The sequence below is a fragment of the Ixodes scapularis genome, unplaced genomic scaffold (genome assembly GCF_016920785.2).
Source record: "Ixodes scapularis isolate PalLabHiFi unplaced genomic scaffold, ASM1692078v2 PGA_scaffold10__122_contigs__length_95168666, whole genome shotgun sequence".
Lineage (NCBI taxonomy): Eukaryota > Metazoa > Arthropoda > Arachnida > Ixodida > Ixodidae > Ixodes > Ixodes scapularis.
Window position 1 is genome coordinate 48056598 of NW_024609836.1, and position 72089 is coordinate 48128686.

The following is a 72089-nucleotide window of genomic DNA, read 5'->3' on the forward strand; positions in this document are numbered from 1 at the left end:
TTATTTCGAAGGTCTCATGCAGCTCCCTCGATATCCGATCGGCGTATCTGGCCAAAAACCTTGTGTCACTGAATGACGGTGTGCAGGAGCAACGGCTGCAGTGCGTGGCGACGTTTCCCGACGGGGTAGCCCGTGTAGCCGCAGCATGTTCGCGGGCGCGATCATTAAAGGGGTGCGGAAACGAAGCTTTAGCGCCGATCTTTCTGCATAAATATGGGCTAGGGACAGGCACCTACTCGGAAACATCAATATCGCACTGTAAAACACATGAGAACTAATTTTAAACCTAATTAAACGATTTCAAATTCACATCATTCACGATTGCAACTCAATACTGACATGACACTCGGCAAAGAAAGGTTGGACAGACATCGCGTAGCTCCCACGAACTGCTATAGCTCGACAGTGACGTAGCGTCGCGTCAGAATAAAAATGTCATACTAATAACAAAGTGTACACTTTGTTATTAGTATGCCATACATGCATACCGTGTTGCGAAGGTAATCCGTATGGCGTTTATTTGAGGAGATAGAATCAAAGAGAGTCCCTTCTCGACGTCAGCGTTCGCAACCGCTGTCTTGGAAAACAAGGAGATCGAGATGATAAGGGGAAAAGATTGACCTCTGAAATTTAGTTCAGGGATCAAACTATTCATCCGGGAAGGGTCCACAAGGGTCACGCGGGCATATTCCATTCAGCAGGCCAGCCGGTCATGGGCAGACGGTCTTGGCCAAGGACCGCCGGTGCAACGGTGCGCCGAGTCGGTGATTGCTGCTAGGCCTACTATATTCTGCCGAGCTCACTTGGTCGGTAGAATCGTGGACGTTGTAGCTCTTCTCGGGTATTTGTGGATCCTGCGTTCTTGATCGTCGTGGTCTGTTTCAAGTACGCCTTCCTTTTTCCTTGCTGGTTGAAGTCGGGGCGCACGAGAAGAGCCAGTAGAAAAATTAATGTACGTTGGTCGTCGCTACCGAGTAACTGAGCGACGCTGTCGGTTTTGTTGATTTGATCGTAAAAAGTGCGTAAGACAGCTGCGGAGCTGTCGTAGGATTCTGTCGTAACCTAGTCAAAAGTTATGACAATTTCGTTTCGAGAATACGGGTTTTCTCTCAAATTTGTCGTACGCACTTTTTTCGTCGTAAGTTCGCTGTGAGAATCCGGCCTCAGAGCTGGTTTTGTCGGTGGTGCCGTGGTTGCCGACTTGCCGCGTGGTGCAGCGTGCGTGCAGCCCTTGCGCACCTCAAACGGCCTCGTTGTCACAGGTCGTAAATCGTCGACGCGCCGCCAAGTGGCAACGCTCGTAACCACAACATCCACGCCGTAGACTTTCCCGTCTGGCACAGGTGACGTCACGAATGTGCCCAATATCCCAAGACGCATCGCGCTCTCCGATGGCTGATTTTTGAGCGCGCACCCAATCGGGCCCTTCAGGGTGAAAAATATAGCCATCCGTTCAAACTACAAAAGCGCAAGTATGATTTACGGATATCATTGATCATATTAAACCTATTTCTGACCATAATAAGTGTATTCCAAGTTTCGCTTCAGTATCCCTTTAAAACATCTGCCCGTTTGGCCAAACGGGCAGATGTTTTAATGATCGCGCCCGCGAACATGCTGCGGCTACATGGGCTACCCCGTCGGGCACTTCGCCACGCACTGCAGCTGTTGCTCGTGCACACCGTCATTCAGTGACACAAGGTTTTTGGCCAGATACGCCGATCGGATTTCGAGGGAGCTGCATGAGGCCTTCTAAATAAAAGAGAAAGGCAAGGACTGCATTAGTGACACCTCTGTGTCACTATCGGCAAAAGAGCACACTTTTTTACGAAGGGGGCTACACCGGATGTAGTATGACTGTGTAGTATGACTGTGTTTTTTCCCATGAGCATATAAGAGAGTGGTTTTTTTCAAAAACGCCAGTTGCGAGTGCGCCTTGTTTTCGTCTCCTTTCTTGTTTCTTGTCCTTGTGTATTTTCGGCGCCCTGAAAGTTATCATGAACCAACTAGCCCAGATTGCCATTCTTATGTATTAATGATGAAAACACGTTTATAAGTGTGCGTGTTTTGATCTGCCTGACTCCGGAATGCATGTCCTCTACTTTCGCAGGTTCCGTCAGTATGCGGCCTTCCAACTGGTGCGCGTCGGGGCTGGCTCTCATGTGCGTCCTTCTGTACCTAAGCGCCGTGAAGCACGTGCGCGGGAAAAGCACGGGAGGCAAGAAGCGTAACGATTACTCCTACTACAACTACGAGGAAATGACGGCCTTTCTGCGCAATGTGAGCACCAACTACCCGGACTTCACCAAGCTCTACAGCGTTGGAAAGTCCGTCGAAAGTAAGCCACGCGTCGATCTACCAGAGAAAGACAAATTTACTCCATTACTATACTTCTTTTCACCTTAAAGGGTAACTGCAAAGAAAAAAAAGTTTTTTTTTTTAAATAGCCTAATTGGGACAAGCATGTCAAAAAACAATTTTTCCGCGAGAAAAAACATTTTTTACAGCAATATTTATTGCGTGAGACTGATTTTAGTTTGCGGCTATTTCGCCCGTTTTAGATCGCGCGCCACGAAGTTGTGATTATGTGACGTCAATCCCAAAAGGTTCTCATTGGCTAAGAGTTTGATTGACAGCTTAGATCTTGGTTGTTAAACCTTTGTTATTCGTTGCAATTTCCTTTTGAGCGGCATATTTTTACGTTTAAAGAATAACCCATGTGATGAGAGTTATTATTCTTTACAAAAGGTTTACAAGACGGGCACTTCCGTTTGGATTCATACAAACAAAAGCTTTGCCATCTTTCATGGCCGCCGAAGTCTGCTCCCGCCTGTCTCGCCTACCTCGACTAATCGTTTCGCCGAAGTGATCAGTGTTTCGTCGTTTCGTGCTGACCCAGGTGCTTGAGTGAGACTTCTTGAAGTGAAGTAGTGTGTGTTTCGCAGCTGTCGCAGGTGTTAGTGATAGGAAGCGACGCGGGGTTTTGGCTTTCATAGCGCGGTTCTTTCGTTTTCCTCCTTGCTTGCTTAGCGTGCTTTTTTTTTTTTTTTTGCTTGTTTGTTTGTGCGTGCAAATGCTGACTTTTCGGAGATGTTAGATGCGTGATCCCGACAGTGAGCCTTCCAGCAGCCATGTCGCCCCGAAAGGAATGCTATTTGGGTGGAGGCAATCGGGCGTTCGCTTAGCGACAAACGTGTCCAGTTACGTTCTCGTCATATCGCTCTGGAGGCCGTCGAGATTCGCCCCGTGTGCACCTAACGTCCGCGACTAGACAGAAAATAAAAAAAGCACTATGTCCACTACATAAAAATGGTCTCAGTTCATGCATCTGTAGGCAGGTACGAAATCGTGCCAATTTATTCACACCGCACGATGCAACACGTCGCTGTGCAAACGCAGTCCAACACGAAGCATAAAAACGGCAGATTTAGGACAACAATGCGGAGTCCATTGTTCAATTAAAACGTAGTAATTTTGTTGAAAACGCCCGCAGCTTTTTACTCACGGAATGCGTCGGGAAACTTCCACATTTTGAAACAGAACGAGGCAGATTTACTTTTAAGAACGCTCCCAGCGTCCTCCCGGACCAGTTTGACTGGATCAGCTGACGACGACGGGACTTAACTGGTTGAACGTCAACCCCACAACAACCAATTTGCGCTCCGTGTTAGCACCGCATTACACACACCACAAACGTTTCAGCTCTGTCTCATCGCCGTGTTGCACCAAACGGAACGAGATCGCCGAAACCAACGCAGCGCTGTCGTGAACCTTGGCTCGTGGTTGCGCACTTGTGGATTACGTGACTCCCTTCGCTTTGAAAGCGCGCACGACGATTTCGAACGATACTTTCCATCTTCCGGGAACATCACAGGGGCACTTCTCCGGTCACGTCTTCGCTACATGTGCCAACATGTGCTCGCAAACCGCGTCAAACCAAAAAAATACCACGGCCTGGCGTGGTTGCCAGATCTTGCCGGAAGTCGAGACGCTGCGTCGTTCAACTCCGCAACGCAAGGAGAGTGAGGGGCGGGGCGTACTCCTCTTCCGCGGGGGTCGAAAGAGCGGGAGTTTCAAATGTGGAGAAATTCTGACTCTACTAAATTACGTCCTGTGGCGTAAATATTGATAAAATTTTTTTTTTTTTCGCGGAACATTTGTTTTGTGACATGCTTGTCCCAATTAGGCTGTTTAAAAAAAAACTATTTTTTCTTTGCAGTTACCCTTTAAAGGCCGACCTGCAGAATCGTCTTCTCCTGGGCGGAAAACGGGATCCCCGTTTCCTTCTCTCCATTCCCTCTCGCACTCCTCTCTCCTCTCTTCACGGGAGCGAGTCCCTGAGCTACCCCCAGCAAAAAGGAGGAGGGGCTCTATGTTTCTCGAATGGCAATTGAGAGAGTTTCCATCTTTCTGGCTGTTCGTCAGCCTTTAAGTCAAGACGCAGCCGACGCTGCGAGCCGATGAGACCAATCAAACAGCGCAAAAAGTGCAACGTCATGGTGTTCGTCAAGTGTCGTATCGTGGTCTATCATCGCCGAATCAATCACGTACAGGAAAGATTCAGTGACTTGCGCTTTTCACACTGTTCGATTGGTCCCATCAGCTCATAGCATCAGGTGCGTCTGGACTTAGTGAAACGAAGTACACTCTAAAAAATGCCCGTGCGTCTGCTTTCCCGCACAACACTCGGAGAGCCAATCACCGCAACTTACGGAGGCAGCTCAGCGAATGGCGGTGCCGAGACGTATGTTTAGACCAAAAAACGCAAGTGCTGATTGTTGGGCAAGTTGGTATGGTACGTTAGAAAACATGATTGCGCTTTGAAGACGGGGACATAGGAAGGACAGACACCACAGAGCACTACTTTCAACTGATTTAATTCCAGAACCTCAGCGTAGAAACACACTGCGTCACCGCACCACATCTCAACCAACCCGTGGCCCTGCCACGGACCGCAAGTACGCCAACTCCTTATCCGCCAAGTCAATTGACGCCACAGTGACACAACACGTGCCGGAACTATTTATAGCTGTCAGCCTCCGTAGTCTCTCTAACAGTGGCACATAGATAGGACTGTTAGAGAGATTATGGAGGCTGACGCTATAAATAGTTCCGGCACGTGTTGTGTCAGTGTGGTGTCAATTGACTTGGCGGATAAGGAGTTGGCGTACTTGCGGTCCATGGCGGGGCCACGGATTGGTTGAGATGTGATGCGGTGACGCAGTGTGTTTCTACGCTGAGGTTCTGGAATTATATCAGTTGAAAGTAGGGCTCTGTGGTGTCTGTCCTTCCTATGTCCCCGTCTTCAAAGCGCAATCATGTTTTCTAACAAAAAACGCAGTCGGAGTTGTGACATTAAGCAATCCAAAACGTCACGCTTGCATTGCTTAATGTCACAACTCAGACGGCGTCTCGTAGTTCCAACTGACTGGAAGCGAGGTCCGGCCCAACGCTGCCGCATCATTCGTCCCCAATCTGTGACCCGCGCTGACCGCCAGTAGATGACTTTAAAAAACCAGTACACCACGCCTTTCAATTTACAGTCGCCGTCAGCTAAACACGCGTGGGGCATAGCTTTTTATGTCTACCCTTCTTGCTTTGTGATCGGTTGTCTGGCAGTCTTATCGGCAAGTGCTGTACTCTGATTGGCTGAGGAGCGGTAATCAGATGCCCGGGACCCACCACCACCGTCGTTTCTTAAGCTGTCAGCGACTATAGGCTGTTTTCACTCGGGCAGTTGACCAATATCCGCTCTTTAAAAGTGCGCGCCATCTTGTAGTGGCTGCACAAATTATCCTGGTCCGCCATTGCTTGGGTGCGTACTCTGGGCATGCATTAGACGGGAGGGCTGCGCCAGCGTTCGGCGAGGAACTGAAGCCAATCGTGCGCTTCGTGCCCAAGAAATGGCGACCGCCGCCAAGGTTCCTCGATGAACTTTGGAAGAGGGTCTATTGCCGAGAGTGCTTTTGGCTATCTTTCAATATCAAAGGTTCGGCTGCAAATCACCAGGTCCTGCTTGACCAAAAAGGGGCACTAAAGTGCTGTCTGAGATCCTCTTTTTATGGTTATAACTTAATCTACGAGCTCTAAGAACCCTAATAAATAGAAACACGATTACATTCATGCGCGACCGATTTGGATATTTGAAAAGTGATCAAAGTTCCCGACACGTATCACTTTCTTAATACGCAAATCGGCCTGGCGTGAGTTACTAGCCGGTTTTTTTTTTTGTTTTTTTTTAGAGTGCTTAGAGCTCGTAGATTGAATTTTGGCAATAAAACGAGGATCTCAAAAAGCACTTTAGTGCCCCATTAATAGAAATGATTTCCGAGTTTGAGTCTTTGACTGCGGCAGCTTGCTTCTTTCTGCAGGAGCTTGTTCGACCTGCTCTAAGATGTTAGTGGGTATAAGGTCGTTCTACCTCTCATGATGAAAGACACTGTTTAGTTGACATCTTTAAAATGATTTATCGTAAGGTTGTCAACGCTGCGGTTCAATGGCCGCTGCTTTTAGGCACTGTTTACTTTCATGGTTTCTCCCGGGTAAAGTCGCTCTTAAAGTATTTTTTATCTGTTGGCTTTCTAGAATACATCGCACATTACGAAAACGCAATTTGATAGTAAAAAAAAAGGCTAGACCAATATGCAATACACACTATTTTATGACATTACCACTTTTGGACGAGCAATAAACACAATACATTAGGTGACAGGCTAAGAAGCTCCTCCCACCTATTTTTACCTAAGAAAAGTGAACGCTGGCTAGGTGGTCGCCTCCTTTCCAGCGTTCACTTTGCCAAAGTGGAAAGAGACCGGAGGAGCTTCCACTTTATTCTTAACTTGTTACCGACTATAGTGTCTGCATAAATGCAACGTTGATTGTCAATAATTTTTGCTGCTTTGTACGTATTGTTTAATCCTACGACAATGTACCATATCCAGGCTTAGTGTTTCTTGTGTACACACCATGATCAATATTATTAGAATATTATTCGAAATAATTTGAAGTACCCTTCCAACCCTGGTCGCACCATTCGCTCAAGTTATCTGCGCCTTTGTTCGACTCGCGTCCGTCTTTCCAGACCGGGACCTCTGGGTTCTCCTCATCACCAAAGAGCCGCACGAAGAGCCTCTGCTTAAGCCCAACGTCAAATACGTGGCCAACATGCACGGCAATGAGGTAAGAACGCTACCGACGTACCAAGCGGAGCGCGTCGTATTATTTCCCAATCACTTAGCGAACTACGGGTTAACGTATACGTTGGTTGCTAATGGAAAAACAATGTCCTATATATCTATAGCCTCTTAATATTTTAAGGAAACGCCGGTGCTGCCTACGTGACGTTTTATTGCGGGCAGTCCCAGTGGTCAGAATCTCGCCGTTCGACAAGAGCGAGATTCTGGCCACGAAAAACACTGGCGTAGACGTCTGCACCTGGAATCCTGGTATATTCAAACAACAAAAGAAAACGTCAACAGATCATCGGGCACTCTTCCAAGCGTATACGTCTCAGGGCTTCGTCGACTTACGGAAAAACAGGGGCGCAACCTTCCGAACCGAGTTCCACCGCTGGATATTCTTGATGAAGATGAAGTTTAAGATTATTAAGATGATATAGATGAAGACGACGAAGAAGATTCACCCAACCCATAGTCACCCGTGACCACGGTGGAAGTGATACATTTAGGTGATGACTCTGACCGCTCTTCCCGCGGGGAGCGAGCGACCCGATCGTGTTCGGAGCTAGCCTCGAACCAGGAGTAGTTAGTTCCGCGCCGCCGCGGGCTGCGCTGAGCAATGGGTATGAGGTCCCTCCTCGGCGGCCACGGTGCTGGCGGCGTAGCGCGCTCGCCTTTTTCGCGGTGTGGTGGTGGTGTGCGGCTAGTGGCTGGCCTCGTGTTTTGCTTTGGTGCTGTGTCGATCACAAGTGCCACCGTCGTGCACGAAGGTGAGCCTTAACCCGAAGAAAAAGAAGAGGTTATGCTATTAGGGTGGGAAAGACGTGCTTCCGGGGTACCGCAATCCGGGGTACCGGAACTCTGCAGAGCGAGTGTCCTTGTTTAAAGCTCCATCGAATGACGCTCGCCTGGAGCAGTGGCGTCGTGCGATTCCGAGGGCCGATCGCAAGGTACTACCTAGTGATCATGTTTGTGCCAATCATTTCCCCGACGAACTGATATCGAAATGGTATCATTTGGAATTCTGTGGGAGCGTTCTCCCCCATGCTGCAAATAAGCCCCTGATATCTGTAGAGGCTGTTCCGAGCATTTTCTCTGGCTGCCTGAAGTACCGAAGTAAGACGGGGTGACGCCATATTGTGAGTGTATAGACGAAAAGTGATTTACGTCCTATAACCACTAGTACTGTTTGACTTTCAGTCGCTGTGTCAACATTTCAGCCAGTGTGTCATCATACTGGGTCATCATATAAGTCATTATGTCATCATAAATAAAAATGTTTTCTACTCACATGGTTTGTATGTACCACAGTACCAGTTAACATTGTTTGTATAAACCATTTGTAATGCAAATACCTTTCTGTGCATGTAAAGAATTATTTAGGCCCCACTATGTAAGATTATTAAAAATAATTTAAATAAGAAGCCAGGAGCAGGATGGAAAAAACCTCCCGACCCTATAAAGCCACGGAATGTGTGTAAACAATTTACAGAACTGTCACCAAACATGCTATTGGACAAAACATGCGAGCACGACCCAGCTGTTTAACGGAATTATTGAAAGCCCAATAGATTGCGTCGGGAGGTTTTGTGTTTATACGAGTGTTTTGGTCACCTTGAGTCATCATCGGAATGTTCTCGTTTAAAAAAACATTAACCGCACGAGGGAAAAGGCAATCAGTGCCAATGCGCCAACTTAAGTCCATTATTTAATCACGCAGTACACAGGGACCGAATAAAGAAGGCATAATTTCCTTTACAAGCCCCCTATACCAGCCTTCACAAGCCCCTCTATACGTGGGCGCCGTCTATACCCGTGCGAGTGAAGCGCGCTCGGTGCGCCGAACATAATGTGGTCGCCGCATCGGACAGAGAGTCATCACCTAAGATGTATTTCTTCCACGGTGCCCGTGACCAAGGGACCGAGCTGGTCCCGAAACGTAGGGTATTTTGTTTTTATTCAAACTTGGTTAGAGTTTATATTTCTTTCAGCCAGTCTAAATGGCATTTCTGTTTTATCTCTAAATTAATTTCAAGAATATGCAACTTTAAGTTTTTTTGTTTTTTTTTCGATTTCACATTTTTCCCAGTACCCCGCGTTGTCTGCCCGTACGTATCCGTCGTGACTCCATTTTCCGGCAGTGCTTTCATAATCGTACGACGATAGTTCTCTTTCGTTAGCATCGATAGTAAAACGACACTCGACCGTCGATATGTATTGATAGTACTATCGATAGTAAACTATCAATAATAACTATCGATGGAACTATCGCTAGTCAACTATCGATAACACTATCGATGTAACATCGATAATCCACTATATATAGTTTTCGACACTTTCGATTGTTCTAAGAAACAAAACTATTGATCATATTGATGGTAACTTGTTCGATAGTTTTGAATCACTAATGTATATATTAAGAAATCATCGTTCTACGAGTGTCCGGCTTGTCACGTACCGAAAGTTTTAGGGTTAACAGTGATATGACGGAGGGCACAGAAATCCATAAATTGTAATAAGGTGGTTTAAATTGGAATAAGGTGAAGAAATGTTTTTATTTTTTTATGTTTTTTCTTTCTTTGTTTTCTTCAATAAAATTCTTCACGTAGACAATTGTATTCTTTGTTCCAGGTGCGTTCAAAGTTGCGTCAACACGAAATTGGGAAAGTGCTGTTTTCAACCTCACTTAAGCGCGATTTTTTTATTTTCACAAATACAAAAGTTTATTGCAAAAGTAACCTTTTACAGTTGTATGGACACATTTCTCGACCTCATAGAAACTTTATTGAAAACAATAAATAGGTGTGACACCACTATGACCGACCTTACCTGAGAACACCCTACAAAAAAAATGCTCCGTATTATATGTAATCCCTCCCACGACAGATTACATATGATGTGCAATAGCCGGTTAGTATAATGTGCAACCGATTTTTGGGTAACAGATACATATAGTATGAAATAGACGGTTTGAATATTAGACGGTTGATACGTGATTTCATGTTTTTTCATAAGGGTGTTAACGATGTTGTTGACCGCACAGCGCGACTAACTTGTGTACTACTTCGTGTTCCTCAAAGGTCTAGTCGTATACGCTCATTGTTTTATCCTTCTGTTTTACACAACACTGATTCCATTAGCCGTCCGCAACCGGATTTTTAACGAATTCGAATCCATCTTAGATTAATTTGATATTGCTATTTTTGAATGCGATCAAACATTTAGAAAGTTCGTTGACGCCTTAATTTCATTCTGACGAGTCAAAATTTGTTCTTGAGATGTGAACTCTTAGTATTGTGACGTAGGACACCACTAAAAATGCGCGTAATTGTTTGTGTGGCTCGGAAAATAAAGCAAATGAATGAATGAATGAACGATCACCCCGGCAGTGCTGTTTCTACAAGCCTGAATGTGATACCAGTATATAATTTGCCCGAATTTTGTTTATGTATAAGATATAGGTAAAAAAAATGTTCGTAATCTTGTTGAACTGGTTTCCCCAACGACGATATCGCCAACATACCCTACTCGTAGCATAGATAAGTGGAGAGTATACAGTTGTAGAACCTGCGGGGAGCGGAGTCTATCGCACATTCTTCCTAACCTACTTAATTATTTAAACGCTCAAAGCATCCAGCCTCTAACATCAAAAACGAAAGATACTCGAGACTTTTTTTAAGAGTGAATACATGTAAATATTTTACTTAGCGTCATACCTTGTACTTTATTATTATTTTATTTTTTGGTAGTTTGTAATTTTTACATGAATTTGAGAAGTGTGCCCATTTTAGTTTTTGAATATTATATGAAATTGCAGCTTCATGCTCAGTCCGCCTATGAATGGTTGTCGGAGCAGCTTTTTTTACTGCGTGGCAAAGTGAGTTTCGAATTGTAAAATTGAGTATATATGCATTTTATAATTGTTTCCGTTTTTAAATAAATATATATCGCTGAATTGATTTTTTTCTCGGTCTGCTTTCATCATGTACCCGATATCAAATAAATAATAATTAGTATTATAACATACTGACCATGTTTAAAAGAGTTCTGCTACAAGTCCTTATGTTAGGGTCATTGCGCTCACGAGACCACCAGTGCATACTAGGCTTTAAAAAAACAGAACCAAGCAACGGTATATTTAAAAGCGATCATCCTGGAATAATAAAGGAACGTCATGAAATCGCTAAGCTCGCGAGCTTCACTCCTTAGGGAACTTGCAAATGTGGACAGCGTTTCTTATTGTCTTGATGGGTAAACTTAAAACAAGGTTGAGAGAGAGCTTGCTCTTTAATTGAGTTCCTATTAACTAAGCCATGCGGGAATGAAGTAGCAAAGGGCACTTCTGCCTGAGTGGGCCTCTACCCCCGCAATTTAGAGCATGTATAAACTGCAAAGTATATACAAAGGAACAGGATACTAAATGTTTCATATTTCTGTGAATACTACAATATAGCTTACAGGTATCTCCATAAAAACATCTTTACCACGGAATGGGCACACGAACTACGAACTAGAATATAGACACTAAAGTAATTTGGTTGTCTTTTGGGAGGAGGGGTAAAATTAAAAGAAACCAGCGTCATTATTTAGGGAACAAAAATGTCAAAGCAAGCAACAAATGATATTCACTTGTCACGTGGATACCTTCGAAAGTCAAGCCTTCTTTAATGAAACATATGCTGCTCATAGCCAAATTTATTGTCAATAAGTGTGTGTAGTCCGCACCCTTTTCTCTACTATTTTACGGCGATACCAAGTCAGTGTTAATTACTAATATGTTTATTAATACATGATGAAAACAGCTCAAACGAAGAAGTCAAAGGGAAGGAACATACGCGACAGGACAAAGCTGCACTCACACCTTAAGTTTTATTAATGCGAAAGCATTAACTGTCCCATAGAGCGAGGCTCGCCAAACGGCACCTTAAAGGGCAACTACACTAAAAAAGCCGACCCTATAGAAATGGCTGATATCGCTTCGGGGGCCAAATACGGTCATACCTGAAATATCACGTAAAACGGACGCTGCATTCCCGATTAAAACCTATATTAAAAATGTTCTTCCGGCTCGCTTAGCTCCCGACAGCGGGTGAGAAACGCTGGCACCAGGTAAGCTAGTGAAGCAACACTGGGCAATGACGTAGGTTTCGTCCTGTGCTCTCGTACAAAACGCCGCGGACGCTTCGTTTCCCGTGGCATTCTGCGATTCTGCTGACGGCAAGAGGTGCTTACCGTGTTACCCTGTGTTCTCCTATTTTTAGTTGCATCCTGGCAGTTCATTTAACTCCAGCATAGCTTCCTCGACCTCGCGGAAAAGAGCGAAGCAGTGCTGCTCACTCACACGCGTGTCGTGGAGCCGGAAAGACTCGCCGGATTCGCGTTGGGCAATGTCGAGCGTGATTTGTAGTGCTGTGGGTTGCATGAACAATCTGGTGCGCAACCCCGGAGCTGCGGTTCCACCAGTTCCCAAGAGACCGGAAGAGGCACAGGGTGTGGATCGGTGCCGTTCACCGGATAGACTTCAGAAAACCGGGGACTCCGAGCTCCATCGCGAAGCTCTGCTCCCACCACTTTACGACAGACACCCACACACGGGATCTGCGGCGGTTGACTGCTGCGGGTTTCTCCACGAAACATGCGTCTTTGAAGAACGATGCGGTGCCGTCGCTGTTAGCGTACTGTCCGCCGGCTGCTCCAGCACGAGCGGCCGGTCGCGGCAGTTCTAACTAGCCGGCACATAAAGGCACTTTAGCTTTAACAACTTAGACCGCTTGTGGTTACCACATATCAATCTATCTCCCATTATTTCTTTTTCTCTTGTTCTGCGAGCAAGAAACAAATACAGTAAAGCTGCGCCGGCACTGACCGCGTCACATTTACAGCAGTCGGATTCGCTTTTTGGTAAGCAAATTTATTAATACAAATTAAAACTTACTACATTTGGTGCATATTAACAAAGTGCAGCGGTAAAAAAGAAAATGTGCAACTTACCGTCTACTTTGAAACTCCACGTGCGACTGAGCCGGCAGTGTCGGTTCGTCAGCTCAGGAGCGCGGGACGAGAACTACGTCATGCCGTCGACGCGCCTCTGTCTAGGTTGTTGGTTTATATTTTCTTCGCTAATAAAACTTTAGTTGCGAGTACAGCTTCGCCCTGTCGTGCGTTTCATTCCTACGTTTTCGTCATTTGAGCTGTTTTCGTCATATATCACGTTTGCCAACACACTCAATTCGCTACCTTAGTACTAATATGTTTAGTAACGCAGAAACTAAGAAATTCAATTTTTGGTTTTTCATAATTTGGGAACATGGCCGTTTTTTTTACAGCATTTCTCAATGCACGATGTGATAAAGGAACTTTGTCCACTTTCTAAAGCTTTTCTTTTTGTAATGTTTGCATTAGCTAAGTGTAAGAGATATAGAGGGTTCTAGGAAGAGATAGATGCGATGGAAAGACGTAAACGGTAGCCCAAACAAATTTTTGTTGTACGTGGAGCGAGCAGTAGATGATAATGTGTCACAAAAGTATGGGGGAATACACTGCACTCGACACTTAGCCTCTAAGCTGCCGACGTACAATTGAAAACCCTAAAGCCTCTGGGTTACACTGCTCACACTAGGGTGCCTCAATGTCCTTCTCTTTAGGGTGATGCCACCCTTTGTGGTACCCGATGCCGGCAGCACGCGGTCACGGGTAAAATACAAAGAAATCGACGAAAACAAAATGTCGCCAGAGCACAGTCAGCGCCAGAAACGCGTGCAGGCACACGCTCTTTCACGCGCTTCTGAGCAAAAAATAAAAATGAAAGTGCGGGACAAAAGGGCCGGATGTCTCCATCCTAAGCAAAGCGCACATGAAGGCACCCTAGCGCATATATCCTACAAGAGACAGTCTGCAAACACGGGTCACCGCAATATCCTTGGTTCGAATGCCGCGTGCCCACGTTGCTCCTTGAACACGTTGCCATGCGGCATTCGAAGCACGGATCTCGTGGTGACTGGCGTTCGAATAGGTTTGCAGACTGCCTTTTGCGTGATGTAAAAGCAGTGTCTGAAGTCGGGGTCACACTGCTTGTCCATCCTTCAAAGGCTGTCTGGAGACACTGTCTGATGCGGGGTTCTTCCTTCTATGACACTCCTGCCTGCAGACATCTTTGAAGCATGTTTGAAGCAAACCAGCTTTGAGCATGCTTCAGGCGGGTCCGCAGATTATTTTGCCATCGTGTCTTGCGTATAATGTACGAGCAGTTTGACCGGAAATTCATTGAAAACTACCAGTTTAAGTTTTCCATTCGATGACGTACTACGTGGCCAGTGCGCTTTTCGCAGGTCGTGGGCCGCCAGCTGATGGTGTATCTGATCACGCACCTGCTCACCGGGTACAGTACGGACGCGTACGTCCGCAACCTGCTGGACAACACGCGCATCCACATCATGCCCAGCATGAACCCAGACGGCTTCGAAATCTCCAAGGAGGGCGACTGTGAGGGCGCGCATGGACGGTGCGTATTCAACCGTGGCATCTTCGCGGCTGCTTGCAATGATCCCCCTCAAACCCATTTGGGTTTGAGGGGGATCAACGGTTGCATCGTACAACCACTATAGTGATCGCTCGCGACAAGAGAACACCGGAGAGCTTAGATTGAAGAAAGCATGCAACTCAAACCGCGGGAAGCGTTTGGCTTTTATTGGCGGACGCCTCCTGCGGAGATTGGTCGCAAGTGCGCATGCGTTGTTGCGTGGCGAGGAAGAAAACAGGTGGAGAGGTGGAGACGATTGCTGACGATGGACCCTTTCCACTGCTACCTCGCAGCTCGAATTGCAAGCGCGCCCCATGAAGCACACAACCCAGCGGTTGGAAGCTCTCCGTAACGATTGATAAGCTCTCTAGAGAACACACTGGCATGCTGGCGCCATCTGTTGGCGCTTCAAATTTCTGTAGGACAGTAGACCGAAAGTTTCGCAGCCTTTGCGAGATCCAAGCTACGCACTGAGAAATGGTCAATCATCACATTTTCAGAGTTGGCTTCCCGCCCACGGTGAAAGAATGTTGCGTAAAATATGCGCAGATCAAAAGTGTTCCAGGGTTGCCCGATATATGACGACAGTGTCTCCTTTCGTCGTAAGCGGTTGTGACGCGCAGTCAATCCCACTCAAAACGCAATGGCGTGAAACTGCCATTAGGTCTCCAGTTCGTGTCCCAAAAGGAAGATCTGCTACCACTCAATGGTGATATCCTGGGATCACGTGAAAGTGCATCCTAGAGGCAGAATCAGAAAATATTTTTTCAAAGTTTAACAAACGTGTGTTTGCAGAAGAAAGGCGGGCTCCATATGCTCACAACGGCGTGAAGGCCCCTGTGACTCTCCTTCTGTTCTAAAAATATTTTCGAGACGAATTTATCGAATCGATGGGCAGTTAGGTCGACTAAATTTTTCATGTTTCCAGTGGTCAAGGGTAGGAAAACTCCGACGTGAGAACAAGCGAAATTCAAGCTGCAATGCGTTATTGGACGTACGGTCGACCACAGAAAACGGCAAGGGAAAAAAAAAAAAAAACTTGTTATTTAAAAAAGGAAAAATAAACGCACATTGCACAACCTTTTGATATTTTAGTGGTGCAACAATTACGCTCTATTACCTCGTAAGATGCGGCATCTTGCATGCATTGTCATCCACAACGTGTGGTGCCGAGACCAGTTATGTGCAAAACAAGCAGAAAGTCGTGTACCTTGAACGCAAACACAATGCACTATCTCGATGTGCTCGGAAAGTGTTTCTGTATTTTCTTCTAGTGCTTGCTACTACTTTCTGTGTCCTCAGACGTTAATTTCGTTGTTCATTCTTTGTTGGCAGCAGAAGTTGGGTAAGCAGAAGGCATGTTTACTCGAGTCTTTGTTCGACGGAGTAGTACAAACGAAGCGTATATCTATAGCTTGCCGAGATTAAGTCAATAGTTCCTATATTTTGTCTGCCATTATGGCAACCTTTTTTTTAATACCTCGGGTGCCCACAAACTGAGTATTAGTTTAGAACCCAGTTCACGGTAGGCTCGGTTGTGGGTCTAAGATTACTTCTATCTAGTTGCGTTGTCTAACACTGCGAACGTCCAAGGTTTTCTACTGAAATTTTTTAGACATTTATATAATACAATATTGCAGGATAGCTTTTTTGTGTCGAGTCATTTCTATTTTATTCATGCATGTTCCTTAATGCTTTGGAATAAATTCAACAAAATATGCCATAGAACGTAGATCTTGCACGTCGATAGGTTCAAAGGCGAACAGATACTTTACCCGGTGTTACTAATTCACCACCACCTTAAAGAAAGAGCACAATAAGCACTCTCAAAGCCACAGCAGAAAGTCTATTCTCTTGTAGGGTTTGTAGTAAACGATAGACTGATTTACCTGTTTATTTTTTGTTGTCTTATAGCATTTTCCTTTGTGTATAGCGCAGGTGTGCTGCCTCATGGTGTGCCTAGGCTATACTTTTAAAATTGCCCATTCATCTACTTTTTCGCACAACACTGGGAGAGACAATCACCGCAAGTTACGGAGGAAGCTCAGTGAATGATGATGCCGAAACGTATGTTTACACCGAAAAACACAGTGTGACTTGCGATATTAAGCAATACAAAACGTCGCGCTTGCATTGCTTAATGTCAAAACTCAGGCTGCATTTTTTTCATATAGTTTCGGCCTTATCATTCGCTGAGCTGCCTCCGTAAGTTGCGGGAATTGACTCTCCCAGTGTTGTGCGAAAAAGTAGACGCATAGGCTTTTTTTTAGAGTGTATTCGGAAGATTGAGTCGTAAATCAAGGGCGCGTATTTAACTGACCAGATGTTTAGGTTGAATGCTCATGCTGAGCGTTAGTTAGATTGCTAGATGTACAAATTCATGTACAAGATGTCATTGATTATATTTAAGACACGCAGACGACCCATTGGTTTAGTGTTTTATGCAGTAGCGACAGTAAAACCAGTAGCATAAGTTTTGCGCGTATTCTTCACTTAAAGGCGTCTTACTAAAGTGCAAAACTTTCAAGGGTCTAGTGTGCAAATAGTGTGGAAAGGCGCGAAGCTTTATTGTACTGTTTTCGCCCAAAACCGTCTAAAACTAAAAAAAAAATGTTCTGCGCGGTAAATGAAAACAAATGGTTAGCATTAGTGTTCACCGCCGTCAGTAATGATCAACGGGTTCTGTAAAAGTGTACCCAATAAAAAACTTTCAGCCTTTCCACTCTGGTGAAGATGGAACAGCTGCGGAGCTCTAGCTTCTGTTCTCGGCGGTGGCTTTTCAGGCGAGCGATCTGCTCGTCTTTTGCAAGGGAATCTGAACTGCTCGACGAAGTGGAACTTGAGGCGATAACGGCCTTGCGGCGGTGGTTGCGGAACCATTCGCGCTGTTGCGCACAATGCCGTCGCTCAGAGACGATGACACCGAACTCTGCACAGCTACCGCCATCTATGAGCGACGGCGGCAACCAGCCGGTTGTCTTGTTGCCGCCGTCGCTCATAGATGGCGGTAACTGTCCAGAGTTCGGTTTCACAATTTATTTGCTGGGGAACACGATCCTGGGAAAATTAGTTCTTAACAGCTCCGCTGTAATAGAAATAACACATACGTGCACTACTTACGCAGGTGCAACGCCCGCGGAGTGGATCTGAACCGTAACTTTCCGGACTACTTCGAGACTCAGACGGAGATCGAGCAGCCGGAAACCACGGCAGTGCGTCGCTGGATCCACGAGATGCCTTTCGTGCTCTCGGCAAACCTCCACGGCGGGGCCGAGGTCGCCTCCTACCCCTTCGACAACTTGCCAAACGCCGGTGAGGCAGGGGTAAAAAACCCTCATTAGTCAGCCGGTCCGGTAATCAGAGTGCCCGATCTCGAATCACAAAAAGAAAATTTGATTTCAAATCACAGAACTGATCTTAAACGTAACAAAACTAATTTAATATTTTGCAAATCTCACTAAAAAGCTGATTTCAAAACTCACAACTCTCACAAGATTAATTTCAAACCTCAAAAATCTCACAATACTAGTTTCAAATCTCGCAGAAAGCTAATTTCAAACCTCACAACTATAACAAAACTAATTTAAGCCTCATAAATCGTAGACAACTAATTTAAAATCACCCAAAAAAGCCTATTTCAAACCTTCCAACTATCATAAAACTAATGTCAAACCTCACAAATCTTATAAAACTAATTTCAATGCTCACAAAAAATGTAACCTCAAACCTCGCAACTATCACAAGACTAATTTCAAACCTCATAAATCTCGCAAAACTAGTTTCCATTCTCACAAAAAGCTAATTTAAAACCTCGCAACAATCACAAAACTAATTTAAAACCTCACAGATCTCACAAAAATATTTTAAAACCTCATAAAGCTCACAAAACTATTTTTAAATCTAACAAAAAGCTAATTTCAAACCTCACAATTATCACAAAACTAATTTCAAACCTCACAACTAACACAAAACTAATTTCAAAACTCACAAATCTCACAAAACCAGTTTCGAACCTCATAAATCTCACAAAATTATTTTCAAATCTCACAAAAGGGCCATTCCATGCAAAACGTCCCAGACGTTGCGCTCGACCCCTTCCGATTTCTAAAAAACAAAATGTATGGCTTTTTGCCGCAATGTCCGTCGCCATGTCCTAAAATATTTTTGACAAAATTTTTTTTTGATGACATGAGCGCAGTTTTAACTTTAAAAAATAGCGTGAAACTAGTCATCACTCAATAATTGATGAAAAATCAACTTTTTAGTGAAACACCCTACAATATTTTTTTTTAATTTGCACGGCTTTCAACTTACAATGTGGTTGGGCTTGTAATGTTTTGTTTAATTTAACTATTTAAAAAAAAGAAATGAAAATCTAAATTTTTTTGTTTTTATCAAAAATATTTAATTGCTTCCGGGACTTCATACAACTTTTTTACAGGCTGCCCTGCAGGTATATATTCTATGAAAAACGTATAAAACCGCTCAAATAAATATCCCGCAGTAAACAAAAATCCTGAAGTTGCAAAAAAAAAGTGTGTTTTGACGCATAAACAGTCGTTTATTTCTTCCTGAGGTCGTCCAAGTAAAAACACAAAAAAGGTGGGTTTGGAAGAATAATTAATAATCTTTTGAATCTGAAATTTTAATCAAATTAATATTTGTTTAAAGCGAGAAAACATGTTTTGAAGTTGAACTCCCGCACCACAATCCAGCGTCGCTTCTTAACGCCTCTTCGCCGCACAGCACGCCACCTGCGACGATACATCACGCGATTAGGTCCAAAGAAAGAGCGGAGTTTTCTGCCGCTTCCCCTTGTCCGTCTTTCCGGCTACAAGGGAAGAAACGGCGGGCACCGTGTAATAATCGGAGGTGCCGCCAGTGCGTAGCAATAGCAGGCCCATTGTGCCCTTTGTACCCGAGGGCGGCTACACGGGCGGCAGCAGCTGACGTGGACTTCTCCTAAAAGGTAAACGCGATAATATCACTGCGAAATCTTGCTGTCACGCATACTGCGGTGAAAACGCGGAACTATTCAGCGACGCATGAATTTGCCATTTCAAAGCCGATTTAAACACAAACGAGGCGTGAGCCTCCAACAGCGCGCATTCGTTAACACCACATCACCTCGTCGTATGAGATTGCCCGTTTACGGGGCTTTTGTCTTGCTGTTTACATCTGTCCTGATGTCGAGAAGAGAGAGTGATTGCGATGTGTACGAAAGAATGAGCTAGCTCACTAGTGGATGCTCTTACCTGGCAGCGCTAAGCATTTGCTGATATCAAGACAGTGGAAGACCACAGGAGGACACAGCCGCGCAAAACGGTCTAAATAGGAAAAGCCATAAAGCAACAAGAGTATAAAAAAGCCTTTTTCCACCAAGATGTCCCCGACAACTCGATGTCCTGCTGTCTACCTGCGTGCGCACACCGTGATACCGTCGCACACTTTGCTGGGATCGACGATGGCGTGCTGTGCAGAGAAGAGGCGCAAGGACGACGCCAGGTTGCGCCGCGAAAGCTAAATATTAAAATGTTTTTTTCTTCTTTAGAACAAAATTATTTTATTTAAACTTTCAAGAACAAAAGGAGATAAACTCTTCTGTAGAAGTTTCCACGTTACATATTTTTCTTTGGGCCACCTCAAGGCAGAATGACGCCTCTTTAAACGACAAAACGCAATCGTGCACAAAATTTCTGTTTTCTGCAAGATATTTAGTTGAACGGCCTGAAACATTTTTGTGTACAGTATACCTACATGGGTGTCAAGAAGAGTATTTACAGCCGCATGCAGCAAAACCATAGTTTGTAACAAAACTAAAATATGCTAAAATGCTCATAATACCTTATTTTTTAAAACTGCTTCGAGCTCACCAAATTCCGTTACCATGATCCTTATTACTTAGCAATCCCAACACCGTATGGTTTTTAGACAAAAATAGTCCTGTGTTTTGTAAAAAAAAATCTTTTATCTTTCATCAATTATAAAAGGACTCCCTAGTTCCAACCCTTTTTTATTAGTTTAAACTGCCATCACCCGATGAAATTTATTTTTCGTCAAAAAATATGTTAAATAGGCACCACAAACGTTACGCTCAAGAGCCATCAATTTTATTTTAGGAATCGGAGGTGCCCGTGGGACCTTTGGCATGGCATGGAGAAGTCCTGGTCACCTGATTCCGCCCGTCGTTTATGCATCGTGTTTCGAGCAACCTTCGGGTACAAAGGGCACAACGAGCCTGCTATTGCTACGTTCTGGCGGCACGTAGCAATAGCTGGCTCAAACTTTCAGAATCAAGAGATTATTTATTGTTCTTCCGAACCCACGATAGTTTGTATTTTTACTTGGACCACCTCAGGGTGAAATAAACGACTGTGTATGCATTAAAACACACTTATTTGCAACTTCAGGATTTTCGTTTAATGCGAGCTATATAATTGGACGGTTTAAAACATTTTTATAGATTATATACGTGCAGGGCAGCGGGTAAAAAATTATATAAAATCCCGGGAGAAATTCGATACTTTCAATAAAATTACAAAAATGTTAAAATTTTCAAAAATGTTTAGCTTTTTTTTAAATATTTAAATTAATCAAAACATTACAAGCCCAACCACATTGTAAGTCGAAGGCCGTGCAAATTTAAGGAAATATATTGTTGGGTGTTACACTAAAAAGCTTATTTTTCCTCAATTATTAAGTGATGCCTAGTTTCACGCTGTTTCTAAAAGTTAAAACCGCGCTCACGTCATCAAAAAATATTTTTCGCCAAAAGTATTTCAGGGCAGGCTACGAACATTGCGGCAAAAGGCCATGGATGTTTTTTTGCTAGAAATTGGATGGGGTCGAGCGCAACGTCATGGACGTTTGACATGGAATGACCCAAAACAAATTACAAACCTCATAAATCTCATAGAACTATTTTCAAATCTCACAAAAAGCTAATTTCAAACCTCACAACTCTCGCAAAACTAATTTCAAACCTCACAAACCTCACAAAACTAATTTATACCCGCACAAATCTCGCAAAACTATTTTCAAAATTCTCAAAAAGCTAATTTCAAGTCGCACAAAAAGAGCTAATTTAAAACCACACAACTATCACAAAACTAATTTCGAAGCTCACAGTTCTCAAAAAAACTAATTTCAACACTCACAAACAAAGCTAATTTCAAACCTAGCAACTATCACAAGACTAAGTTTAAACCTCACAAATCTCTCAAAACTGGTTTCAAATCTCACAAAAAAGCTCATTTCGAACCTCACAACTATCACAAAACTAATTTCAAACTTGTTAACACAGAGGTTCGGGCGAGTTGGTTGCTTATGATGTACAGGGGGAACAGCGCACCCGGAAAACAATCACTCGAGTCAACATACACACAAAAGAAGCGGACACGCACCACACAAAACTCACAAAACTATTTTAAAAACCTCACAGAAAATGTTACAGAATATCAAAACTTGCAACTATCACAAACATGATTTTAAACCTCACGAATCTCAAGATCATTTTCAAAACTCACAAAGAGCTAATTTCAAACCTTACAACTCACAAAACTAATTTCAAACCTCACAAATCGCATACAACTAATTTAAAATCGCACAAAAAAGCTCATTTCAAACCTCCACAACCATCATAATCAAATCTCACAAATCTCACAAAACTAATTTCAAACCTCACAAAATCTCACAAAACTGTTTTCAAATCTCACGAAAAGCTCATTTCAAACCTCACAACTATAACAAAACTAATTTAAACCTCACAATTCTCAAAAACTATTTTCAAATCTCACAAAAAACTAATTTCATACCTCGGAACTATAACAGAACTAACTTCAAACCTTGCAAATCTTACAAAAACCTAATTTCAAACCTCACAACTATCACAGAACTAATTTCAAACCTCGCAAATCTCACAAAAAGCTCATTTCAAATCTCACAGAAAGCTAATTTCAAATCTAAAAAAAAGCTCATTTCAAATCACACAAAAAGCTCATGTAAAACCTCACAACTATCAAAAAACTAATATCAAACATCACAAATCTCACAAAACTATTTTCAAATCTCACAAGAAGTCATTTCACATCTCACAAAAAGCTCAATTCAAATCTCACAAAAAGCTAATTTAAAACCTAACAACTATAACAGAACTAATTTCAAACATCACAAATCTCACAAACTATTTTCAAATCTCGCAAAAAGCTCATTTCAAATTTCAGAAGAAGCTCATTTCAAACCTCACAACTATCACAAAACTAATTTCACATCTCACAAAAAAAGATAACTTCAAACCTCACAAATCTTACAAAACTAATTTAAAACCTCACAAATCTTACAAAACTAATTTCAAACCTCACAACTATCACAAAACTAATTTCACACCTCAAAATCTCACACAACTATTTTCAAATCTCACAAAGAAGCTCATTTTAAATATCACAGAAAGGTGATTTCAAACCACACAACTATCACAAAACTAATTTCAAACATTACAAATCTCTCAAAAGCTCATTTCAAACATCCAAGCTATCACAGAACTAATTTCAAACCTCAAAAATCTCGCAAAACGATTTTCAGATCTCACAGAAAGCTCCTTCCAAATGTCACGAAAAGCTAATTTCAAACCTCCCAACTATCACAAAACTAATTTCAAATCTCACAAAAAGCTCATTTCAAATCTTGCAAAAAGCTCATTTCAAACCTCAGAACTATCACGGAACTAATTTCAAACATCACAAATCTGACAAAACTGTTTTCAAATCTCACAAAAAGCTCATTTCAAACCTCACAAATATTACAGAAATAATTTCAAACATCACAAATCTCACAAAATTATTTTCTAATCTCACGAAATGCTTATTTCGCAACCTCACAACTATAACAAAACTAATGTCAAATCTCCCAAAAAAAGCTAACTTCAAACCTCGCAAATCTTACAAAACTAATTTCAAAGCTCACCCACACGCACCCACACACACATGCAGATACAAAAATATCCGTGGACGAGATATTGCAGCTTTCATGGTCCCTAAAAAATTAGGGAACTCGGGCGTGGCCAGTCCCGAGCATCTCATTACCGCTCCGCAGCCGATCAGGTTGCGGCATCAGCAGATAAGAACACCCAAAATCCAATCAGGAATCAAGAAGCGTAACCATGATGCGCCACACCCTGAGTGCTGTGAGTGACTATATCTACATCCCCTGCAACCACAATGTTAATATGTTTTATACCATTTTGAAAGAGGCATAGAAGAACGTTCGCAAAACCGAGGAGTTGTAGCAATCGTCCTCGGAAACATGTGTGAGCAAATAGTGGGCCAGCGTCCTCTAACTGTATTACCTGGAATGTTCATGGTGTATATATTCGCCCATCCGAGGGGGTATTCATGAAGCGACAGAGATTGGCATGGCTTGACGGTAACAATCATACTGTTGTGTGAGCCACACTTCGCCCTAATGCGACGTTGACTCGAAAGGCCTTAATCACTGCAGTCAGGAAGAATCGAGGTTCATATTCCGCGTGTTCGCACTCTCGCGTTTCTTTTTCTCCTCTTTTCACAGAAGCCGCAGTGACCAACGAGGACACGCCGTCGCTGACGCCCGATGACGACGTGTTCAAGCACATCGCGAGCGTGTACTCGTTCAACCACGCCAACATGTACCTGGGGGCGCCCTGCCGCATATTGTCCTTCCCCAACGGCACCACCAACGGAGCAGCCTGGTACCCGTTCGCAGGTGGGCGTTTTGCGGGTTCCGTCGCCTGGTCCACTTTCCTTACACCGTGTTGTTCTCGTAGGCAGCATGCAGGACTACCATTACGTTTGGGAAGGCTGCATGGAGGTGACGTTGGAAATCTCCTGCTGCAAGTACCCGCCGAGACAAGAGCTTCCCCGCTTCTGGAAGGACAACAAGCAGGCCTTGCTTGCCTACTTGGGCGAAGTCCACAAAGGTACCTTCTGCTTGCCGACTGCGTCATCGCGCACTTTAGGACGTAATTCCGAATATTTTTGTTTGCACGAGGGAGATGCGTTCCCATACGTCCTGGCAGGCTGCATTCGTGACGCTGCTAATGCGTTGTACAAAATATACGGTCTGTATACACACTGTCTGAGGCGTGTCTTCTCCTTGTGTGACGGTCCTTCTAGTTTTGTCATACTTTCTGCGGACATGTCTTCGAAGCGTGTAAGAAGCAAACATGCCTGGAACACGCGTAAGCCAAGTCCGCAGATGAATTTCTTATCGTGTCTGCAGCGGAACACCGTGTCCTTTGTATGGAATAAGCAGTATGACCGCGGTTTTATCGAATCCTATTCTGACACGAATGACAATTGATGAGGCGATGATAACTGGAGAAACTAAACGTTTAATGGAGCGAAGTTGTGTCCAAAACAAAAAGGAAACAGAAGATAACAATAGAGCGTCGCGGGCGTTGATGGCGGCGTAACAGCAGGATTGTACGCTGGAGCGAGACTGATCCCGGCTCGCCACGCGGAGCCCCTTTCTACACGCGTTGGCTTCTGGAACAATCGGCCCTAGAAAATTCGGCCCGAAGAACATTTCTGACCTATAGAACAAACAACACGGTTCTCGAATTTACCAGAACATCACATTGCAGAGTCAACAAAAATGTGTAACAGTGGCCAGGCATCGAACCCTCGCTTTTTTTAGTGGAAAGCAAGGGCGATAACCGTTAGGCCACGAGCGCGCAGCCTGCTTGCTCAGCTGCGCGCGCGGCATGATTCCCTCCTTAAAGAAAGCTCATCGTCCCGATGCAGCACGAAAAGAAAACAAAAATCCACAACAAAAGGAAAGCAGAATAGTGAGCCCCAGTTCACTCTTTGACGAGAGTACAGAGTTCTATCGTTCGTAATACGGCATGAGCCGGACGACGTGCACAACCTCGGGTCGTGGCTGGCGCCTCGCACATCGGCGCGTTCCGTCGCAAACAACTTCGTTGTTTAGAGCGCCGAGGCGTCGGATGATTTTGTACGGCCCGATATAGCGTTTAAGAAGCATCTCGCTGAGACCGCGGCGGCTTATCGGTGTCCACACCCATACCCGGTCTGCTAACCGAAAGTGGACGTCCCGGCGACGAAGGTTATACTGGCGTGCGTCTAATCGCTGTTGGTCTCGAATCTTGATTTTTGCCAGTTGACGATCTGCCTCCGCGCGTTGAGATATCAGTTAAGCGTCTTCGTTTCCATCATCGGTTGGCACGTGATGCAGCATGGCGTCGAGCATCGTGGTAACCGCACAGAAGTGCATCTGTTGAAACGGCGTCATTCCCGTGGTTTCTTGAACCGCTGCGTTGTACGGAAACGTAACGTACGGCAACACCTGATCCCGCGTCTTGTGCTCCACGTCGACGTACATAGAGATCATGTCGGCGATCATCTTGTTAAGTCGCTATGTTAGCCCGTTGTTCTGCGGATGATAAGCGGTGGTTCGTCGGGGGCTGGTATGACTAAGCCGAAGAATCTCTTAGGTCACCTGTGCCACGAAAGATGACCCTCGATCTGTGACCATGCACTTCAGGTGCGCCGTGTCGAAGCAGAATGCACTCGACGAAAAACTTGACAACTTCCACCGCTGTTCCCGATGGAAGAGCTTTCGTCTTGGCATATCGTGTAAGATAATCGGTAGCGACGAAACTTCAACGGTTCTCATGCGTCGATGTTGGGAACGGCGCAAGTAAATCTATTCCGACCTGCTGGAAGGGCGTAGTCGGGGCAGACATTGGCTGCAGGAGTCCTGCTGGCTTCGTTGTAGGCTTCTTACGTCTCTGGCACTCATGGCACTACCGTGTGTTCAAATGGACGGTTTTCGGGAGTCTCGGCTAGTAGTACTTGTCACGAACCCGGGCGAGCGTCCTGCTGTAGCCAAGGTGTCCAGCTATCGGGTCGTCGTGGCATGCTTGGAAGATTTCTTCTCCCGGGCTGGCAGGAACAACAAGCAGCCAGGCAAGGTTGCTGGTTCCGAAGTTCTTCTTAAAGAGCACGCCTTGCCTTAGAATGAAGCTTGACAAGTCTCGGGAAAAGGCTCGTGGAAATGAACGTCCTTGACCCTCGAGGTGGTCGGTCACGGCTCCAAGTTCCGGGTCGTCTCGTTGAAGTGCTCTCATGTCGGTGTCTGTAACTGCGCCGAGAAAACGGGTGTCGTCGTCGTCGTCGGTGCTGTCGGTAGGAGATTCGGCTGGGTCCCTAGACAAACACTCGGCACCATTATTAACTGGAGAAACTAAACGTTTAAAGGGGCGAACTTGTGCCCAAAACAAAAAGGAAACAGAAGATAACAATAGAGCGTCACGGGCGTCTATGGCGGCGTAACAGCACGATCGTACGCTGAAGCGAGACTGACTCAGGCTCGCCACGCGGAGCCCCTTTTGTAGACGCCTGGGTGCTTTTAAAACAATCGCCCTAGAAGATTCGGCGCGAAGAACATTCTGACCTAGAACAAGCAACACTTTTCTCGAATTCACAGAACATCACATTGCAGAGTCCACGAAAAATGTGTAACCGCGGCCAGGTATCGAACCCTGGCTTTTTTCCGTGGAAGGCAATGGCGATTACCGTAACGCCACTAGCCCGTTGCCTACTTATATTTCCTTCTTCATTACAATAACAAGCAACATTTCACGTCATTATGAGTTAAAAATGCACTACAAGGCTTTTGCAGTGCATATTAAAAAGCCCGCATTTCGAGCAGTAGTGTTTACACAAGCCCAGCCACTCTGGCTTAGGCTCGCGTGTGGCAAAAACACCTTCAACCTGTTTTATGAGTGAAAAGAAACAGAAGCGTACCTCTTTGGCGCTTGGGTTCGCATGCCAAACTGCCATGGGGGACCGCCAAACGCTACAAAGCCCCAAAAGGAAAACCATGTCATATGGCACATAATCATCATTTGTCGCTTTCAGGTAACGTATGCCAGAGGGGGTAATGCAGAACTCATTTTTCAAGGTGCGTTTGCAGCCGTCCCCCGAAAAATTGCGTCCCAACGAAATATGAAAACGTTTTCGATGGTTTCAGGTCGTTTACACAACCGACACTCCACTGGCCGTAGCACATCTACACCTTTTTCCTTAAGCTAGGCTTTCGTAGGCAAAATATTGCAGTGCAATTAAAAAAAAAAGTCTTTACTGAATGGGGAATGCACATACGTTTCACGCGTTTCAGTACATCACGACCCTCGCTGCAAGCAACACTTCTGTACAAGCGCACTGAAAATATACTTAACAACAAGTCACGTTTTAGTGTTTTCTTGGATACCACCGACAGGCAGTCCAACGAAAAGCGCGAAGTTAAAAAATGCAGGCCATCGACAACCTCCTTCTGAAACCGGCAAAGCCGTGATGGCTTTGCCGGCCCCAGGATGACATACGGAACGATGGCGAATGAGGTGACAATTTTGTTTGGGTGAACACAGGTATGAAGTGGTGCTCGTGATCGCGTAGAATTATGGTTATATCAATCGCGTGATCGCGATTCATATAACCATAGTCCCCCGTTGCTCACACGATGAAACAGATTATCACGCCTCATAAACTCCCAAGCCGATTCCCAAATAAAAGTTGCCAATACGCGATAAAACCTAGGCACAATATACGAGCAAAATGAATGACTTGCAATCCTGCACCATAATTTGGCAAAAAGAAAAACATTACAGACAGTCGCACGCGTGAAAATAAACAGGTCACGCCTCTTCCAGCGAGAAGCGCGCCTGTCGAGGTCGGTGGCGACATCCGACCAGTAGCGTTTGTTTTCGCGATAACAATGGAGTGGGACGCCAAGGTATTTGCACGGTTCGCCATTCCAGCTAATGCCTTCATAGTTGAAGGCGTTGTGGCCCGTGCCCCATGCCAAAAAGCACGGCAGTTATACCAGTTGCCGACCTGCAGCCTCACAAAACAATTAACTAAACTAATTTCGGTGCCGACGCTCTGCTTATTTTTTTAAAAATACGCAACGTCATTAAAATACCTCCTAAGTTTCCCTTGAACACCGCCCAAACTAAAAAAAAAAAAAAAAAAAACGACACTGTTCGCCGTTCAGACCGCTCAAACAGAAAAGCTCCAAGTATACATTAAAAATAAAGGCGATAACGGGCATCCCTGCCTGACGGAGGAGCGAACACTTATTGCTTCAGTTAACTCCTTGTTGACGACAAGTTTCGTCGTAGAGTCTTTGTAAGCCATTTTGGCACCCTCCAAGATAACTGAACCAATATTGATTCGCAACAGAACGTCAAAAAGAACGTCGTGTTTAACACGATCGAAAGCTTCGTCGAGATCAATCTGAAGTATGTCAACTTGGTCCACGCCGTCATCACATGATTTTAAAACAGTACGTGCCACATGAATGTTTGCCGTTATGGAGCGGCCCTGTATGCCACAGGTCTGGTGTTCACATATAAGTTGACGGGCAGCGCCCTGGAAACGTTGTGCTAGCATTTTCGCGAAAATCTTTTAGTTCACGTTACACAGCGTTATAGGTCGGTAACCTGTAACTTTCCGCAGCTTATCGACGTCATCACTTTTCAAGATTAAAACTCTGTACGGTCGTCTGAACGAGGGTGGTAGCAGTTTACGTTTATACGCTTCAGAAAAACAGACACGACAAAAAGGTGGCTACAGTGCTTTTAAACTTTAAAAAAAAACTCCGCCTAAACTATCTTGGCCCGGCGTCTTTGAGTTGGGCAGATCGTCAATGGCCCTTTCTATCTCCTGTGTGGTGATAGCCTCCTCGAGCCTTTCCTGCTCCTCTTGGTCGAGCTGAGGAAGAGACTCAAGTAGTCTCTCGCACGCGGGGTCCTTTCTTCCTTCGACTTGGCTATCGAAGAGCTGCTGATAGTGCTCGACGAAGCTTTTTCCATCATGCTTGGACTCGTGCTGCTGACTCCAAGGTACTCGATTTCCCCAATCTCTTTACGTAGCGCGTACGTCTTCTCGTCAGCAGAAATGCGCCTTCGTCGGTTGCTCTCCTAACAAATACGTTTCCGAGCGAGCTCGCACTACGGCACCCCGGTAACGTTCACGGTGCAGCTCGTCTGAGCGTTCCTTGGCTCCTTCCAAATCTTTAAGACCAACGTCAGGGTTCTCACACTCGGCTCTCGAAAGTACTGCCAAGTCGGCGTTTGAGCTGCTTTCATTGCGTCGAGCCTCAAACGCTAAAATTGACGACCTTTCCACAGCTGTCATTTTAAACTCTTGTGTAAGATGCTCCCTAGTCTCAAAAACGTCGTCCCCCGTTTGTTCACGAGAAATTTTGAAACTGCTGTTTACTGCTTCAAAGAATGTTTCATCGCTCAGCAGCATCAAGTTAGGTATTCAAAGCTTTCAGTTGAACAGCTTCGGTGGCGCCCTGTCACCTATAGTTGTTGATACCAAACAATTTGTCTGAAAAAAAAAAAAAAAAAAAAAAAAACAGTTGTGACGCGGTATTTCCGCAACATGGTTTCTACTGAAGCCGACACGTACACTCAATCTATGCGCGGGTGCGAGGTTGCTTGGAAATGTGTGAAACGAATCTCTGGCGTTTCGTTCCTCATGGTTCCGGCATCTACCAAATCAAAATCCTCGAGGAGTTCGCTCAAAATGGGAACACTTCTATCTGCTTGCCGCTGGTGCGGCGCCCTATGCAATTCTCTCACGTCGCCGTTAAAATCGCCTACAAGCACAACGGTCCTATGGCATTCCACAAAACGGCGTAAAAGAAAAAAGAAACCCGGTCTTTCACCGTGCTGGGAGCATATACGCAAATAAGCCGCCAGTGAAGTGTTGCAAAATAAAAATCGCCTAAAATGAAACGCCCTTCCTCGTCAGTCGTGACGCTCAGCTCCGACAAGGGCAAGGACTTCCTCAAGAACGAAAAAAAAAAAAACCTCCCGAAAAACCGACAGCATGGGTAACGCAAATCTCGTATGTAAGTAAAAAAGGGTTTCAGTGCGTTGGCTACCTGCTCCTCATCAGCCACCTTGGTTTCTTGCACAGCTAAAAAATCGGGTCTCTCCTTAAATAGCAAAGGTTGTACTTGGTACTGTTTCTTGCGTGAGCAAAGACCGCAAACATTTAGCGTTGTTACTTTGATGGCTGTAACGAGTGTACAAATAGTCGAGTCACTACGCAGAACTTGCCTTCACAATCCTTCGAAGTCCTCGTAGCCAGGCGTTGCCGCCTTACTGACTGTCACGTCTCGGCCTTCCGTCCGGGAGCTATAAGGCACCGCCTTAACGCGCCCCCTCCTGTTGTTCTGTATCCCCACCCAAGGGTTGGGGTCGGGAGTCCTGCCGGGTGCTAAGGGCGTGTCCTCCAGGCCATGCTTGCCGAAGTCTTTAGTCTCGTCCATGACGAGGCTGCCTTCGAGAGCCTTCTCAGCCGGCGGGGGACAGGATAGGACCGCAACGGCCTCGGTTGACGTCATCTCAGGAGTGGAGGTACCAGGGCGTTTCACAGAAACAGCAAGTGTAGACTTTTCGATGTCTGCCGCGGTGACCTGCGGTGAGGCGTCGTCTCCGCCAGGAAGCCCCTGTTGCGGTCGGATGTCGCGCTGCAGTCCTCGGAGGGCCAGCTCTGCCTCTTCAACCTCCATGGTCAGCGGCGACAACTCGTCCTTCTCAGTTCCGCCGGTGACACGGGCGTACGTCTTGACGCACTATTCCTTGTCGTGTCCAAAGCGGTTGCACTCCGAGCACTTCGGTACACGGCAGTTGCGTCTGATGTGCCCGGCGCGGTTACAACGCAGACAGACCGGCGAGCGCCCTGGGGCGATAACGAGGAAATTGCCTCCGTGGAGCCTCCGCTGGTGCTGTAAACAGTTGGGCGTGACGCCGTTCCTCAGCGTCATACGGACAATGCGCGTGGTCGATTCGATGGCCTTGAATCCCTCGACGCGCCACTTCTCGCGGGACACTTCGAGAACTTTGCCATAACGCTCGAAACATTTGATGAGCGCCTAACGAGGCAATATCAGACAACACTGTGATTCGCTTTAGTTCCTGGCGAAAGTCTCCTGTCCGATACGGACGCCCCTTGAGGTCACAGTGAATCAGTACCAACATGTTTGTCCAGTGGGTACAGAAGGCAGAACAATCTTGTATTCTTACGAAGAAGTACCAGCAAAAGACGAGGAACCACGGCCGGCAAGGGCCGCTGTCGCCACTCCATCGGAGCTAGTCACCCTGCAACGTCTCGTGCGAGTGCAGAAGCAGAATCCGCTGCCTACTTGATCAGCTGCGCGAGCGGCAATACAAAGTCATTATAGCCGTAAAGATGGGCAGCATGACTCCTTTGGGGGTGTTCACAATTCTAGAGGCCATCGCTGAGTCCATGGCTGCTGCCGGTGAGCGGCCACGGTTTATTATTTGTATGTTATTTTTGTGCAACTTGGATTTTACATCATTATGATTATCCGTCTTGGTAGCCTACAAGTGTGCGCTTGTTCTGGGCATACGCAGTGAACAGCGTGCTCAAATATGGCGTCCAGAAAATACTCCCTCTTTAGCGCAAAATATCTAACTTTTTCTTTTTTTGAGGGCGCATGGGTATTGCGCAAATTGTTTTAAAACGGTATAGTAACACGCAAGAAACCAACGCGCGCAAATGACACGAAGGTTCAACATTGGGTGAGAGTGTTCATGTTTCTGAACGTTAACTGTGTTATTGTGCAATGATGAGTCTCACTTTAAAGTTAGAATCCTGTTAAAATGCTCTCACAGTAAAACCGCCAAACGCTTTATCGTGCTTTTATAATTTTGTGTCCCCAGCCCATGTTGTAACCTCTGACGGGCCGTGCTACGCGTTGTGCATATACGTCTCGCGCCTTAGACAACTGTCCGCAATTTTCTAGGCGTCCGTGGCATTGTGACAGACGAAGAGAACAACGCCGTGGCCAATGCGTCCCTAAAGATCTCCAACCGTAGCATCGGCTTCAGGACAACGTCCAGGGGAGAGTATTGGAGGATCCTCAGACCGGGTCACTACACCCTCGAGGTACGTTCAGCTTCGAGCAATGTTACTAAATGACTTCAGTTGCGGAACTGTCCGCACACGGTGCTTCTACGCTTCTGCACACTCCCCCAACGCTCCCACCACCACTCCCGACGCCCCGTCTTTCCCAAAGGATCTCCTCCCGTCGTTCGAAGAACCACCGTGGCTATAGAGACGGCTGTTATAGTAACTCCATGAATACAAATGTTTTGAAGACATACACCGTCTGGAGCCTCTCCAAAGCTCCAAATAGTACAGTTTTGGCGCACAGTTTCTAGGTGGCTCAAGCCGCCGCTAAATTAAAAGGGTTCAGCCGTATCCATTCATCCAGAGTCGTATTCGTAGAAAGTTTCGCCATTCGTTGGGATGTATAGGAGACAAATGAGAAGGCGCCATTGGTTGAAAACGGGCTGCGCGTGTTCCAGGGCGTCTTCACACATTCGAATATGGCCAACCAGAAGCCGGAGATAATACCCTGGCGGTGGTCGCGAGAAACAAACTTAATAAGTGCGTCGGAGTAACTCTCGGTGACTGAAAATATAGTGCACGCGATGTTTCAATCACGGTCATCCAAAATCATGGTGCAAGAGCGCGACTAGTGTAACGATCGACATAATCCGTACGCCAAGCGCCGAGGGCCGGGAATCTTCCGTCCGATCGGTCACACACTGTCCAAGCAAAACAGAGTTGAACGACACTTTCGTTTCTTACATCTTTCTGCACAATCATGATCGAAACATCACGTGCACCCTGTTTTCAACCACGAAAGGTTTCTACATTTAACTCTTACGCGCTTACTAAAACGATTAAGATGGCTTCTCGCTACCACCGCTAGGGGATTCTTTCCGGCTTCTGGTTGGCCAAGAGAGCATGTCAAGCCCTCTTTCTGCGTCTGGTGCAGGCCCTGGCTCTGCTTGCGCCTCCCATTGACCAAACTATCTCTATACACGGCTCTGCATTCGTACAGTCCAGCCATTGGCGGCCTCGGGAGGGAGAGAAAGGAATTCGTTTCTTCGCGGGATTTATGACACTGAGTTTTCTTCAGGCAATGCGGGGATATTGAAAGGATCACGCTGACATTCTTGCTATGGCTTATCCAAATGCCTTGAGGAGGTTAACAAGTATCCTGTCTCTAATTTGTCGATCGCTCGCATAATTTGGTAGCACGATGGGGTTACAAAACGCAGGCTCGGAGTTTTATACATGTCTACACAGCCCTGATTTATAGCCGACTACCGATGTGTGATCAGAATTTCGAGCTGGTATCTCGGTATAAATGTGATTGATGCTCGTTGATTCGCTTGTAGGTAAAGCAATAGCGAATCGAAACTGTGAAGATTACTCGTACCAAACGCTATCTGCCATCAAACCTATGATTAAATTCGAGTAGAATAGCCATAATAATTTCGCTCCGATCGACATTATATAAAAAATATAGAGCTAAGGTTTTTATTTTTTTTTTCTTACACATCAATGTACTAAAAAGCGTTTGCAAGAAGTCAAGGCTCGTGCGAGCACATAAGAAGCTACTGTGCACACACATGCTGTAATCGCCGAAGTCTGTTTTCTAAAAAAGGTTAAGAGAATTCTGCGCTTTCCATCTTTTACTATTACTGAACAACCGGTCGCTTCTGGTATATTGAGGTTTTTTACTATATTGCACTTTTCCGTTCAGAACGTTGCAACGTAACTTGACTTGCGTTACCGAGATTGTGGGATAACAAAAAATGCACGGAAGCGAAGCTTTGCACCGAGACCCCCACCCCTCTCTCTCTCTCTCCAATAAATAAAGAAATAAGAGTACTTAAATCATTTGCAGTTTACCCAGTCCAATTTAGATTCACCACGTTTACGGAAATTACGGTACACCACAACGGCACCACATGCGCGTGCACACGCAAGACACATACGTGGAAATCCCGGATTCACATGTCGGACTCATTGCACTAATTTGGCTAACCATCGAGATTTTTTTTCTATGAACATATAGCAGTATTGAGGCCGTTAGGTTTATTGTCGTATGTGGGCAGCCATCTTGTTGAATCGTACCCAGTCTAGGATCAGCGGCAACCAAAGCATTCGTAAGACCACGTGCACTCCCAGAGGGTACGCAAACTCTTTTCTTGTCTGTGACAGATTTTCATTTCATTTCATTTATTTACCTTGAGGACCGGGGTCCGGGTATTACACAAGGGTAGGTAAGTTAAAAGACACTTGTTTGAACACAGAAGTAAAAATCACAAAAAACATGGTACAAATGGTAAATGACAATAACAAGGTAACTAATCACTATACAAATTTATGACTCGTTCATTTCTTAAAAAAAAAACAAAAAAAAAACACTGAGAAGTTCACAAAACTTAGATATATTAATTTCTAGTACAATGTCTTTGGGTAATGAATTCTCATCATCAATAGTAATAGGTAGCATGGAATTTGCGAAAAACAAGGATGAAGTGCAAATAAATTTGATTTTACACACATTGTCAACCCTAGCGGAAATTCGATCTGGGGCGCTGAGAAGGGCCATTTTCATCTGCAGATTGTGATAATATATTTTATGAAGAAATGCAAGGCGGGAGAGCGTTCGACGAAAAGAAAGTGTTTGGAGATCAGACCGATTACGAAGTGAAGTGATTCTTGTCTAGGAGGAGTAGTCGGAGTGAATGTACCTTAGTGCTGTTTTGAATTTTTTCTAGTTCGTTAGAGAGAGAATTTTGAAATGGTGACCAAATCTATGATACGTATTCCATTTGGGAACGAACCAGGGTTGTGTAGGCTAGCCTTTTAATTTCGGGCGAACGGAGTCTGAGGTTACGTTTTAAGTATCCAAGTGTGCGGTTAGCCTTTAGGACAACTTCACTAACGTGGTTGTTCCATGCGAGACCGCTGGTGAGGTGAAGCCCTAGGTACTTATTTGATGTGCAGTGACCAATGTAATTGATACCTAGTTGGTATGAAAAGTTAGGCGAGGTGGTTCGACGAGTGAATGTTAGTTACTTCCACTTTTCCATGTTTAGGCCTCCAATCGTTACACCACTGTTCAATTATATTGAAGTCGTTGTGAAGTATTCTATGGTCATCTGGTGTTCTGATGGCCTTTTAAATGGCGCTGTCGTCTGCGAAGAGACGCACGGGGGTGATAGAAGCTTTGTTATGTCATTGATGTATGCTAAGAATAATAATAGGCCTAGTACGGTTTCCTGTGGGACGCCTGAGGTGGCAGAGGACCTGCATGACATTTTCTTATTGATGACTGATGACTGAGGAACTCTCTGGTCCAGTCTGTTAACTTTGGAGAAAGTTTAAGGTAAGATACCTTTTTAATGAGGCATTGATGAGGTACCCTATCAGATGCTTTTAAGAAATCGATGAATATGGCGTCAGTTTGGAGTTTGTTATCTAGGTTAGAAAAGAGGTCGTGTATATAAATTGTAACAGCTGGGTTTCATAGAAAAACGTTTTGCGGAACCCATGCTGGTTCGAACATAGCAAGTTATTAGATTCCAAGTAGTTAATTACGTTCGACTATATGATGTGCTCGAGAAGCTTGCAAGGAACACTGGTGATTGAGATGGGGCGATAATTGGCTATTTGGTTGCGGTCCTCCGTTTTCTGAATCGGCAGTATTTTTCCTACTTTCCAGTCATCCGGTAGCCTCCCCGAATTTAATGATTGGCTAAATATTTTACACAAGTAAACAGCCACTGTTTGCTTTGTATTTTCAATATTTTTGAGTTTATCAAATCATCGCCAGCGCTAGAAGAAATGTTTAGATTTTCAATTGCTTTTACGATGCCGGGATATGAAATATCGATAGGGTTGATCGGCGCATGGTTTCACGTGTTCAGGTTAGGTATGGTGTCACAATTTTGTTGTGTGAATACTGATTTAAAAAATGTGTTAAGCTTTTGTGCTCTCTCCTCATCCTCAAATTTCACACCGTCGTCACCAATGCGTTCGCAGGTGTCGGGTTTATAATTTTCCAAATTTTGTGGGGGTTGTTTGTAAGAATATTTTCAAGTCAGGTTCGAAAAACTTTAATTTTGCTTGCGCGAGGGTATTTTTATATACCTTTGCATGACTTGCATATTTATCCAAAAGCCTGTTATTCAAAGGCGATTATTTTGCTTCCTTAAATAGTCGTTTTTTTGTTGTTGTTGTTCATACGACTAATTGTTTTCGTGAACCATTGATTGACGATATCTGATCGTATTTTTACTCGTGGTACGTAGGAATTGCAATATGAAGGCATCATACTTTTAAAGCGGCCTCAGTTCTCATTAATTGAATTCTGGTCAAAGGTGAACATAAATGAACAGTAAAACGATTCGAAGCCCTCGTTTATTGCCTGCAGTGATTGTTTGCTTTGTTATAATCCATGATGTATGTATGGTATGCAGACGTTCGGGATATAGGAAGTTCCAGCGAAAAATGTATTACTAATGGTGAATTCCGCTCGCAGATCTCGAGCGCTCCAAAAGCGCTCCATTTGGAGCGCGCATATTCACCTCGCAGATCTGGCTCAAGTTGGTCATCTTCCGCTCGTAGATCTCTGGCAGCGCCCGCTCCACGGAGCGCCCCAAACTCCGCCGAACTTGCTCTGCGGGATTTCACAGATCTCTCCGGAAATTGACAGAGCGGCCCACGTGATTTCCGTCTAAATCGGCGGTGCGCATGCGCGGCGAGGTTGGAGAGATCGGCGGGCCGGTCGGGCCACGGTCGGGTCGTGGAGTTGGATCTGTTCGGGTGTGTCGGTTGTTTACTCTGGACTGTGACGGCTCGAACGCTTCTACCTCGCGTAGATCAGGGATAAAAAGCCGGGAATGTGGAGCGTGGCAAATCGTAAGCGCTGACATCTGTGATCACCGAGGAAGAACGAAAAAAAGAACGATAGAAAAGCCGGAGGCAGACGCAAGGTTAGGCCTATTCATTCTGCAGCCAGTGATTGTTTACCTTTTTACACTGCATTCCATCGGCGTTTTCCCGTGAAATAAAGCAAGAAGTGGTTAGGCAACGACCGCGCAAGTGATGGTTTGTTACCTCTGTGTTTATTAAAGTCGTACTAGCAATCTGAACTCCACCGCTGGCAATCGCTGTCCGTGCCCCGCCGCTTCGAGGCGGCCGAAAGGTATGTGACGGTGCCGAACGCGGACGTCTTCGCTATTTGTGACATGGGCGCCGTGGTACGTATAATTTCGCCCGGCCTGTGTCGCGTGTTACTTCTGCAGCTAAGCAGTGACAGTCGTCACTGGTCGTCGGAAAGATCAGCCGGTTGAGGCGTTGGTGGGCTGGTCAAGTTCGAGCAGCGGCCATTTTGAACGGCGGAGGGAGAAGGGGTGGGGAGGGATGTGGGGTGTGGGGGAGGTCGCTCCAAAAATGCAAGTTTATCTTCCCCTCGTCGATACAGAGCGGGTCCCAAGGAGCGGAATTTCGCCTCCCTCGCGGATTTTGGAAAGCGCTCCAGATCTACGAGTGGAATTCACCATAAGTGATCACCCAGCCCAGGAAGGTAGGAGATGCTGCTTATGTTGCTGGGATGAGATGATAAGCATAGATCAAGAAGAACCTAGAATCCTGGTTGGTTGGTTTATCATTTGAACTAAGTTGAAGGTTAAACATGTGTCAATGAATGCACGTGACGTAGCACATCGTGACGACAAAAAAGCCAGTCAATATGCGGATAATTGAAATCACCAACAGGTGTCCATACTAGCTCTCGAAAACTTTTTGGAAAGAAAAAAAAGTGCGTCATGAAGTTCCGTAACAAAATCATGCGAATAATCTGGCGGTCTATAGCCAACACCTAGTAAGGCCTGATGAGATCGTGATGATGCAACCACACAAACCATTTCCAACGATGACGGCCTGGCTACCCGATTACAAGATACTGTGTTTTTGGAGGCGATAAGAACGTCTTTCGTCTCTATCGCACCTAAACAATACGAAGTTCATGTTTTTTTGGGAATACTTCTATATCTTTTATTCCTTGACGTAACCGATTCTTCGTTAGAAACACTATGTCTGCCTTTGCCGATTCAATCAATGAATGCAGTTCTTCTCGTTTGGAAAATACACTTCTAATATTTGTAAAAAGTAACCGAGTGCGAAGTGTTTGGAAAAAGCGGGGCAGTAGAGTAATTTAAATGGGAGCTGGCACTGATATCCACCTGTTGTACACGTCGTGGCCGGGAAACAGAACTTCTGGGTTGCTATTTTTTTAATTTTAGCCACTGTCTAAATTCTCGTTAAAGACAAAGATTTTTCGCCATTGTACAACTTGTCTACGCGAAGTTTGTAACGAGTATGTCGCGTTTTGGCGAATTCCAATAGTCTCCGTCGGACCACCTGCACAGGTCGAAGATAGTCCTCACTAATTGCAAAGCCACTGTTCTTAAGTTTCGAGCTCGAACCTAAAATCGCTTCTTTGTGTTTATAAAAACAAAACTTAACAAAAATTGGCCTATTTTTACCTGCCGGAAAAGGAACCGATATGGTCTGCTCTGTCTATGTTATCAGGGCTTATGTTTAGTTGAAGTTTAGTGGCACACAGCTCGATTACGTTTGATTCGGATTCAGACCAGGTTTCGTTTTCCTTATCTTAAATCCCAAAGATTATTAAATTTGACCTGCGTGACTGGCTTTCTTGTGCGATACAGCGTTTTCTTTAGTTGTTCTAGCTGGGGTCTGCGCTGCCTGCAACTCGGATTCGGCTTTTTGCATGGTCATTGGTTTAATCCGCTACTTGGCAAATCTTTCTCCAGTTTGCTTACCCACGCATTCAGTTTGCGCACCGATTGTTTCGTGTTGTTTTGTTTTTCGGTGAGTACCCCAATTTGTCTTACTAACTCAGTTTGACCATACTGTAGCTGTAACACCGTGGCGTGAATCTGAGTGAGCAAATCTGCCTTTGCCTCTGTGAGAGGGCTGGGATTCTGCTCTTCGTCTCCGGACAGTACCAATAGCAAGTTCGACAAAACAATGTTAGTACACGCCAGAAAGTACACTGACAACTATTTTTGCGAGTCACAGAAGTCGTTTGGGCACGAAACCAATATCAAACAGCGATTACTACTTTTGAAAAACTTAGAGTGATTTAGGTAACTAACCTGTACAAATAAGAAGCTTGAGATCATCGTGCCACGGTCGGTGTCGTGTCTGGTTCGCCGGAGGGTGCCTGGCGCTTATATTTCATCGAGCTTGAAGTCACCGATGTTTGTTGCCAGCTGCAGTACGGGCCACGAATGAGAAAGGGTGCTGGCGTCATCGGCTGAATCATCGCAGTAGGCAGGCTCGCCGGCGCAGATAAGATGTTGCGGTCAGTTGTTGATTCCGTCCTACTCGTGGTAATCGCGCCGAAAGCCTCCATGTTGCGATCGGCAGCGAGTAGGACCACCTGTACAAATAAGAAGCTTGAGATCATCGTGCCACGGTCGGTGTCGTGCCCTGGTTCACCGGAAAGTTTTCTGGCGCTTATATTCCATCGCGCTTGATATCACCGATGCTTGTTCCCAAGCAGCACAGACTTGGCCAGTCAACGGCCAATGGCTGGCAATGGCCCTTGGCCAAGTGGCCAGATAGTGGCCAGAGACTGACCGGTGACTCGCCTTTATCTGGCCATTGGCCAATGGGCATCAGCCATCGGCCAAGCATTGGCCAGCGAATGGCCACTCTCTGGCCACAGGCCAAAAGACCATCGCCAGACATTGGCCATTGCTTCGCCAAAAGCCGTGCTGCTTGGGTTGCCTGCAGCTGCAGTACGGGCCACGAACGAGAAGGGGTGCTGGCGTCATCGGCTGAATCATCGGAGCAGGCAGGCTCGCCGGCGCAAATAAGATGTTGCGGTCGGTTGTTGATTCCGTCCTACTCGTGGTAATCGCGCCAAAAGCCTCGATGTTGCGACCGGCAGTGAGTAGGACCATCTGTACAAATAAGAAGCTTGAGATCATCATGCCACGGTCGGTGTCGTGCCCTGTGACAGATGAAGCGGAGGACACAAGGAATATAGAAATGACTACCTCTTCAAGGTTGCAGTTGCACACGATGTCAGAGTATTCTTCATGTTAGAAAATAACGCTTTCCTATTTAATGGAGCTGCTTCCTTTATGAAGGAACAACAAGCATAGACAGACAACCGTAGATTTCGAATACAAAACACAAAAAAAAGACAACGAAAGAAACATACAAAAAATTCCGGGACACCTAAGCACTTCTTACGAGTTGTGAATACGAAAGCATGAATGTCGAACTGAACGTCGCTGAGTGCTCCTTCGAGTTTTATGGTGCGGTTATTGAGGCGCCGCAATGTTCGTCGGCGCCGCGAAAAGCACCCGCTACTCCCCACTCCCCTCCTCTCCCTCCCCCGTCGACCCCCTCGATCCTCGGATGGATGAAGGATGGATGAATCCGGCTGAGCCCTTTGGATATGGCGGTAGCTTACGTCACCTAGCCATTTTGTATTACAGTTTAAACTTAGAATATTTAAATGTGAAAACTATATTCCCTCCGCACTGAAAAGAAAGTGAGGCTATAAAACCCCCATGCCATCAGTTAATACGAAAATACCTAGTTTTCTCTTGCGTTCTGCCACCATTCACTCAATCTTTGCTTGGTAATCTCTACTGTCTTGAAATCCACTCTTCCTCCGATGTCTCCAAAAACCCAATGATTTATTAGATCTATGTTGTCTTCGGTAGGCATAGGATGAAGCCCTTTACAGTAGAGTATCAAGTGCTCAGCCGTCTCGTCCTCCTCTCCACAAGTAGTGCACACTGTATGCATTTCCTTGTACTTCGCACTGTATGTTCTGGTTTGCAGAACACCCGTCCTCGCCTCAAACAATTAGCTTCCCCTAGCACTGTCATAAATGCTTCCTTTGGCAATAACTGTTTTGTTTAATCTATAGCGCTCCATGGCCGTCTTTGTCTGCATTCCCTCTAGCCCCCGATCTTTTTCTGTGGCCTTAACTTTCTTCTTAACTGAGACCTGCTCTTCCGTAACTCCACTAAGCCTAAAAGCTTTGCTCTTAATTTCTTAGTACGCTGTTTCCACTTTCTGTCTATACTCCTCATGTATAAATAGCTGAAAACCTTTCGTGCCCATTGCTCCCCATCCATTTGCCTCAACCGATCCTCAAATTCTATCTTGCTCACAGCTTCCCTGCTCTCAAATGACGCCCATCCCATGTCTCCGAGTACTCCCTGTTTTGGCGTTTTGCAATGTGCTTGTTAATTGATGAACAACGATGGCCAAAAACAGCGCCGCGGTCCCGTCGACGGTGTTGTTACTGAATGCTTCTTGGGGCAAACGCAGGTGACGGCTCCTGGCTTTCACACTTCGAAGCAGGACTTCATCGTCTCGGACGAGCAGATCTCTATTCTGAACGTGACGCTCAAGCCGCAACAGCCGGTGTCTCCGCCCAGAGTTCCCCCCCATCACGGTAACCCACCCATCTCCTACGGTCATCCCGCTCGCCGCCGAGGTACCGCCAGATTACAACGAAGACGACGACGATAACGTCGACGAAGTGTCTCACGATGTAATCGGTGGCGTAGCCGTTGACGTTTCTGGAAATTACCAGAGGCAACAATTTCGCGAAGAGGGCGGCGTCGCAGGACGCCGTGCTCGGCCTCTGTATGGATGGGAGCATCACGCGAACGTCTTTGTTATAGGAGTTAGGTCTGGCACCACCAGGAAACGACCGAGTCTCGTGGAGTTAATGGTAGTCGCAGCTTCGCTGCTCTGGATGAGGAACGGAGGCACCAGCTAGTCAATGGCGTGAAATATTAATTTATGGATTTTCGGAAAGTCTCTTTGAAAGCAAAGGTATTAGACCATAATTCCTTGATTCCAATGGTGTTATCTATATATGGAGAAGTTGTAATTCAATGACGCAAGCAATTAGGAAATTTGACGGGATATTATTCTCCCGTGGCATGCATCGTGATGCTATGTCACATGTCACGCGAAGAGCAATGTATCTTCAAAAGAGACGGCCTGAATTCCTGATGAATGCAGTGCCAATCGCCTAAACACCATCCGTTTGTTTGTGTCTTTTTTTAATCGGGAGAGTAAGGTCGCTGTGAAACATGTCATGCAAACCTATAGATAACCGAGATGCCGTACACCATTGCCCAGAATATTGCTATTCCCAAAGATCTGATTGCGAGCACCTGCGCTGTTATGTACAACAATGACGTCCTAGTAGACGCTGACTTTTCTAAGTCTAATTGGCGATTTGAACGGTGTTTTATTCATATTGGTGCTATTGTTTACCATCTGTCAGTAGTATAGATGTGGGTTGTAGTACCTCAGGACTTGAATAGCAGACCAAAGTTCACGCACTCTTCAGCAATGAGCGATTGCGACGCTACTTTTAAAACTGGTTGATATAAACAAAAATGTAAAAAGCGTAAAGAAACCACGCACATTGGAATAATGTTTCTACTGAGCCTCATGTTGCCAGAAGCGTTTTGTTATGCAATTTTCATGCGTGGTAATCCCGACCAGCATGAAACTGATAATCTCAGGAAATGAAAGCAGGCGGTGGGACGCTTGCGTGCAGTTTACGTAAATACTTCTTTGTTTTTAATTTCTTATTGTCAGTGATTGAAAATGTTTGCTCAAAAGTTGAATGCACTGACATCATTTACGCGTATCTCTTTTTTGGCCGTTTTTGGCAGTCGCACTCGTTTGTTCATTGTGTGTGTGTGTGTGTGTGTGTGTGTGTGTTTGTGTTCAGGCAACGCATGAAAATACTACCACTTATTGCCAAAGGGTTTTTATTCCTATTTTGCGCGAACATTCGTAGCAGATATGCTTAACTACTTTCTTGTCATCGCTTTGTCTGAACATTCTTAAAGGGGCGATGCAACGATTTTTGTATTTTGCGCAAATACCGCCTAGAACGGATCCCTGACGTTAATGACCTGTGAAATACCCGTTGGTTTTTCACCACACGCAATCGAAGTCGCAAAAAAAAAATGAAGAAAAACTAGCAGAGTTCACCCCCTCAACTAGCAGCCAGAACAAGCGGCCACGTGATCTGGAGCTGATTATATGCCGCAATGTTGATCATTGCCATGCGCTGGGGTTGGCAAGGCACAGGACACGCGCTGAGCTCCCGATATTGTTATGGTTCGTCTGTTGTCGTCATTGCAGCGATTGGACACAGGCCACTACCCGAATGCTTCTCGAGCTATCGATTATCACGAGCCCAAATCGAGTGTCCACGCTATGCTCGGGTCCAATCTATGAGCCAAATTCTAATATCGTCACTGGGCGGTACTGCTACCGCCCAGCTACGTCATCAGGTTTTGCGAAGGAGAGATTGAATGAAAAAACTTAGTTTTGTCCTCAAAATTACAGCACAACAAAGGAGTTTCTTGGTCAGTGGCGTTGCGTGCGAGTATCCTTGAGTCCCACTAGTGCCAGTAAGCTCATGTAAAGTGAAAAACATTCCAATTGAATATCGTTGCACCGCCCCTTTAAGTCGCCGTCCCACTGCTCGTACATCATACAAAGACACGGTGTTAACTGCCGAAAAAACGACCCGAACTATTTGCAGACGGCCTTGACGACTGATGTAATAAGACCGTCGTACAGGGCAGAAACAGGCCTCGGAGTGACCCGGGCAGCGTCTGCGCTCTGTCTTTTGTTCAATGCACTGGCGGCGCGACAGCGCGGTTTCATGCATATGTTGGACACTCCGTGTCTCCTGTTTATACCTTCTTCGGTGTGGGCGATGAAATCCCCCAAATGAACAAATGTCTCGCAGAAACATCGTTCCGACTCTTCGTTCAAGTTCTTTCCCTTGTAGTTTCTGTTCGTCTCCACACTGCAGGTTCCGACGAACCCGACTAAGCCAGAGTCTCTTAGACTCGACTACCCCGCCGTGTCCCCACCGCGCCAGTTGTTCGATGGCTTGAAGGCGCAGCCTTTCCCCACTGACAACGGATTCGAGCTGTCTCCTTTCCAACATCACTAACATCGGCGTATCGTACGCTATCGCACTCATTTACCCATCATGCACACACACACACACGCGCGCACACATTAGATAGTTAAGCCCATTCTTCATCCTGTGCTTGGGGACGAGTTCATGGCATTTCTAATAGATAAGTGGTGCCGACGAAAGGCGTTTTCGGGTTTTGTGCGACTATCATTCGCTAGAAAACGTACCATTTTTTATGAGATTTGAAAACTTAATTAAATTGCTGGATTAAAGAAAATGATGCGCAATTTCTTTGGGTTTTTGATGCCATCACCCCATTGAATGCGGTATTTTACAAAGAGCGGCACACTGTTTGTGAGGAATGGCGTTTTCATTTGCACAGTTTTGTCACAAATACTTGTCTCCTGTATAAAAAAAAAAGTCCCATATACGTTAGTCCGATCCAAATGTGACAAGGCAGCGTGAATTTCTGGTATATTAGAGGCCTTATGCATAGCTTCAAGCCCGTTCTGCTGAACAAGGCTACTAGATATTCTGGATGGTATTTTTATAGCTTTTGTGATCCCGCTCGCTTAGACAACTTGAGACATTGTTTCTGACGCTTCAAGTTAAGGCAGTACTTGCACGATAATACGTAGATCACCTAAGAACAACGTGCGAACGAAAACGTTCCAAAACCTTTTACTGCCGTGCATATTAAAAGTTACAAAGCTCGAAAGATACTTGAGAAAAAAAAACTCAAAGTTTATTTTTTGTTTTGTTTTGTTAATTCATCAGTCATGTTGAAATTGCACACACACACCACCCACATTCGACTTCATCATTCCTATTTTTTACATATTTACGCTTTGGTACTTTTGCTTCGCTCTATACTAAGATGGGGGTGGCGTGATATACTTCGTCAACTAAATTTAATTTTTTTTTTTGAATGGTTGTATGATATGGGTACTTGCATGTGTCTCTTCGTCTGAGCATGCAATCATTCAGGTCAAAACGCCACATGGACAGCTTCAGTCGCTGCGGTGCCATGAGACTGGGATCGTAGATCTGGTTTATCTTCAACATGGCGGAAGAATCAAGAAATGACTGGCAGGACTTATACCATAAATATATCGCACAAAACTAAACTGATGTTAAATATTAAACACCCAATCTACCTTGTCGTTTAAAGCTGGGGAACGACCAAGTTTACCCTACCGTCCTCACACTGCTCCGGTTTTGACCGCAGTGCCTTGTATGACATCCTGACCACTGCCCAGAAGAAGCGGCTCATGTCACCGACGACTGTACATAGTGATCTGATTACGTGTCTTTCTTTTTGGTGTGCTGTCTGCTAACACCTTTCATCCGCATCAATGGGGACATTAAACTACGCACGATTCGTTCGCTGTCGATGGTGTCTCTTTTCTTCTCACTCACACCTGGCGGAGGCTGTTTCCCTGGTGGTGGCGATGAACCACCTAACGTCATGCATCTATTTGTGTGTGTCCGTGTTCCATCATGACGCTATGACTTTAGAAAAAGCACCGACACTGCGCTCGACACTCATACGTTTAAGCTTCGTGACTCCTCCGATAAAACCAAAAATGGTAAAACACCGGTTATGCGGTCATTGCGCTGAAATTGAGTCGATGGTTGCGCAGTTCCACTGCCATCATTACCTCAAGACGGTAGGACTCGTGTCTACTAAAGCCGAAGCGTCAATTCTCGGGCTAGACTGCAGTCCTGCTTCTCGCACGCTACTAACCTTCCCCTGTGACGTCATCAACTTCTGGTGGTCACTTGTTAGAAACGGATGTGACGTAGTTGGCGACCAAGGTATCTCCTGGGTGCTGACGGTGAAGGTGGGCTCTTCTTTCTTTCTATTTCTCTAGATGCATCTCTTTCTACTTTGTTGCTGATATGGGAACATTCGCCTGATATGTGTATATTTCCTTGCAGAGGGTTGTGTGCATGTGTGTGATGTTCTTTGCATTTCTACTGTTTTCATGTTGGTCATGTCGCACGTGCGCTGACAGCTAAAGGGTCACTCTAGCTAAAAACTAGCCATAGAGCAAAACATTGGATTGCTTTCGTGGCACAATAAAAGCACTCGTGGTTTTAGGAATGTAATTTACAATTTCGAGGACACTGATCTGGGAACGTTTATTTGGTCACTGGCATTGTATGCATCTTCGCACGCTTATTATACACCAACACGAAGCCCTGACGTCCCGCCGCTGCGGTGGTGCTGCTGTCGGCGCATGCGCGGGCGCTTCACCTCACGCGAATCTGGCTCTGCACACGCTCAGTGGCCACACCTGGTGTGACCAAACGGGGGACTTGTTTGTAAACCGCGTATTTGTTTATACGCGTAAAAGGCGGTTCCCAGAAACAAACAGAATGCGCGCAAAAAAAAACAAAAAAAACTTTCATCGTTTTTCATTAAAATAGGCATAAAAAACAGTTTAAACAAATGAAAACCGTTTACTACTCCCTGTATGGCCGGAATAGAGCGCAGCTCATGAGGAAGAGGATGGAAGGGTACTCAGGTATTGGATGGAAGGGTATTGAGGGTTAGGTGTCTCCCTGAGGTCACGTGACCTCAGGGGATGAGGGGTCACGTGACCTTAGGGGGAGGGCGTCACGTGACATCAGGGGGGTCACGTGATCTCTGGGGGTAACACTCATGACCCTCGTGAGGGTAACACTCGTGGCCCTCGTGAGGTTAACCCTCGTGACCCTCGTGAGGGTAGCCCACGTGAGGGTAACCCTAGTAACCCTGGGTAACCCTCGTGACCCTCCCGAGTGTAACTCTCATAACCCTCGTGACCCTCGTGAGTGTAACTCTCGTGAGCCTCGCGACCCTCGTGAGGGTAACCCTTTTGAGGGTAACTAACCCTCGTCAAACTCTTGAGGGTTACGAGGGTTACGCGCGGTTACGCCAACGGTGACGGCGACTCCGCTCAAGCCGGAAACGGGCGCTTAAGTGCTGCGCTCTGTTACTGAAAATAGTTTTGACCTTCAGGTACTCGGCGAAAAATCAAACTTCACCTGGAGTGGTCCTTTCAAGCTCTTGGCAAAAATCTACCAGATGTCTGCACGCCCTTTTCTGCGCGTTCTGGTCTTTCCTGTGCACGTGATAAGTCACACACCTCTCACAAAAGCTAGCCGCCATTCTATCTACACACTGACTCCTCCCAAACAGAGTCAGCAAGGCCATCGTGAGCTACTCGGGCAGAGGGAGGTGAGGGGCTGTATTCGAAACTTTTCTCGATCTTACTCTAGGGCAGACTTAAGAAGCAATCCGTTACAAGTAACGGATTAATTGTAATTCATTACTTTTCAAGTAATTTGTAAATTCCACGTCACTTTTTTTCGGAAGTAATTTGTAATGTTATGTCATTACAAAATATTGGTAACTGATTACTTAAATTACTCTAATTTTTTTTAATATGAGCATAATAGAGTAACTTGAGTAATACGAGCAGAACACGCAGAAGCATAAAGAGGTCAAGTTCAACAAAATAGAAAACATCAATAAGGGGAGAGTCGCCGAAAAGAAAACACTTTTTTTTTTTATGACCGTGGACTAGAACCACTGGAAAAACAGGCAAGTCATGTACAAATATACGAGAGACAAAAATCTAGTAAGACAACACCGAGTACGCTCTCCGCCACCTTCCGTCGTAGTTTTCTTCTTCTCCCGAACAGGAGAAAGCTCATCGAGTTTATTTGTTTTTGTTTTTTTACACCATGTCACACTTTCCAACTTCTTCGACGTCTCCCGCCACCCGCACAGACATCAAACGCGGGTCCGTACCGACCTCGATTCGCGGGTTCAAACTCGCGTAACAGACGATGTAGCCTCACGCGAGGGGGTCGAATTCTCTTTGTCTTTGATATGCGCTACTTTATTCTAGCACGTTATTGAGGCGCGGCTGAAAAGCGCTGACGCGAGGCTAAGAGCATCGTCTTCAAGGGTACGGACGATACTTCTTTTGGTTTACTTGTCTGGGCATGGTGGTCGAGTAACCCCGCCTCTTTACGGTCAACTGTCAACATAAAGGGGGGGGGGGGGGGGGGGAGTGTTAGGCTATCTAAGGAGTTTGTTTGTTAAATTGCTGACAGAAAAAGAGAGAGAGAGATAACGCGTAAAAGTGGTGTGATCCTGTATTGTTTTGTGAGCCCGATGGCAACCGCTTGTCTCGCTCTCTATGCCCTCCCCTCCCCTGGCCTTCACAAATATTGTTATTAAAATGAGAACCGATGAACTCTGGTCGAGTTTTCGGTCATGGAGTGTCCATCGTCTCCACGGCCATCTCTTAATGAGATGCTCAAAATTCAGGGCATTAAGGAGAACGGAAATCTAGACTTTCACTGCATACTTTGCTTGCCAAAAACACACATTGTCATCAGCAAGAACAATAGACTGTAATCTACGGAAACACATCTAAGGTGCGACACCTGCATTCTGTATCGTCTACACAATGTAACGTTAAAACCAATTCTTTTTCTTTTCTTGTGAACAACAGGCGAAACACCGGAGTCAAAAGGGAGCTTTCGTGGATCGCTTCTTTAGCTCCGAATCTCGTAGCGGAGGTAGACGCTGCTACTGAGCATGCGCACCGCTAGCTTTGTCTGCACAATTCCAGGGATCATTTCCGGAGGCCGTAAGCTAGCGGGATGGCGGGTGTGGTTGCAGCGTTCGGTGCCTTGTCAGTTGGCAGGTGAACGAAGTGCACTTACACCCTTTCTCTCAAATACAATATTTCATTTTTACAAGGACTACCGTAATACGGGCGTATGAGAAATGAAAAGTAGCGTTGCAGAACATTTTTGAAAAATATCAAAATTGTTTCTATTGTTTTCTGGGTAAGTGTACGGAAAGTGTAGCGTGAAAGTAATTTGTAACGTAACGAGTAAGGTAATCCGTTACTTTTCAGCGAAAGTGATTTGTAACAGTATTCCATTACATTTGAGGCTCGTTAATATGTAATTGTAGTCCATTACATTTTTCAAGTAACGACCACAACTCTGCTCCAAAGTAAGGGTTGTATACCTTGGCGTTCGAAAACTTACTCGAGTCCAGTATCGTTCTATCTGTGTTTTCACGTGACACGACCCCCTGGAGTAACGCGGATCCATTTGGGTAAGATTAAAAACACAGCCATGATCTGGCTTTTGGGCACCGAACGCTGACGTCGTCTGCTAATCGTATCAATAGCTGTCGCCTTTACTATGGCTTTCGGAAATGGACCTTTTCCAAGAAGCGTTCTGCGCACGCGCGAGTGCCTGATGCCAAGCGGCGAAATTCGGCACGAAAAATCGAGGAAATTCGGAAGGAGGCTGTGGATCAGCGAGCAGAACACGCAATTGCAGCATATATATAATTGTGTGACACAAAAAAGAAAGTGGACGAAAAGGAAAACACGACGTTTGGGTGGACACCACGGATGTCCCTTTTTAACGTCACGTTAAGCACGCGCCGCAGCTCAGAGAGCGAAGAAACTGGTAGCGTAGCTCCCATCATCAATTGGTAGCGCAGGTAGGTTACTTCCTCGGTTTTTAGTTCGTGCGGCCACCGCCTGGTGTCGTCGGTATGTGGAAAAGGTACATTGAGGTCTTAGCCTGAATTGTGTGAATTGAAAATGATAAGTAGATCCCGTTATAGCTGATGCTAAGGACATTATGTCTGCACAAAAATCTCCATTTGAATGTCGGGAGTGCTCTCGTGTATATTTGAATACGATACAAATCGAGCTAGCGTTGTAGCGTCAGTTTTGATTCGCACCCCATTATAGGAAAAGTCGCGTGTTCAAAGCACGCCTGGACATTCTGAGAACTTTCTAACCCGAGTCCAAAGAGTACGAGACTCATAACCCTTTTCCATTCTAATATCTCTTCTCTTTTCTTATAGAGACTCGCAAGGATGGAACCAGTGGCACCAATTCAATACAGATACTTTTGACGCTATCTCAACTTGTAAGTATATAAGCCATTACAGCTCGTTTAAATAGAACTAATGATATCGTGAGGCTGTACTTCAGCTTGCTATTTATTTCGAGTACTAGCAGCGTTAATTTTCCAAGCAGATGGCTCGCTAGAAAGTGCACAAGCCTTAAAATTAAGCAGTGCGCCAAAGGTTGAACAAAGCAGAACATCTGATACCTGAAGCGTATGGCGTTCACGATCCATTTGGACTTGTTTTGGAAGTAGCAAATGCTACTTCAAACATGACGCGCGCCTTACCGATGTAGCTTGGGTTCCTTTCATTAAATTGGTGTTTGTATTCTGTACGTTTCCTCCCTGCTTTATTGAATTTTATGGATTACACTCACACACGCACATAGACACATACACATATACACACAAACAAAAGCGAAATTTGTTCTTTCACTCTACGTAATTAAACTATAGAGTTCAAAATCTGCACAAATGCAACGCTTGGGATTTTGTAACTTGTGATAATACCTTAGAACAAAATACATTTTATGTCGAAATCTTAAAGGAATTTTCCGACTTCACAAAAATAAAATTCAATCTGTGTGATATTAAGATACATGGAGAGAAATAGTGTCTGCGTCAAATGAAGGACGCCGTTTTCTGATGTAATGTTCCCCAAAATATTTTGTAAATTTCGAATGGGTAACATATAATTTACTAAAGTATTACCGTATTACCTAAGAGCGCGTTACTGTTTTATGAATTCTGCACTCCCAGCAAAATTCACTTTATGCGTGTACGCGGTCCGAAGAAAAACAAACGAAAAGGCATTGTTAGCTTTTCTTCGTAACTGCCTTGTATTTTATTAATGCGCATTATATTGTCTACTGAAACATTAATAACTTAAACCGCACGGAAAACGTTTAGTATGTACGTTCGTATGCAGTATCAGAAATTGTATGCAGTCAGAAATTATATCACGCACGGTCGCTGCGAATGCGTGTGTTTTTACGTCCGTGTTTTGTCCTAACTGTTCTTAGTTACGAAAACCGTGTTTCTTAATTTTTGTATTTGTTAATTATAAAAGAATGGTCCGTTATATCTCTTGGCTAGTGCAACACACGGTTTATTCCGGAGTTGTTAATTTCCACACAAGCTCAAATATAATTATTTTACTTCATGCTTGGCAGAAACTTCACGAAAATACGCTAAAACGTTAAATCAACGAGTTTTTTTTTTAAGTCCATAGATAAAAAGGACGAAAAAATATCGAATTTAGATTTGACTCAAGAAAGTTGTAATGATTTTTACTCATGGTCTGACATATCACCGCAGTTGTGCAAAACATTTGTCAGAAATTGAGACAAGGGAACTGGGCAACTTGCCTAAACCTGAAACAAAACCTGAGAAGATAAAAAAAAAAGAATACAGAATTTTAAAAGAGAAACATTGCACGTAAATGTCAACCAGCCTAATCTAGCGCCTAACTAACTTTAATCACCTTTCCTCCTTTCCAGATTTTCTCGGACCAGGGGAATCTTTCGGCTTCTGATTTGAGCTCATACTTTGGACCGTCATCATTGCATGAAACGCCCTCTGTGGGGAAATCTATCAAGTCCGGCTTCGGGAATATTCGGGGAAATCTGGGTTGATTCTCCCGCTGCTGTCGGGAAGATTCGATAAATATTGTCGATTTGGTGGAGAACCCTGCATGTTCGTCAGTGAAAGAGAATTTTTACGGGCATCTTACTGTTGTGCTAACAGAAGAACACGCTAGATACGAGTTGCTCAAGAAACACTTTATACATGCTGAGGACTGGAAACAAAGAAATCCACGAAGCAGCATCGCGTTTAAACGTTCGCACATAACGTAATATGTTCGAATAGTGTCAAACACGTATGGGCTACGGTAAAGCACAAGACGCACCGTATTTATATACCACGCAATAACATTTTACACTAGGTAAGCGTAAGAAAACGAGTGTTTCTAGCAAGCAAGGTGTAGTCTTTTTCTTGTGGCTTCCAAACATTACCCACCCGTGGATAACGCGTATCATTCTTAAACCCGAAAAAAAAAACCTTAGGTCGACATGTGCAGTTTTTCACAATATGAAAGACTGATTCGCCCAGGCAGCTACTCCCCAAGCGACGTGGACCTAGCCAAAGCCAATCCAAACAGCGGCCTAAAACTTCCTCGTCGAATGGGAGTTTCATAATGCTAGAGACTGTGCTTGTCATCTATCAGTATATTCAAAGTGTACACTTATACTGCACTGTACAGTATAGTTTAGACAGATTGTGTTATAGGCTTTCTTGGTTGGTAAGAAAAAAATTAACTCGTGATGTTTAAAATTTTGGACAACACTCATCGATTCACGCGAGAACTTCCTCGCGTGTGTTTATAAGAAATTGTAGTGGACATTGTACGATCGCCTTTGGCGTAACTTGAGTTGAGCGACGGTAGTTCGGAATAAAGTTGAATGAAGTTGTCAAGATTCCTCGGGATCGTGGACGAAGGTGGTCGAAGCACCCGCCGAGAAGGGAACGACTCGCAGCCTGGTTGTGAGGGTGAACGATGACTGACCGGGGCAGCGTGCGCTCCTCGGCGTTTATTCCTGCGGTGATCAACGTTGCCCGCCGAGCCTGGCGGTCATCGACATTTTGACAGGTAGACTTTTGTTTTTCTAAAAAACAAAAGAAATGAATAAACAAGGCACACGGCCGACACCAATTTTTCGTCTGGTCGTGCCAAGTCCTGGCCAGTCGACGGTGATAGTTCCCCCGGCGAGTAACGGTCAGGTGGCCTTCGCTGCCGCGTACTTTGCCTGGTCACTGGTGTTGACGGGCCAGGTGTGGTAACGCCGGGCGCTGCTTGAACCGGTCGCGCTCCATTCGGTGGAGACGCAGGGACCGGAATTGAGAGTGGCACCGGTCCAACTGGTGCCACAGGACTGGCGACACTTGTCGCCTCCGGGGTGGTTGGCGCTCCACTGGCCGAGACTGGTGCTATCGTTGGTTCCCTTGCGGGCTGGTATTCAGAAGCGACGGCCGAGGGTACAAGCCCAGTCCCGAAGCGAGGCCTGACATGGTCGGCGTGCCAGTGCCAGGTGGTCCCGTCGGGCATGCGGACGAGTAGTGACGAGGCGCTCGCTGGAGAAACCTCATGTCCGCCAGACCAGGGTGGGCCAGGACGGACGTTCCTGGCGTAGACCGACGCTCCCGACTCCGGCAAGGGCCCGGGACGGCACCCTCGGTCAGCAGCCAGCTTCTGCATCAGCTGCTTCAGGAGCGCCGTGTACCGGAGGTCCAGATGCAAGACGTCCAAGGGTGTCTTGACTATCGGGCCCAGCAGAAACTCGCAGGAGCACGGCCGGTGACCTCATGGGGTGTGGTCCGGTACTGTAACAGTACATGGGCCACCTGCGTCCGGAAATCTCCGGGTGGCTCTTAAACTTGTTCTTGATTGTCTGTACCACCCACTCGGCTGCATCATTGGAAGCGGGGTGGTACGGAGGAACCAGCATCCAGCGGATTCCATTCTTCTGCAGCCATTCCAGGTACTCGGCGCTGGCGAAAGCGGGACCATTGTCGAACACAATAATGTTCGGCAATCCCTGCGCCGTGAAGACCTGCCGCAGCGCCGCAATGGTCACGCTTGCTGATGGGGTGGTGACAGGCAGTGCCTCCACCCACTTTGAGAAGGCTTACACTACCACCAGGAAGTAGTGGGCCTTGAAGGGTCCCTCAAAATCCAAGTGCAAGCGGGACCAAGGCCTCTGTGCGAACGGCCAGGGTATGATCTCCCCGTTACGCGAAGCTCGCTGATGCTCCTGGCAGACCTGGCAGGTTTGCATCATGTGAGCCATGTCCCGGTCCAGGCCAGGCCACCAAACATGCGCAGTGCCACCATCTTAGTTTTTTCCACGCCAGGGTGCCCCGCATGCAGCAACTGCAGGACCTTGGCCCAGAGATTTTGTAGAATCACCACCCTGGAACCCCACAGCAAGCAGCCCTGCTCCAAGCTCAGCTCAGCGGCCTTGTGGCTGTAGGTCTGGTGATGCAGCTGCTCCGCACGGGACACCGCCTTGACCACCTGAGACAGGACCGGGTCCCGGCTGGTCGCCTGCGCCACCGCAGTCCTGGTCAGTACCCCCGGGTAGGCTCGCTCCAGCAGGAAAACTTCAGCTGGCTCTGGAACGGCGGCAGGCACCTCCGACAGGGGCAGGATCGAGGCTCAGGGCGTCGGCAGGTCCCAGGTCCTCCCCAGGGCGATAGACCAGCTGATAGGTGTAGACCGCCAGTGTCAAGGCCCAGCGTACCACACGAGGCGAGGCCTGGACTGGAACTGCCTTTTCAGGCTCTAGCACCCCAGCAGCGGCTTGTGGTACGTGACTGCCTCGAATTTCCGACCCTAAAGGTATTGCTGAAGCGCTCGATTCCGAGCACGAGCGCCAGGCCTTCCTTGTCCAGCTGGCTGTAACGTTGCTCGGCCGCATGAAGCCGACGAGAAGCAAACGCCACAGGGCGTTCCTGACCATCCTGACCCCGGTGAAGCAGGACGGCTCCTACACCATCGATGACGCATCTACGGTGAGGACTACGAGCTTGGCCGGATTGAAGTTTACCAGCACTGGAGCCTTCATTACTAACTCCTTCTGTGCTGAAAGGCCAAGTCCTGCTCCTTCTTCCAGGGCCACTGCTGACCATCATGAAGCAGACGATGCAGCGGCTCTAAATGCGTCGACAGGTCTGGCAGAAACCTCCTGTAGAAGTTGATGAGGCCGAGGTAGCTCTGAAGCTCCCTCTTGTTTTTGGGCTTCGGTGCCTCGAGCACGGCCTCAGTCTTGCGGGGGGCCGGGGCCAGGCCGGCCTGGGTGATGGCGTGTCGCAAATATTGCACACTGGGGGTCAGGAACTCGCACCTGTTTAGCTTCAGCCTGAGACTGGCGTCCTGCAATCGTGTCAGGACTTTGTGCAGGTTCTGCAGGTGGTCCCTGTCGTCGGTATCGGTAACCAGGGTGTCGTCCAAGTATACCACCACGCGCCTCATGCCCCTGAAGAGGTTCTCCATCTCCCTCTGGAAGATGGCTGGGGCTGAGGCCACGCCGAACGGTAGGCGCGTGTACTGGAAGAGCACCATGGTAGTCGATATGGTGACATACTTCCGGGCGGCATTCTGGAGCACCAGGTGCTGATAGGCGTCTCGAAGGTCCAGCTTGGAAAACTTCTGTCCCTCGGACAAATCAGACCAGAGATCTTCTATCCGAGGCAGCGGGTACTTCTTAACGGTAGCGACGGGGTTGGCGGTCACCTTGAAGTCCCCGCAGATCCTGACACTGCCGTCTCACTTGAGGACTGCGACAATTGGTGCGGCCCATTCTGCAGTCCTGACAGACACCAGGATACCCTCACGCTGAAGCCGTAGCAGCCCCAGGGTGACCCGTCCTTCAGGGCGAATGGCAGCGGACGCGGGTTGAAGAAACGAGGCCGGGCTCCTTCGGGTACGTGGATGCCGATCGTCGAGTATTTTGAGCAACAGCTGAGTATTTTGAGCAACAGCTGACTCTCGAAAGTCTCGTCAGACATTTTGCGTTATTTCTTACTTAATACGTCGACTGCTACGCTGAACACTTTTTGAACTGAGGCACTGGGTGGGAGTGGCATATTGTGCCTCATGAATGTTTTATGCTCTGCATTTACCTTCTTCGGCGAAGCAATGGAACAACTATTTACCTCGAAGATAGAGCAAAGCTTCGTCGTTGCAGCCGTTGCCTGATATTTCAGGGTTTTACTAGATCATTTCGGTACCTCCGATAACGATACTGTGCATGCGCAAAGGTGGCCGCAGAGTATCGGGTATTGTTATCAGAGTCACTGGAACGATCTACAAAAATTTTCCGTTGTCGAAATCGCGAAGCTGTAGAAGTCATCATACATCCAGCCAAAACTTGAATAAGAATTGACTTATGTCCATCTTACTATACCGGCACATATTGCCAGACAATAGCAAAACATACTTGACCCAGTAAGGTGATAATTAAATAATAAATAAGGTTTGGCTCGATGTTCTTTTTCCTTTGGTTCTGAACAGGTCGAGCCTCGGATGATACGTTGGTGAGTAAAAGAAAAGTTTCTAGTAATAAATAAAAGTAATAAAAAAAGGACATTTATAACAACAATTAGAACGCTGGTTAAAACAAGGAAACGTAAACGCACATTTGTCGTGTGTACTTCTCTTGGTGCCGTTCGAAAACGCACGGAGCACGAACCGGCAGCAGTTTACTCCGGTGTTCTCCAGATAGACGTCCGCTGATGCCACGGGCAGTGAAGGGGAGAGTACTATGTAAGCCGCGCTATGGCCCCACTCAAGAGTTTTATTCTCTCCTCAAGTTCAGAATATCAAGCCTACATCAGCCACCATCATATTTTATTTTTAAAATATCTGCTTGAGATAGGATTTTTAAAAATATCTGCTTGAGATAGGGTGCGTCCTGTTAGGGTAAAAACAGGAAGAAGAATGAAGGAAGACTATTACCATTTTCGAAGTGTCGCAAAAAGCTGACTCACAAAAAGGGTGACTGAGATGTAGATAACCTGGCTGGAATTCACAAATAAAATGGGCCAACCCTAGAAGTTGGACTACAAAAAGTAAGTAGCTCTTAAAGCAGGGTCAAGTAAGGTGAAAGAAACAGAAAAAAAATACATCCGGCTTTCTAAGAGAAGATGATAAATGTGCCGCAACGAACGAGGATGCTTGTGGCAATAGCACCCTCACATATGATCACATCTCTTTTAGTGAATTTTAGGGTAGACGGAGCGTTGTCTCGTGTCCTGACATTACGAAAAGGGTCGTAGTCACTATAACAGAGGACAATGTTAATTCTTGCCTGTGCACTTACCGCCTCGAGCTATTCGAAGAGACACACAATCCCTTGGTGTCCTGTTCTCCCCTTCTTCAATAGCAAAGAAAAACAAAGAAACTAAAAACAAACAATATAATTTGTCCCCCCCCCCCCCGCTTTTTTAATTCTTTTTTTTTTTAGAAATGTATATTTGGATTTTTTGAAATTGTTGTTAGTGTCTAAAAAAATAGATTCAGGGGCTTGGTGTCGCAAAAAAATGCTTCGCGGAACTGAAGAGTGCCAAGCCTCCCTTTGCGCTGGTCAATTCGCGTGACAGTGTCACGGCCGCTCAACTTTACCAAAATAAAAACAACCATTTCTTTTTTTGACGGGGGGGGGGGGGGGGGGGGGTTGGTCCTGGAAAAACAAAATGTAACGGATTACAAGGAATCCGTTACGTAAAATATGTAATGGGATTACTTAAAATTACTCGAGGAAATATGTAATTATTCCGTTACAAAATTACAGATAAATGTAAGGGATTGCAAGTAATTGCGTTACTTGTAACAGATTACGTACAAGTCTGGTTCAAACTCGCAATGAACTCGATATAGATATCTTCAGTATGTCCTCCAAACAAATATGTTCACTTTTTGTCTAGAAGTTACTCCCATGCAAAAAAAAGAAAAGCAGTTTTGTATAACACGATTGTATGCGTTTTGCGCGTGTTGTTATTTCTGTCGTACTTTTTAGTTTCTTTTTTCTCTCCATTTTGTTTACATTCTTCTTTTTAGCAATATATATGATGTCTTTCCCATTCTATAATGAATATGTCAAATGCTAGTGTCTTTACGTTTATGTGTGTTCTTCCCTGGGCTACTATGGCGGGCAGAGGCTAGTCAAGCAGCGTGTCAGTTGCTTTTTTCTCTGCCTCCTTTCTCTGATTCAGGGATCAATAAAGAATTTGAATTAATGAAAGCAACCAGCTTCGAGCACCTTTGTAGTAAATCCCAGCGCGGTAAGCCGATTTATGCGGTCCTTTTAAAGTGCGTTCAATTCATTTCTCCCACGCTGTAGATACATGCATACTGTACCTATGAACCCAGTAAAGGTCCTAAAAATACTCAGGGAGAGCTGCGTTATACTTGGCGGACCGCAAATCAAGCCTTATTAAAGACGCACTTAATTTCTTTGTTCCGAAAAAGCGCACGTGCCCCTCCCACTATCCTAGCTGGTTTTCTAAAGATTTGAAGCTTTCCTCAAAGAAAAGACTTCACTATCATCGTTTATATAAAAAGACAGGACTGGAGGTTTGGTATCAAAAATTCAGTATTTATCGACGCCTGGTTAAACAACTGTATAAACAGGACAAGCTTATGGATCTCAATGATCTTGAAGGTAGTTTGTCTAAAAATCCTAAAGAGTTTTGGAGATACGCGAAACAACACCTTCGGGAAAAGAATTCGGACATTTGCCTTCGTGATGGTGCTAGGTACAAATCGTTACCAGCTGAAGTAGCAAATTGTTTTGCTGACTTTTATAGCTCTTGCTACTTGACTCAGCAATCGAGTTATATTAACACCTTGGGTGTAGAACGTGGTGACCTTTTTTACTTATTTTGCTGTCGACATTGAAGATATAATCGAAGCAATAGATCAAATGAAGCCGAAATTTTCTACGGGTATTGACGGCATACCCACTTTTATCATCAAAGGATGCTGTGCTATATTTGCCCCTGTTTTGTGTCATATTTTTAACTTATCACTTAAACAAGGACTTTTTCCTGAGCTCTGGATGTTCGCCGTTGTTGTCCCTGTATTAAAAGGAGGTGATTCTTGTTTAGCTAGTAATTATCGTCCGGTGTCATTATTATGTGGATTTGCGAAGTTTTTTTGAGAAAGTAGTTCATAAACGTGTTTATGTTTACCTGAACACGGTGATATCTGATGAACAACATGGTTTCTTAAAAGGTAGGTCTGTAGGGTCCAATTTCTGTTCGTTTTTAAGTTTCACCGCACCAATAGTTACTAGTAGAGGTCAAGTTGACGCCATCTACCTAGACGTGTCTAAAGCATTTGACTGAGTTAGGTACGATTTATTGTTGAGCAAGCTGGCCTCACATGGTTTCAGCCCGCATTTGTGTAGATAGTTTCATAGCTACTTGTGTGATCGTCGCAATTCTGTTCGTGTCAATGGCATCTTTTCTGTACTGTTTATTTCAACGTCTGGCGTGCCGCAGGGCTTAATTCTTGGCCCGCTTTTGTTCCTGTTGTTTGTAAATGGTATTGCTTATTGTGTCAGCAATGCTAACATCCTTCTATTTGCTGACGATGTTAAGTTATTTCTAAGTGTGAAGTCACTATCTGACTGCTCTCTTCTCCAAGCAGATCTAAGTCATGTTTCAAGATGATGTTTAGAAAACAGCTTGTTCCTTAACCCCTTGAAATCCAAATCAATGGTATTATCTAGGTGATGTCATTTGTTTTGAATATTACCTGGATGGCGTATTAGTTCCTTCTGTCTCCTTTATCAGGGGCCTTGGAGTGTATATTAACAGCTCACTTTCTTTCAACAATCATGTCTTCGCTACTGTAAATGCAGCGTTGAGGACGTTAGGAATGATTTCAAGAATTTGTTGTCAATTTTCAACTCACCCTTGCTTGCTACTCTTATTTAAGACTCCATTTCGATCGCTACTGGAATTTGCCGGAGTCATTTGGAATTCATTGACTCTGTCGCTAGAGCTAGCCATTGAAAATGTGCAAAAACGAATGGTAAGAATTTTATATGACCGCTACATTAGAAGGAGATGTTTTTATCACTACGAAACTTTGCTTCGTAAATTTTCGCTGCATAAATTGGCCTTGAGAAGGCGGTACAGAGATTTTTTATTCCTTCACAAAGTTGCTCATTGTAGGGTAAATTCGGCGGCTTTATTACAAACTATTGAGTTTCATGTTCCCGCTCGCCCGAGTCGAAACATTTCAACTTTTTATCCAACTTGCATGTCGGCAGTAAACCCATTGTCAAAATTACATATTGATTTTGATTCAAAGAAATTTAACCTCGACATCTTGTTATCCACCCAGGATTTTCTGTTAAATCTTCGTGACTGGATGTTTGTGAATTAATCAATAATAAATTTTTGCATTACGATAATGTTGCATGACTTTTATTGATACAACTTTCTTGTTTCCTGTATTTTTAGGTTTTACTCCATGTATGTTTAGTGCACCACACTGTAAACCGAGAGGTTGTTTGTGGGCACGAGAGAAATAAAACAATTTATAATTATTATTATTATTATACAGTATTATATCAATATTTTTGTCATAGCGAAAAAGTAAAGATGCATTGATGACAATAAAAACATATAATGATCTTCTCTACAGCTGGCGCCAGAACGTCTAGGAGATTTTAACAGAATATTTAAAATAAAAACTATCTTTTATATACCGTTTTTACATAACTTGTCCGTGGTTGCCACATAATGCAGCAGTAATTCACCTACAAACCCCCCAGGGGAAGTGTACCCCCCTCCCCACCCCCTTGTTTTTCTGAAGGCACCCCTTGATTTGCAACGATTCCTCTATTCTCGATGCCCCCCCCCCCCCCCCCCACGTCCTAAAAATTTAGACACCCCTCTAATTTGAATTCCTGGGGAAATCCCTGTATCGCAGTCCTCTACACCAAATGTTCCCCCACCTTCAAGTGCCTCTCTGTCGTGGTTCCTTTGTTGTGGCAAGAAATATTATTCTCGCAATATTCGCTTGTAGATATACAAACCCGAGTGCAAAAAGAAAAAAAAAAGACGTTTACAATTACCTGTAATGCCGAATTCGAGCGCAGCTTTGAGGAGAAGGAGGGGAAGGTATGAAGAGGAGGATGTGCCTCCTCCTCTCCTCCTCGCCTCCCATTTAGGGGAAAATTTTCCGAGAAATTTGGCGGAGAAATTTTCCCGCTAAATTTAACGGGGAAATTTTTTGCTAAAGTTAGCGGATAATTTTTTTCGCTAAATTCAGCGGGGACATTTTTCCGTTAAATATACGGGGAAATTTTTCCGGTAAGTTAAGCGGGGAATTTTTTTCCACTAAATATAGCGGGGAATTTCTTCCGCTAAATTTAGCGGGTACATTTTTCCGCTAAATTTGGCGGGGAAATTTTTCCGTTAAATTAAGCGGGGAATCTTTTCCGCTAAACTTAGCGGAGAAACTTTTCTGCTAGATTGATCAGAAAAAATTCTCCGCTAAGTTTAGCTAAAAAAAATTCCTCGCTAAATTTTGCGAATCAATTTTCTCGTCATTTAGCGGGGACATTTTTTCACTAATTTTTTCAGTTAAATTTCGCGGGGAACTTTTTCCGCTAAAATTCGCGGGGAAATTTTACCGCTAAATATGGCTGGGAAACTTCCCGCTAAATTTAGCGGGGAAATTTCTCGCTAAATTTAGCGGGGAAATTTACAGATAAGGCACCGCGCGGTTACGCCGACGGCGACGCCGACGCTGCTCAAGCCGGAAACGGGCGCCTAAGAGCTGCGCTCTAAAAGAAAACTTTGAAAGGTACGACGTGTGTTTTTGGTCCAGCTATCTTGAGTCGGGGACAACTTTCTGTGGCAATGCAGCCAAAGGTACGGGCGTGCTTGCCCTCTCATTTTGAGCAGTGATTGAGGTTAGTCGCGCTTTCCTCCTCTCTGCGGATATGCCGCAGAAAGCTGAGTTAGTATGCATGTCAAATTCTGCCGATTTTGGTTCTTTTGCATTTATGCTCATTTGTTTCTAGGTCTTCTTGGTCCCTAGGTTTAATTTTTTTTTTTCAAGCTTAATTGCGCTCTGGAGACCCGAAGGACATGAGGTGGATTAGCACTGCGTTATTCAACGAACCCTCGAAGGGCCTAACGACCTTGCCTCGCCGAGAGTTGCAGGGGTATCTGTCGGCTCGGGGGGTCGGTGCACTTTTCGCCAGTGCAAAATTAACTAAGCGGAGGATTTGGTTTTCGCTCCCTTCAAGCATTTCTTTCGCCTTTCTTTCCGCCGACGGTGCCGGCGGTGTTCTGGGACTTTCATTTTTAGGGTGTCCGGTTGTCCCGAGTTGGTCAGGCTGACGGCTGCTTCGTCTGCGGTTCGGTCAACTCGGGTCTCAATAATTGTTCGTGGTTTGACCTCGCGCTTTGAGGTGCGACGCGGACTAGTTTTCATCAGCGAGCGTTTGGTTTGTTTTTCTTCGAAGACTCGTGCGATTGACAGGGGAGGCTAGTGGTTTTGACTTTCGAGGGGGTCAGCTCGGAGTGCGAAGGCGACGCCAAGACGACGTTGTCGCGAAACTCTCGTTTCTTCCTTTTTTATTTTCCTTCGCGGGAGGATTGAAAGGAATTGTCCAACGAAAACCGGAAGTTCTCCGGTTGTTGTGTTGATAACCCAAAGAATGCCTACATAAACACGTCTATTACGTTATTTCTTTTTAGGGTGCCCCAATATTCGTAAAACGTATCATAAGCGCCAGTACGCTACTACACACTTGATTTCGCAAGACTCAATGGCTGATATCCACAGCAACCACGTGGCGTCACATAATGCAAAGGATCGTCGGATTGGTAGGGACCATAGGCGTGACTAGAGCACTATAAAGCTCCCACGGAGCAGGCTAGCGCAATCTTTCGATCCGCGTGTTTAGCCGACAACATGGCCGACAGAGCAGCTCGGCGCGAGTGACGAGGTACTCGGGGTTTCAAGGGGCGGCCCGCCCTATGGGAGAACACATGAAGATCGACGACACAGCTAATTAAAAAATAAAATCCGAGTTCACACTTTTCAAAACTAATCTATCGGGAAGTTGGTAAAGCACTAAACATTTTATCAAAGTTTTCATAATATTGGATGCGTGTGAAACGTTTGACAAGGCGATTTCCAAGGCAATGTCGTTTGAAGGAGACGATGGTTGTACGCAGCGTAGATGGACTTTTTGGGTTGGCCGGAGCGGGTCACGTGAACGGTGTGACGTCGCCGTGACGCCGTCGCGGCGTCTGCTCAATAATGCGGCGCAAGCAATTAAAAAAAATATACTTCCTTACGTGGCACACAACTTAGCGCAAATTATTCTATAATGTTCCTTTATTATGTCAAAAACTATTGCCGGTCCCTACATTCCCACAATATTGAAAAAACAACGATTTTCTTGCTTTGCCCATGCATTGCTGACTGGAGTTAGGACCTCCGGGCGTTCGGCACTACTCGTCGAGAGATGGCGCTCTAGATTGCGCTACTCCAGAGCCGTATATTGGGAGAGTTTGGCCAGTGGGTGCGATGACGAAGGCCCCGGAGAGGAGAAAAGTAAATGAAAGGGACGGGAGCGCCGAAGGGGCGAGAGAGAAAGAAGGGAGCAGAGAGACGACTGCCATTTTTTAGCAACGCTGTCGGAGACTGGTCGGAGAAGAGCACTGCTGAGGCTACGCGTCGTCTGCTACGGGCCGACTTCTTTTTCACCTGAATAGAAGTTTGTGGCCATACGCCGAAAAATCTTCGTTTATTAGCTTTTTAACCCACAGAGGAATAACAGAATGTCATTTTCTTGCCAGAGCCAGCGATATAAAAGGCAATAATCGAGATTTAGATGCCGATCGCTCGCATTCCGCCGGGAGAATGATCGAAGATGGCGGCCCTCCCCACTCAGGTGGGAGCAGCCGGGAGTTCACGCGCATGCGCTCATGCCTCTCGCTCTACGCCGCTTGCTGATTGGCTAACTTGGGAGGAGAGCGTCACGGCGGCGATATCATAGACTGACCAAACTCTCCCCATATACGGCTCTGCGCTATTCAGAGCTCTGCGCAACTCCGCTCCGAAGTTGTCGAAGGAGTTATATAGTACTCTAGTTTCGCCTAGAGCACTATATAGCTCCTTCGGAGCAGACTACCGCAATCTAGAACGCCGTCTCTCGGCGACTAGCGGCGAACGCCCGGGGGTTCCAACTTCGGCCACAAATGCATGGGGAACGGGCGTAAATCGCTGCTTCCTGATTATTTTGGCGATCTATGGAACGACAATAGTTTTTGACATAATAAGGGAATAGTTTACAATAATTTGCGCTAAGTTGTGCGCCATGAAATAACTTTTTTTTTTTTTTTTAAATTGCCTGAGCAGCATTATGCAGCAGACGACGCGGCGACGTCACACCGTTCACGTGACCCGCTCCGGCCAATCCATAAAGTCTATCTCCGCTGCGTAAAACAGTCGTCTGCTCCAAACGCCATTGCTTTGAAAATTGCCTTCGCAAAATTTTCACACGCATCCAATATTATTAAAACTTTGATAAAGTGTTTATTGCTTTACCAACTTCAACAACTAGTTTCGAAAAGTGTGAACTTGGCGTTTATTTTTTAATCAGCCGTGTTGAGTCGATCTCCATGTATTCTCCCATAGGGCGGGCCGCCTCCTGGAACCCTGAGTACCACGTGACTCGCGCCGAGCTGCTCTGTCGGCCATGTTATCGGCGAAACACGCGGATCAAAGGATTGCGCTACTCTGCTCCGTAGGAGCTATATAGTGCTCTATAGTCAGTTACAGGTTAAGAAGGTAGCGGCAAATGCCCCTCAAAGGGAATCAGATATCCCTCCGCCACCTCCGCATCCAATAGCGTTCCACCGTTTCCGTGACGTCGCGGCCAACGCGCGAGGAGGGTCTTGCTCTTCTGTACATATTTGCTTTATTTTTCGACTTTGACTTAGCATTGTGGAAGCCACGAGAGGGAGATTAGAGTTCTCCCCCACCGACGGAAACAAATACGACTTTCGGGGATTAGCTTCCCCCCCGATGGATACAAAGGCTGCTTTCAGGGGCTCGGTTCCCTCTCCGATGAATACAAAGGTCGCTTTCTTAAAAAGTGGGATCGGAGACAAGTGGGAATTCATTGAAGCGGAACAAGGAGTGTTTCCAGTGAACTCTTCTTTCGGCTGCGGAGAGATTTGCAACGGGCGCATCACACTTGTGGGAGGAGCTTCTCCTACCTTCTTGACTTGTAACCGACTATACACGTTTGCAAGTCCGGCTTCAGGGCGCTGCCATCTTGCCTGTCTGGGGTGCGCTTGGACCAGTCATAATCCGATTACGAAGCCTTGCTAAGGCGTCGTAATCGGATTATGGCCGCTCCCGAGAGCGCACCCCACTGAGGAAGATGGCGGCGCCCTGAGACCGGACTTGCAAACGTGTATAGTTTCGCCCACCCTTCACTAAGGCCTCCCTACACCGAACTCTGGACAGCTCCCGCCATCTATGGGCGACGGCGGCAAGCAGAGAATTGGTTGCCTCTGTCGCTCATAGATGGCGGCAACCCTTCTTCTGAGGTTTGCAGGACTACCACTCTCTGACCGTGACAAGCAACATCTACAGAGTGTTCGCGCATGTGATAAAAGAATGAATGTGTGCCTGGGCAGAGGGGAATGGAAAGCTGACTGAGCTTCAGAACGGCTTCCGAAAATACCGCCGACTAGAGAATAACCTCTTTGTTTTAACACAGATCATAGAGATAGCCAGAAAAGAAGACAGGGACTTCATATGCTGCTTCCTGGATGTCGCTAAGGCATATGACAGCGTGCCACATGGGTCCCTGTTCCACTGCCGCAAGAGGCTGGAGACGTGCATGACCATGCAGTGGACGCAATTAATACAGCGACTATAAGAGGGAGGTACTGTTACAGCCGCGTTTGGAGACATACGTTCTACGTGTGTCAATGCAAAGAGGGGACTAAGCAGGGATGCCTTCTCTCACCTCTACTGTACATTTCGTACACGGCAGATATGGAGCGCAAATTAATAACATCCGGTTTAGGGTTTTCACTCTGCCGCATAGAAGATGGATGCGTGGCGCACTAGACATTACCAGGTCTTGCATACGCGGATGATCTCGTCCTCATAGCTGAAGACGTGAACACGTTGCAGAGGCTAGCAGATATTTGCGTGGATGCATCGTCCGTAGTGGGTCTGAAGTTTAATGTTCAGAAATCGGTAGTGGTGCAGTTCTCTGGGAACGGCATGGTAAATAATAAGTTACAACTGCAGAAGGAAGACGTTACGATGTCTGGGAAGTATAGGTACCTGGGAGTCACACTAACGAATAGGCCCGACTACTGTGACCAATACCAACTACACCTTCGACAGGCAGCTCAGAGAGGGCAAAATATCTTACGTCGGCGCATAATGTGGAGCTGTAACAGATATCTCATGATCAAGAAATTGTGGAAAGCTGTTCATGTGCCTGGGCTCACATTTACCAATGAGATTGTCTATGCCTCGGCTGACACACGAGCCTGGATAGAACGCAGACAGAGGGATGTCGGTCGCCAAGCACTCAACTGCCACGGCAACGTGGCGATTGAGGCCATAGAAGGAGACATCGGGTGGTCGACGTTTGAGGCACGAGTGGCATCAGCAAACTACCGTACCAGGGACGACTTCCACATGTGGACAGGCATCGGTGGGCAAGGCGAGTGTTGCACCATATCAGTATCAACGGCGTGCAGACGCAGTGGACGAAGCGGGTCAACCAGCTCCGTAAGAAGTACGGATTCTTCACACAGCCAGTCATGGAGACGACTGCGAGTAAGTGGGCAAGTGAGGTGAGCCGACGGGTCAAAGAGGCAGAGACGACCCACTAGGTTAAGGATGCAAACAAGAAAGCCTCACTCCAAATCTATAGCGCTCACAACGGCACAATTAAACCGGAGGCCTTATGATAACAGTCTAGGCATCCGTCACCTGTTTGAGGCCCGAGCAGGAGCGGTGCGATCGAGACTATATCGGCAGCGGTTTGATCCAGCAATAGAATCAGTGCTTTGCGGGGCCTGCAGTCAAGAAGACGAAACCATCAGGCACCTAGTTCTGTACCGCACCGGCCTGACGCCATAATGGGATGAGGCGCGGCGCGTGCACAACCAGGGGCCTAGCCAAAACAACACAAGCCGGGCCAGACAGACTACGGCAGTCGCATAAGCGGCAGTGGGTCCACCAGCGGCAGCGGCCCCAGTGCTACCCTTGCAACTACAGGCACTGGGCCTCCATCCATGCACAAATCACGGGAACACCACAGATGGATGAACTGTCGACGTCACAAAGCGGCGACTAGAAAATTGGTGGAAAAGTAAAGGAAAGCGTGGAAAGTGAAAGCCACATGGCTTGGACACGACATACCTGACCACCGGTTTCAAAGGGGATAGCCACAAGCATCATCATCATCAGGTAGAGTTCCTGTATAGGCTCCTACGGGAGCCAGAGTTGCGCGTTCATCCCCGTAGCGCCGTCTTTCCCGCACGGCATGTTGATCCCACTCGTCACGTGACTGAATTCGGCGAATAGCGGCGCTGCGCGTTCGAGCCGCACAGCGCGCTCAAAACCAGGGGAACGTACGCCGGGGAACACGCATCGTCTACTTTCCTGCACGGCACTTGATCCGGCTCTCACGTGATCAGATCTCTGCGAATAGCGGCGCGGCGGAAGGTGGAAAACAGACGCGCAACCCTGGCTCCCGTAGGGAGCCTATAAAGGAACTCTATTCGGAGCAAAAAGAACTGGAGAGGAACGAGGAGGCCATGTGCGCAGCAGGCAGCGCGAATGGTTCCGCAACCGCCGCGAAGTTGCTATCGGCTTAAGTTCCGCTGTGTCAAGCGCTTCAGATTCCCTTGCAAAAGAAGAGCAGATAGCTCGCCTGAAAAGCCACCGTCGAGAACAGAAGCTACAGATCCGCTGTGCTTCTTTTTTCACCAGAGCGGAAAGGCTGAAAGGTCTTATATTGTCTATTAGGCAGAAGCACGTTGAGATACATTCCTTGTGATGCGATCCCCAATCGTGTTTTTGAAAACTCGCAACACATTTTTTTTTCCGGAGTAACCACGCACTAAAAGATTATTCCTAATATGCTTTTTCAGGCTTGTTGTATTTCGTCAACATTATAAACCGGGCTCCCGTTTAGAGACAGCCTCCCATCGTCCGTAAAAGCTTGCCTAAGAGGGTTACCAAGAAGCAGGGCGGGACCCTCTCCGTCGCAGCTGATCACAGGGTTTGGTAATACTTCAATTCCGATCGGTATCAAATATGGGTGGAAGATAAATGTTGATATGATGAAGTGTTTACGGTTGTTTTTGTACAAGAGGGGGGCAATATTTTTGTGTTTATTTTCTTTTGCCAGTGACGGGCGTGTAGTGGGAAGACACGGCTCATTTTTTGTAGCAGTAGAAGTACTATTTATTCGTGCTCGTGAGGGCAGTCGTCACAGAAAGGCGTGTCGCCCGTGCACCAGATGTCTGTGAGGTTCGACTTGATGTTACATAGAGCAAACATGCTGGCAAACTAGGCACCTTTCGGGCTTGCACTAACTAAATATTGATTATGCTTCACCAGTAATAATTTTTTTTTTTTTAACTGAGCCTAGAGAGGCAGGATTCGAGTGTCGAGGTACGTATTTAAAGGGGCGGTGCAACAATTTGCGAACTTTGGCTAATTAATTGCGGGAATTGATCCCGGCCACATATAAAAGGAAGGACCGAAAACTATTCTTTCCTACTTTCCCTAGTTTTCATTAAAAAAAATAAAAGAAATTGGTATCTTCGGCACCCCTCAACTCAACATTGAAGCGGCACCAGCTTCGCCTGTGACGTCATTCGGAGTGGCGTTGGTTTCCGGTTGGGTTCTTCTGGCTTCCGTTTCCCCAGCGCTCGCCGGCTCGCCAGGCTCGCCGCTCGCCCGCTCTCCCGTCGATTCCCGACCAACATGGCGGCTCGGCGGGCAGTCGAAGTCAAAGTCGAGGTCGAGACACCAGGAACAATAACGATACCACGATACTACGGACCATGACCAACGCACTCCGTCGAGCGAGGGAAAGACAAAACGTCCGGGTTGCTCGTGTAGCCGCCGTAGGCGCCACGGGAGTCGACGGATGACGGCGACGGCAGGTTCTGTTGACTTGCGGTAGATGGCGCCACAAATAGTTCATACCCTTTTAGCGGCAATATTAGGCTTTTGAAGCGTTTCTGCATGCCTAAACAACAAGATTTTTTAAACTTAACCTTAAATCAAGCTTACAATTGCCTAGCACTATCACTTACAAAAATCACTCCGAATGACGTCACACCACAGGTTCCATTTGCGGCCACCATGTGGCCGCAGGTTGGGAAAAAAAGGGGTTTTTCTTCTGCAGCAAAATAGAGGTATTTTGGGGTATGGTGGCACTTTTTCTCTTACTTATGCCGAAGTAAACAATATAAAAAATACAAGCTGCACATTCGTTCAGTGTTAAAATCATTGCACCGCCCCTTTAACGACCTGCAAGCAGTGCCTTCGGTCGGTACGGGATGCCGTACCGAAGATGCCTATGGAAATCAAAACTTGATGGTTAATCGGTACTGAGAAAGTTTTGCCGCGCGTCTCACCGTCAGGAACGCTTCGCGTTTTCAAAAGCTCCGCAAAGCTCTGACCTTTCATAAGACTCAATTTGAGATTGTGGCTCCTTTCTCACTATGTTTCCTTGGTCCTTCGAAGTGACTACATACTACATTAATTGGCTTCTCAACTTGGCCAACTATTGTTTACTACTGAGATGCCCAAAGGTGGTGGACTCATCATTAGAAAGTATGAAGACATTAGTACTTTCCTGGAGTTAAAAGAAAAGAAAAATTGTTTCCACCGATGAAGTAAACAAATTGAAGGGGACAAAAAGGGGAGAGGGCGGAGTCGTTCTATATGTAAGGGAGGGGGTTTGGGGTTGTGAGGGGCGTATATCGGGGGTGGAAGGGAGGGTGTCAATCTCTTGATGGGGTGTGTTGGGAGCTTGTGTATAAATTCATGTGCGGCAGCCGGCGTCAGGCAAACGGTGATCGGAAAGCTGCCGTACCGCTAGTGTGGTCGCGGAGGGATCTCTGGCGCGGTGTTCAAGCCAGCATCCCTCGAGTTCGGAGCAGACGCTCCGAGCGGAAGGATGGCATGCCTGAGTGCCATGGGAACGAGCCACTTTTTTTTCATTTTTTCTATCTGCACTTTTTGAGCGGCGGAGACGCTGTCGGCTGAGGCTACTCGGGCGTGTCCAAATAGGACTTTTATTGTCTATCGCGTAACAGCGTTTGCCGTGCTGTGTATCCGGAGTCATATCTCACACTGTAATCTTAAGTCAGAGCACAGTCGAAAGCACATATTACCACAAACACACATACTATAAGCACAAGTTTAGGGGCATTCGCAGCTCTTGGTTGGTTTAGCCGATGAAGGAGCACGCACAAACCCCACTGAAAAACCATATAACAGGATTTCTGCAAGAACTTGACGTACTCCTCAAAAACGTCTGAGGGGTCTGACATGTTCATCGACGCTTTCTAGGGAGCTGACATACCTTTCCAGGAATTCCGAAGGGTGTGAGAAGTCCGGTATTGTATTTTGAGATGTCTGTGAAATCTGTGGCGATCTTTCCTGAAAAAAAGTGACCCATAAAAACCGTTTTAACGGATCTCTGAGGAAAATCACCCACCCTTCAGGAGATAATCGTTGGGGAAGCCGCCGGGCCATTTTGTAACGCGGTTTGCAAAAAGCGGTCACCCAGTGTCTTGTTCCCGTCCAACCCGTGGGATATATATTTTAAAGCATGCAGCTCAGTATGCGGATAAGGAGGGTCTCGGGGCCATGTTCCTTCTGCTTCTTGGTTCATCTGGCTTCAAGAGTCCACTTAGTGAAAACAATGCCGGAGAAGCCACCGCGACGACACCACGAACGACACCATGACCCATGCTCAGGATTTTGTCAACGGAGGCCCATGTTGGTTTCGCGTTCGTGGTTTTAGAGCGCAGCTCTTAGGCGCCCGTTCCCGGCTTGAGCGGCGTCGGCGTCGCCGTCGCCATCGGCGTAACCGCAACCCTCGTAACCCGCGTGAGGGCTACGAGGGTTACGAGAATTAATCTCATGAGGGTTACCCTCACGAGGATCACGAGGGTCACGAGGGTTACGTACCCTCGTAACCCTCACGAGGGTTACGAGGGTTAGTTACCCTCAAAAGGGTTACCTTCACGAGGGTTACCCTCACGAGGGTTACCCTCACGAGGGTTACTTACCCTCGTAACCCTCACGAGGGTTACGAGGGTTAGTTACCTTCAAAAGGGTTACCTTCACGAGGGTTACCCTCACGAGGGTCACGAGAGTTACCCTCACGAGGGTCACGAGAGTTGCCCTCACAAGGGTTACTAGGGTTACCCTCACGAGGGTCACGATGGTTACCCAGGTCACGTGACCCCTCCCGGGGTCACGTTACCTGGGAATACCCCCCGAGGTCACGTGACCCCCCGTTAACGTCATCACCACTGATGACGTCATCAGTGACGTCACTGATGACGTCACCGGCATCCGCATCGTCATCATCATCATCACTGATGGCGTCATCAGTGACGTCACTGATGACGTCATTGGCATCGTCACGTGGCCCCGGGTCACGTGACCCCCCCCCGACGTCACGTGATGCCTCAAGGTCACGTGACTCTCACTAGGTCACGTGACCCCCAAGGTCACGTGACCCCCGCCCCCCGAGGTCACTTGACCCACTCCCCCAGTACCCTTCCCTCCTCCTCCTCAAGAGCTGCACTCTAATTTGGCGTTACAGGGAGTTGTAAACGGCTTTCATTTTTTTGCTAAACATGTTACTGACAGTGTGCGTGTGTCTGTGTGTGTGTGG

The 72089-nt window shown here is 46.0% G+C and overlaps 1 protein-coding gene across 1 annotated transcript; it reads left to right on the plus strand.

Moving 5' to 3' along the window:
- The first annotated feature begins 2121 nt into the window (after positions 1-2121).
- Positions 2122-44667, plus strand: LOC8026778 (carboxypeptidase M-like). The gene is made up of 9 exons (XM_040214340.1): positions 2122-2338; positions 7082-7179; positions 14507-14679; positions 17822-18009; positions 24271-24439; positions 24501-24649; positions 32542-32684; positions 41994-42114; positions 44519-44667. Exons 1-9 carry the CDS (start codon positions 2122-2124, stop codon positions 44665-44667), a joined length of 1407 nt encoding a protein of 468 aa, XP_040070274.1.
- The last annotated feature ends 27422 nt before the right edge of the window (positions 44668-72089 follow it).

What these genes read in the sequence shown, in the direction of transcription:
- LOC8026778 (XM_040214340.1), top strand. Translation starts at nt 2,122, where the DNA reads ATGCGGCCTTCCAACTGGTGCGCGTCGGGGCTGGCTCTCATGTGCGTC. An exon ending in CGTTGGAAAGTCCGTCGAAA is followed by an intron (nt 2,339 to 7,081) that starts GTAAGCCACGCG and finishes CCGTCTTTCCAG; the next exon opens with ACCGGGACCTCTGGGTTCTC. An exon ending in TCCGCCCAGAGTTCCCCCCC is followed by an intron (nt 42,115 to 44,518) that starts ATCACGGTAACC and finishes TCGTCTCCACAC; the next exon opens with TGCAGGTTCCGACGAACCCG.